The following is a 72,089-nucleotide window of genomic DNA, read 5'->3' on the forward strand; positions in this document are numbered from 1 at the left end:
CGGTTTACAAGCCCGGCGCGTTGCGTTCTACTACGGTCTGAAACGGTGTGCGCAGTCTATGAGAGGGTATAATAGCCTGGACCGGCAGGCCAGCTTCATTCGAGCCTGCTGCGTTTAGTTCGTGTTCGATCACGGTTGATTCACGGCCGCTACGCGTTTTGTTCCGTTTTGTCCAGCTTTGTCACGGTTTTCACGGCAAACTAGGGCGTATGGTAGCCGTTTCGTTGAGCTCAATCACGACGCGTCCCGGCGTGTAACGGTTTACAAGCCCGGCGCGTTGCGTTCTACTACGGTCTGAAACGGTGTGCGCAGTCTATGAGAGGGTATAATAGCCTGGACCGGCAGGCCAGCTTCATTCCAGTCTGAGCTATCGACGAGGAAAGACCAAACTGCGAAGAAAGGGGGACAGTAATTATGCCACCTAGGAAGACTAAACGTAGGAAGACCCCTCGTCCTGCACCACCACCACAACCACCACCACCACCACCACCAATAGAGGAACACGAGCAGGCTGAAAATCCTCCCCGTACAACGCCGAAAGATGAGCGTGACGCTACTACTGACCAGATCCCCGAAATGGAACCTGAGGCTGATGAGGCAGAAGACGTACATGCTAGGAGGAGGACAGCACCCAGGATAGTCACCCCTATCAGAGGATGAAAATGAGCTCATTATCGACTTCCTCCAGCAGAATCCAACGCTGTACTCCAAGAGGCTTGCTGGTTACAAACACGCGGCGGCGAAAGACAAACTGTGGACTGAGCAGGCCAGGCAGATGAATTGCACGCCCAACGAACTGAAAACGTAGTATGAGAGCATGCGCACCAAGCTAGGCAAACTAAAGACAGCTGTCACCAAGTCTGGGCAAGCTGCAGACCGCTTCACCGCAACCGAACGGTATGTCTTACTTTACTACTGCACCAGAACTTTTTCTAAATACTATTACATGTAACAATAATTGCCGTGACGGATTTCGTTCTAGAGTTCTAGAAATTATTTAATAGTTTAATGATGGTTTTATACATATAGGATAGGCTAGGTATATCCCCTTAAAAGTAAAATAAAATGTAAAATAACGTTACGTTAAGGGATATACTTAGCCTATCTGATTTTATTGCTCTTTGCTACAAAATTTCAGTTCTATGTTTGCTGTGTATTCTGTTTGTGCATGCACTGTTTGCATTTGCCTGGCCTGTTAGTCTGTCGCCTCTTTCCTGTCTTTGTGTACTTTCTGAAGAAGGCGAAAAGCCGATAACCGGTTTACAATGTTATTGTTTTAGCACTGTTTTGTTGATATTTTTGTATGTATTTCACCATCCACTCACACAAACATATATATTTATATTTCTGTGTGTGTGAGTAAGCGTGTGTGATAAGCTGATAACAGATATTTGCATGTATGCTTAAAATGCCAATTTCTATTACATCAGGTGGATTTGGCAGCACTTCCAGTTTCTGTCGGAGCACATCACTCAGATGCCCAGAAGAACTGAAGCAAGCTTCACTGCCCGACTCCAGCCTGCTGCTGCTTGTGGTGCTCCCCCTCCTTCACCCGCTCCCGAGGCTAAAGAAGACACTCCGACTGCTCCTTGGGCTCCAACATGCATTACACCTGCTGCACCTGACTGCGGTCCAGCTTCTACACAAACTTCGTCTACAGCCGGCGCCAACTCAGATGTCCTGATGGGCCTCTTGGAGACCTTTCTGACCGAACAACAGTCAGGTGCATCCAGCCACCGCCTTCTGTTCCTTCGTCGACGGTAGTCTGCGAAATCTCCCACCAGCCATCCGACATACAGCAGAAGCCAGAATAATGGAGGTGTTGCATGAGTGTCAGAACGAAGCGGACCGACAGCATTCCCGGTCGGTAGAATCACAGCACCTTGCTCCAACTGATCGACAGCGACCCCGTGCATGGTTCGGAGAGCCTCCAGGCCAGCCTCCAGCCCGTCATCAAAGAGAGCCTCCGGTCCGTCAGTGGCAGCCACCCCCCTCCCAGTGGCCTTCTCAAGTGACCAACCCACCCGATGTCTGGCACTCAATGGATCGACCATGGGTGCAGGAACAGTTTCCTGAGATGAACATCATCTGTCCACCGGCCATCACTGGAAACCAGACACGGCCATAGCCATCGTCCTCAACGCAGTCGCCTTCGACATCAACTGCGGAAGTGCAAGACATTTCATACCTCCAGATGCTCGCATCTGACTCCTGCTAGTGAGAGTTATTATACTTCATGAGTAAAACAGGCTTAACATAAGCAAATAAGCACTGATTTATGATAAATGACATCATTTATGCTATTTTATTAAAGAATGTTCAGGAAGACAAAGAATTATTTCGATCAAGAAATCAAAGGTTCATTTGGTATGGTTTGGTCTATTTTGTTTAACGACCTATTAACATCTAAGGTCATTTAAGGACGGCCTCCCGTGCGTGCGACATGTATGAGTGTGGTGAGTAGGTATGTGTGTTTTGGGAGGCTGCGGTATGTTCGTGTTAAGACTCCTTGTGATAGGCCGGATCTTTTGCCGATTTAAAGTGCTATCTCACTGAAGCATACTGCCGAAGACACCCAGCAGCACACCCCACCCGGTCGCATTATACTGACAACGGGCCAACCAGTCGTCCCACTCCAAATATGCTGAGCGCTAAGCAGGAGCAGCAACTACCATTTTTAAAGACTCTGGTATGTCTCGGCTAGGGGACAGAACCCAAAACCTTCCTCACAGCGGCGAACGCTCATCTAAAAATCGCCTCCCCTGCCTCATGGTGTTGTTTCTTCATCGGGCAGTACTAGGCTCATAGCGTACAATTAAGCATTGAACTGTTTTTGTATGGTATTTATGATCTATTTGAACGTTCAAATAGATCATAAATACCATACAAAAACAGTTCAACGCTTATATTTACATTTTCCAACGATTTGATTTTTTTTCCTTTGACAGATCATATTTAAAAAATTCATAATTCCCGCGTTACCGACAGGCAACACAAATTTTAGTCGTTAACTGGAACAGCCTGCATGTCGTGCAGATTGACAAACAAAATCGGCAACAAAATAGTGCTTGGAAAAAAAACCCAACAATTTATTATATTCTAAATTTATTACAAACAAAGTATATGGCATGTTTTCTCATAATAAATTATTTGACAAAAATATGTATTTTTGCTCAAATTTATCTATAACAATGCTTTCAGTATATTGGCCCCGGAACAAAATATTACGCATTGATAAATACACCCGACACCGTAATTCGACCTTGATAGTCACGCGCCACGAGGAAGTTAATTTTTGATGTTGAATGAGCAGTGAGAAAAGTTGGAATTAGCAAAGAATCCAGGCGTGAATTTAGTGGTAGATTGCAACGAAACCTGACTATAGTTGGTCGATGCTACAGCATCCTCGTTAATGGATGTATTTTGAGAAATTGAGGAAACTGTGGATGAAGGAGTGTTTGACCTAGTTACAGAGCATGGGACGATCGCCGTTTGTAATTCTGGATGAGTGATACAAGAGAGCGCGCCACTTAGTGCCTTTTTCTGTGATGTCGACACGTTCCTGTTGTAGGATCTGAGAGAGGATTCGTTTTTGTGATTAGACATGAACATAATATGTCTTGTTTCAAAGTTTTGGTCATTTAAATGTTGAATTGCTGTGGCCCTCAAACAGTGCGGTGTGTAGTGTGTTTCGACGCCGGCAGCTTTACAGATGTCTGGAAGGAATCGTGCAAACGTGCGTTTCGACAGAGCTTTAGATGTGAACCAAGTATTTGAAAGGAATGGAGTGCCGAGTGCATCTCTGTTGTATTGGTTAAACAGACTACTTGCTGTTTTGTCAGTTTTATCTATTAATAGTTTTAACATGGCAAGTGGACAGTCGGCTGTACCTGTCGCATACATTCTCTTACCGGAGCTGCATTCTGCGGATGATAATCCACCCTGGAAGTTTTTTTGTTTTGTTTCATGTTTTAACGTGATATATTCCCCTGATTCATCGGAATTAAAATCAAAGGAATTGACCTTGAGTCGGTGGTGGAACCCCAATTTTACGTGAAATGAAGTTTATTGACAGGTGGTACCAGACACACTCCCGTAGGATTATTGGGGATGCGGACGCACTTTTAAGGTAAGTCGAAATCTTCTCTAAATCGCTTTGTTCAATTATTTTTTTGTGATTGACTGGTTTTGATTGTCCGAGTCTCATGCGCTCTTTGAGCAAACCATCTAAAACCCCATTAGCAACTTTAAATTCCTTGTCTCTGACAATGTCCACATTTCTTCTCAAGTTCGCCAGATGACGGTTAATTGCGGCTCTAACGTTAATTAACGTTGTTCTGTGGTACACGGCTTCTTGGTCGCCCTTGGCTGGTTTTGCCTCGCAGTAAAAGCTTCCTTATTTGTCTGCCAACTCTTCAATGGGCACATTTTTCAGGTCAGTTTCGTCTCCGGTTTTCTCTTTACTCCAGTCTAAAAAAAAGAAACGTGAACTTGATCTAGACTAAAGAAGAATATAATGAGAGAAGACAAAAGTTGTCTGTTGTGTAACGATTAAAACAGTTTTTGCTTGCTTTTATATTATGCGACAATAACTCGTTTTATCGCTTTCTGTAGATATTCTGCATAATTATTTACATGACATGACGTAATCTCCAAGAAACAAAGTTTGTCTGGAAAGGCCAAGGCCACAGGGGCTGGAGAAACCTACCTTGAAATAGTTTGATTCCCCATTGTGTGTTTTTTTTTTTGGTCGCAGGGGCCTCTCTGGCATCGAACAGTTGTTCAATATTCTCTTTGGACATCGTTTTAAACCTTTTAGGGGGTGCCGGTGTTTCGGGGGATGGTAGTAGTGGGTCCTCGGGTCCAGCAGTCAGAAGTTCATGAAGGTGCTCATCATCAATTTTATAGGAAGTTACGGAACTTGCAACAATATCATTAGGTTCAAAACCCAAATCTGATAAGTTGATTGTTGGTAATGTTGATAGGCATTCGTCCCCACTTGACGAAAATTCGGTGTCAAGAAAATCCGGTAAATCCAAAGAAAAGTTTGGAAGTTGGTTTGGCTCGAGCTCCATGATGGTTTTCTAGGCCGTAGCAGACGATATTTTTACAAATTGTACGAGTGTTACAACATTCTCATTGGTTATTTCAATCTATACCTATGCCTTTTATTTCTTAGTGAAGATACGTGTACTTTTATTTGCATTTTATTATATTTATTACCTTTTTTTTTTTTAAATAATATGTATTTTTTCAAACATTTGTGTAAGGCATCATTGTATCTTGTCAAGTCTCGGCCCTATGACAGTTCAGTCAGCGCCATGTTTGTTTGTTTACATTGGATATTGTAGTTCCGGTCTGTGTTGTATTACTACGCTGATACTGTCGCGTGATGCATGGCACTTAAACAAACATCAACGACACAACTCTCAAAAAGGCTTTATAGTGACAATGCCATACAAATGTAAATATGTGGTCGTAATGAGTTTTCACTCTGGGCTGGTTGTCGCCTGCTGCTCGATAAAAATGTGATATGGTTTGGTTTTGTTTATTTTGTTTAACGTCCTATTAACAGCATGTTATATGACGCCTTTGCTAAGGTTTCGAAGTCTTTTAAGCTGTTTCTGACTTTTGAACCCACCATTCTTGTTTAACCCATGGTATTTCACATTTGCAGTGACAATATCATACATGAGCCGGTGCTTACAGAACACAACCGATCTGTATTTACAATAGTTGACAACCGCGCCGATTTGCGGCATGTCGTAAAAATACCACAAGGATTATTAAACAACAAATAAACATTTTTCATTAATTTTCTGATCTGATATAAAAGTATTGCTGACAATTACGACTTCATGTTTTAAGGAAAAGTTATCTTCCGTGCCGGTATGGAAAGATTTACATGAAATATTGACTTTCATACATACTCACGGAGAGTACTACCCGTGGTAAGTTTTATTTAATGTCTTATGGTCAAAAGGTCCTAGCACGTCCTCTCCTGCTAACAATATTCGCCATTGCTTTCAAGCATACTGAATGCTAATATAGTATAAGATCTTAAATGATGAATGGTTCATTACAATAGACACACGGAGGCTGGTACTCGCGCTTTAATACATTGAGGTTGGTCCGCTCGCCTGAATAGGTAAGAATGAGTTATGTATGAACCATCCTAACAAAGGACAATAAAAGCTTAACATGGTTCCGAAATGAAGCATGCTTAGTCGCCTTTGACCTTTTCAAAATACAAATTATTGACTTATTTAGAGCATTTCTCTATTGGAATCTCAGTTATTCATATTGTGAAAATGTGAAGGGAGGAACCAGTCCGTGGCGCGGAGCGTAACTGTGGTTATTGCTTTTTATATACATTTATTATTAAACTAACTGAACTGTTAAAACCATTGATAATATGAAGAGTCTCAACCGTGTATACTTCATCTGTTAATAAGAACCAAATAACAAAAAATATATATATATATAGCTGAATGTTATCCGTTATCGTCCTTTATGCATATATTCGAATTGACTGCACACCAGGGGCTGAAGAGTTGGACCAGATGGCTGAAATATAGCAGTTCATGTGTGACCGTTAGGCCCATAGATGTCTTGTTAAAGATTTCAATGCGCTATTATAATCGTATGAAGATCTACGTCGATGTATTCTTTGTATACATGGACCTATGAATAAACTTTATGTAAATTGGCTGCCATACACTCCCAGCTGAAGCAGAGCGAAACCGGACTATACCCGACGAGAACGTGCTGGTAAAACTTCCGGACTGATTAGGACTAACGTGAGTATTGCTTCTGATTTACACCAGACATTTAGTATGTAATCGCCATAAGCTAACAATTGATTTACTGATGAGGATGTGTTAGGACGGCTGTTAATATCGAAAATGAAGTTGAATTTTTGTAGTTAAGTACGATCTAATTAGATAAATCAGATAGCACATGCCTGCTGAATCGAGTCCAACATATCGTGTTAACATAGGTTGTCAGTTTACAGTCGATGAAAAACGTGTGCAGTCAAGCGACTCTATCAGTCTCTATGCAGATTGTCGATGGACTTGAAAACAAAATAAAACTATATATCATACTTTCTCGCAGTGATTCCGTCCAGTATTTTATGATTAACCGAAATTAATAAATTGCAATATTTTGAAACCGCAAAAATCACCAAAAATAAGCTTTTCGCCTGGAATAGGATTGAACTAGACATAATAGTCAATATCACCTGCGCCCCAGGAAAAGCGTAAAATGCCAAGGCCACTGGGACCAGAGATTAAAGGTCAAGATCATTTTTCTACTAATAAACATCATTAGATTATGAAGATGTCAAATGACTCGAGGTCGAGAAAAAGTTATCAAAAGTGCATTGCACCGAGAGCCAGATACAAAATGGTAAAAGTATTTGTAAAATAACTGCTTTTCCATTATTAGTTTAATATCAAGTGAGCGATGCTTGCCCCATATGCCTCTAACTAAATACTATTGCATGTCTCGGCTCAGGAATAAAACCCAACGCCTTCCCTACAGACGTGAATACAGTACGAGGAGGGTGATTTGGTACTCAAACGCTCACAGAGCGTTGATCCGCGCAGCACTCCGCTCAGAATTTGCGCGGGTTTGCAGCGTGCTTTGAGCGGGCTTCGAGCGGATTGGCATCAGGTTCGGGCGCGGGCTTAAGCGGGTTCGCAGCGGGCTTGAGCGGTTTTGTAGCGGGCTTGAGCGGACTTGTAGCGGGCCCGAGCGGACTTGTAGCGGGCCCGCTCGCCGGGCGGGCTTGTAGCGGGACCACTCGAGCGGACTTGTAGCGGACCCGCTCGAGCGGAATTGAATAGGACCCGCTCAATCAGTAATGGTTTGGTTTGGTTTGGTTTATTTTGTTTAACGTCCTATTAACAGCTAAGGTCATTTAAGGACGGCCTCCCGTGCGTGCGACATGCATGCGTGTGGCGAGTGCGTATGTGTGTTTTGGGAGGCTGTGGTATGTTCGTGTTAAGTCTCCTTGTGATAGGCCGGAACTTTTGCCGATTTATAGTGCTACCTCACTGAAGCATACTGCCGAAGACACCCAGCAGCACACCTCACCCGGTCACATTATACTGACAACGGGCTAACCAGTCGTCCCACTCCAAGTATACTGAGCGCTAAGCAAGAGTAGCAACTACCATTTTTAAAGACTCTGGTATGTCTCGGCAAGGGGACAGAACCCAAAGCCTTCCTCACAGGGGCGAACGCTCAACTAAAGGCCAAAAGTGAGGCATTGTCAAGGGAGACATTAGGAAGAAGAAAGTTGTTAAGAAAGAAGAGAAAAGATAAGATCCCAAATTTAGTCGCCTCTTACGATCATGCAATGGGGGCAGCAGGTACAATTCTTACGCCCTACCTGCAGGGCAGCAATCAGTAATGACTGTAGACTTTCAACAGCCTGGTGTCGATTAATTATACTTTAATTACCATGTATGTGTTTTCAGTTGTATCGTCCATCCCATTGAATAAGTATTTATTGGATGATGTACCTCAACTATGAGATACAAATTCATTTGTGTAATGTATTGCTCATGAACTCTTTGTTATAAGTTTGATAATATCTGCAATGATGTACAATATGACAATGTACTTGATGTCAGCCCATTTTTGATAAAAACTATTTATAGGGAAATATTGTAGTTATTAAAGTTTAAATAGACTATTTACATGCATGTGCAAGAACACTCACGAGTCATAAATCCAGTAATATTGGATATAGTCGTCATTTAGTGGTAGGTCCTGAGTAATTACATTGTAAATGTATCCTGTGACTGCTAACTGTTGACCGCCTTCTTTGGGAAAACGAAAATGTAATCATTCTGGTTAATGGTGGACAATGAACTAAGTGTCCGCAGTAGCTTTATTTCATTCTTACGGAATGGGGATGGGTCAAAATGCGGTTTTGTCATCATTTCTAGGGTACTAAGGACGGTCGGATCTTGGTCAGAATTTTTGTGCACCTCGAGTGGGATATGGGGAACACGGAAATGTGCTCAATATCCGGTAACCATTTTAATAGTGGACAATGAGCCACGTGTCCACGGTAGCATTATTACAATTCTGATTTAGCTGACCTTTGTAGGCCACATAAGGGGCTCGTTATTTTGATCTCGACTTATTTTTACGTAGACATTTGAAGTATTTAGCTAGCAACATGTCCGTTTGAAAAAATTATCTTTGAATTTCTGTAGTAAGTTTCATAAACTTTACAATTATTTGAACATTTCGTAGTTTAAAATCCACGGCCTAAAGATATTGTGTTTTTATTACTATCATTATGTATGTGTCCATCGGGGACATCTCTTGCATGGCTAATATCACGGACATACACTTACATGTATATTACCGGTAGATATCGAAATCAGTGCTAATAGTTTCCCAACTATAGGAGCTAATCATTTAATTACTTTATTACCAGAAAAAAATCGTCACAAGTGCATTGCTCTACTCGAGCTGACTTGGATTATATTTTTTGTAATCGTATGATGTTGATGAGATGTATACTCGTAAGACTAATAAAGATTTGAAAGAATTGTTACCATTTTAGCAGCCTGGTACAAAATTATTATGTGAGATATCGAACATTTTTGTAAAGGATAATCGATTGCCTTCCCGATCTCTTTTTGACAGCAAAGAAATACATGTAGTACGGTCTTTGATTGCAGGACAGAGCATTATAGTATATACATGTACGTATGTATGTATATCTTATGTTGTATATATACTATTAAATGGAAATTGTCAAATAAAATACAGTTTAAACTATATATAGACCACATAATGACTGTGTGTGTAGTCAAATATTCTTTCTTTATTGTGAGAAAAACAATACATTGGTGTCATCTGTCATGTGTATGTGATAAAAACGTCAACAAAAACACGTTTTAAACATATTTTAATCAATTATAACGACAACATGGGAATATTTCCTGTCCTTTTTATTTCGGAAGTAAAAAATAAATAAATACGTACTGACTATACGAAAGTCACCATTATTATCAAGACCTAACACCCAAACAATGTGAAGTATTTCGTCCTTCACCGAGCTATTGACCAGTCCATTTTATGTCCGATGAAGCCTGAGATTAGATTAACTGTAATTGTATTAGATACACAGTGTACGTACATGTAATTGAAATTTTCCATTGAAACTGGGAAGGTAACAAAGAGTTTCAGAAGATATGAACCTTGTCTTCAGAGAATGTAGGAGATGAGTATCATTATCTGTTTTCCTGTAAAAGCGCAATCATTGAATTTGCAAAGAAATTACATTCTAAATTATTACCGCTCAAATCCAAATAAACTAAACTAAAACGTCTGTTAAAAGGTCCTAATTATAAACGAAGTTCTAACTGGTTTGTCGTTTCTTCTTCTAAATCTCTTCTTTGATTACGTGTATGTAATATAATCCTATGAATATTATGTTTTTGTACCTGGATTGTTTATTCATATATATGTACGTTTGATACAATGTTAATGTTCCTCATGTAACACATTTCCATGTGTTATAGTATCCAAATAAAACTGTGTGTATGGAGACCACTTGGTTAAGGTTAAAATCGCGTCATTTACAAATCATGATTGGAGTTAATCAATGTGATATAGATAAATCCTCTATACACAGGACAAATACCGGTCGTGTACAGTGTAGTTACCGTTATAGAAATGTTGTCACCTGCTGTTAACATCTGCCAATCACAGATTTTGATTACAATAGCGAGTATACCTGTATCGCAGTGACCCCATCGGACCCATACGGCTTTTTTTTTTTTACCTGCGGGCGGAATGTTGTTACATAAGGATTTAGCCTATGCTCCATGTTTACAAGTCTACCTGTATCTCACCTCTTACATTTAGGTCTTTTAGAATAAGGCACCTGCCGTTTTCCTTTTGAGGCCGTAATAGTGGAAGTAAAACCCGTTAAATCCGTATCCGATGATAGTTGTATTAATCATTCTTAAATCATATATATATTTCAGATTTAAATTAGGTACGTAATTTGTATTGTTGAAAGTTATACATTGATAATATGTACGTATTGGTTTAATGGTTACAACATATCAAGATATACACATGCATTGAAATAAGAGCAATTACTTTCACTATATCTTTATATATACCTCCCTCCTCTCCCTCTCTCCCGCTCAAACCAATTTGTAAACATGTTAAAAATAATATTATATTAAAATATTATATTATGCCATCTTTCGGTATTTTTTTAATGTATACTTGTGTCGGGAAAGGTGGTTTTTGCCCAATCTCTTATATACATATAAGTTACAATAAAAATATGTTTAAATAAGATATCAGGGTAACTATTTATGTGAGGTTTCGTAAGAAAATAGAACACTCAATATCCATATTTTTAATTTCAACACATCTTATTGACGAGATGTTAAGTCAAAAGGATTGGACATCAGGCATAGCCTATATAGATCAATATCGTGATACACTTATTTATTGATCTTCATATTACTTTAATAAGGACGAATTTGGATATTTTACCCAAACGTGCATATACAATTTACATATACATGTATATACACACAATATTAATCATAATAACAACATTATCCGTAAGAAATCATGTTCATGTATTTGTTTCAACAAGCACATACAAATGTACATGTATAATGTATATATGAGACGTTATGGGTCCGGTTGTTCAAAACGAATGTGTTTTCATTTTATGAAAAATGTCAAGACTGGTTACCTATCAAACGGGTGATATACAGATTAATAAGTTTATAATACTGTACATTTTACCGTCTCCGCTTACATAAATGATATGGATGACCACAGTTCATTTCAAATATTTCATTCAGAGAATTTCATAAATATTATATATATATATAAGCCTACATGTATCAGTGTATACTGCCCATCGCCAGCCGTCAAAAAACTGTCTCGGTACCCTGTACATTGCGCGTGCATTGTGCATACTACGACGTTTACCAAGCATTGAATACATTTGTAGGTAACTCAGACAGGCATGGCTACATAAGGCTGGCGATCGTACAATTCGACCACATTTCAAATCCTGCCTATATCAAAGAAAATGTTTCACTGACAGAACCAATTGCCTTCTTTATTTTAATATATCATACATAACTACGATACTTTAAGTGGTATACCACTCACAAATGTTTATATAAGATAAATTATTGTTCGCGCACAGCGCTAGCGAGAGCTTAACTAGAGTACATGTACATGTGAAATATCACGTGACTTATTGCGAATCTACATCACCTTATACCAAAATAGATATAAACATATATATTGCACTCATATTTTGCTCAGTTGTCATCGTTGTAAGCTTCGCAACTTGTAGGTATGTACATACATGTATGTATGCAAAATAGATAAATGTTGGTGGTTTGATCCGTTAATCTTCCGTATGCTGCATAAACTGATGGTTTCATTTTCTATTATTCATGTAGTTAGTCTAATTGACATCCAAACTTAAATATTTCATCAACTACGTTTTCCCCCATGTTATTGATACCAGCGAATATCAGATCTGAGAACTACTTTTTATTTGAAAATGGTCACCTTTAGGTCGAAACAGGCCAAATTGCGTCATGTTCCTCTTTCATACGATCCAGCTAACATGTACATGTACTGTATGTATACCAAAAAGACAAAACAACTTAGAAATATATCAGAATACTCAATCTAATTAAAATCAGATGTACATTTGCATTTTGCACTACACTACTCCCCGTATGAACATTTTTAGATACAAGATGTTGTTTAAAAAATAACCTTGTGTTTAACCTTTTTCTATGATTATACTTTAAGATCCATAAAATGTATTTTTGTTAAACTAAACTTCATTACTCACGCTTCCAAATTACTCTTGATTTGATACTTACACAAGCAGAAAACAACTCAAGCAAGTGAATACGAAACACATTTTGTAAACGTTACATTACATTCTACGAACGTTTCTGATGAAATAAATATGAATTCCTTCTTATTCATCGTTATATTTAAAAAATAGATTGCAGGATTTCTTGTGTCCATGTTACGGGAGCGGGATGGCTGACTGAGCGGGTTTGCTGGCCCGCCGGAGCGGGATCGCTGGCTGAGCGGGTTTGCTGGCGCGCCGGAGCGGGATTGCTGGCTGAGCGGGCTTCCGGAGCTGAATCGCTGGCTGAGCGGCTTGCTGCCTTGTCAGAGCGGAATCGCTGCGTGAGCGGGATCGCGGCGACATCGCTTGCGCGGGATTACGGCGGAATTGCAGCGGGGTTTTAATCCCTGTGAGCGTTTGAGTACCAAATCACCCTCCTCGTACTGTATATGTTGTCTCATCTGATTGTTAAATATTTTGCCGATTATGACATACAATAGGCTGGTTATCTTTAAGGGAAATTAATTTGAACTTTACAGATAGTTGTTTAGTTCACCTGGCTTAGTGTGCCTTACGGAGACATCCGTTTTCAATTCAACTTCTCATTATCCAGGAGGCTCAGGTTCATAATTTTTGGCAAATAGGTTTTTGCGTTAGAGCCACATTAAGTTTGCAAATTAAATTATCTTGACTTGTATTCAGGGTAAAGTGTTTTTATTTGGTTAAAAATGTTTAACCGGCTTTTTCTGGTTACCTAAGAGGCCCAGACTCGATATTAGGTTGTAGCAAGCATGGATGACGAACTACAAGGTTTGTTCAAATGGATCACCTTCACTTTCCCTCGAGTTCTACAGGGCAGGGCGCAAGAATTGTACCTGCTGCCCCATTGCATGATTGTAGAAGGCGACTAAATTTGGGATCTCTTTTCTCTGAACAACTCTCTTCTTCCTATTATCTCCATTGACAATGCCTCACTTTTGGCCTTTAGTTGAGCGTTTGCCGTTGTGAGGAAGGCTTTTGATTCTGTCCCCTAACCGAGACATACTAGAGTCTCTTAAAGGTGTAGTTTGGTACAGTCACAATATCAGATCAAGATATCATTGATCAAATCCAGTTAATAAATGAGAGTAAACCTCCGTGACCTGATAATGTTTCTCCTAAAATAATAAAAAATCTTCTACCGTCAATAATTTTACCTCTCAAAATTCTATTTAACAAAACTGTTACTTCTGGTACAATTCCAACAGCCTGGAAGTCTGCTTATGTTAAAGCTCTATATAAAGGTAAAGGTGCCATTGATGATCCAAATAATTATAGACCAATTGCAATTACATCTATTTTAAGTAAAATATTAGAAAAAATAATCTTTAAATATGTCTTTAATTATGTAACTAAACATCATATTATCAGTGAGCACCAATCTGGATTTCAACCTAGAGACTCTACTGTCAATCAATTAATATCAATATATAATGTAATTATGGATAATATAGATAACGGTAAGGATATAAGATTAGTATTTTGTGATATCAGTAAAGCCTTTGACAGAGTCTGGCATCGGGGTCTTTTATATAAGTTAAAAAAAATATGGCATATCTGGGAATTTGTACAAATGGTTTGAAAGTTATCTTACGGATAGAAAACAAAGAGTTATCTTTGAAGGATCAAGAACAATTATCTATGACAGGAGTTTCTTTTCAAGCACTATGCAGGCATGGAATAATCTTGATCCTTCACTAACCAAGGCTGTAAGTCTAAGTTCCTTCAAAAACAATCTTAATCGAACTTCAGCAAATCCTAATAATGATACTATATCTACTAAATTTAAAAACTGTATACCTCGTAAATTAAATATTATCTTGTGTCAATTAAGAAATAATGCAAATGACTTGAACCATCATAAATTTATAGATCATCTTATCCCTGATTCAGGTTGTACCTGTGGCTCACCTAGTGAAAATAATGATCATTTCTTTTTCACTTGTCCTAATTTCTCTAATTCTAGGTATTTAATTAATGAAATTAATGACCGTATTGGTTATTCTAATTCAATCGTATTAACTTCAGGTGACAATACACTATCGGATGATATCAATGAATTTATCTTAACTACTGTACAACATTATATAAATAGTACAAAAATATTTTAGTAATTATGTTGAATAATTAAAAATGTATTAGTACAGTCTGATAGTATAAATAAGATTACAAGTTATACAAGTAGTATTCACTGAGGCTGAGTACACGAGTACACATCTTTAGATGTGTTGTGTGTGTGTGTGTGTGTGTGTGTGTGTGTGTGTGTGTGTTTGTAAATCCTGCCAACTGAATGCACACACACGCTTACGCACCAACAACTGAATGCACTTGAGCAAGTGAATGCCGATTTTCCGGCATTCACTTGACATTCTTTTTTTTCCGGTCTAAAATGATGTTTTTTATCATATATGTGAAAATTGTGACATGTTTCAGTTGGCAGGATTTTCGTGTAATGTGTGTTGCAGTTGTGTGAAAATTTTTGCATCGCGCGGTTTTTCAACACACACACGTCAACCAATGCGCATGCTCGTTTTCAACCGGAAGCACATACGGGAGGAAGGTGACTTTTCAGGCACAGAGTAAGTAACGATTTTATAAACACCAGTCGTTGTATATTGTATAAAATATTTGAGCTATGTTATCAAGTGAATATTCAGGATTACCCAGTTTGATTTTTATCGCATACATCATTAGAATCTCATAATATTATCTATTAAATTAGGTAAATCTAGATCCGCCATCTTTGTCTCGATCTCCTCTTGGCTATAGGCTACAGCCTACAGTACTAAGTGTAGCTGTACTCGGGGCCTACTTTTATATTTATACAAAGTATTTTTATGTGGGTCCTGTTGCCTAAATTAATTGACCTATCATATTGAAGATTGTGTCAGTATAATGAAATGTTGTGCGAGACAGGAATAGAAATTATTGAAAGATCGCAGGACTTGACCTGTTGACGGGAATAGATTCGGCGGATAGGCCTACCCGACTTTAAGAATATAATCTTATGACATTAATGATTACCATGTCATGTTAAAGGTGCGAGTCAAACACAGAACAAGCAAATGAAGAATGTAGATGCTTGCTCTCGCTAATAAGCGTTTCCAAATAATTATACGATATTGTTGAAAATGTTTGCCTTGCTATCCCTAATGTTCTTTTGTACTTGCGCGCTGAGCCAACTCACAACCAGTATAACCTAATGGCAAATAAAGCGAATAGTGTAGTTTGACTCATCATGAAGATCATCTGTTTTTTTAGACGAGTCAATGTTCAAAGTGTTGTTTAAATTGTTAGTTCAACCACAGGGGGCGGGCATGTCTAGTCTTATAATAGAAAATAGCCAGCAATATCTATATATCAAGACTTGATATATAAGTATTTCTGGCTATTTTTAATGTAAGACTAGACATGCTCCTTTGTCCAACCTTAAGATGACAGAACAAAATTTTGTACTGTTGACCCGCCATTTTGTAAGCAACGGTACGACGAACCACCCGAATCGAAACGCAATGGACCGAAAAGACCACATATGATGGTGTTTTTCTTTTGCATAGTTTAAATTAAGAAAACTAAGGTTATTATTTCCAAAAACTTGTTATATTTATTAAAAAAAATCATTATTTATAAATTATAAGGGGTAAAATATATAAAAATAAATGTTGTATATTTTCCTTTTTGCTCCATCGCGCAGTGATTAGGGTAATTACTAAATTAGGACGCCTGCGACCTACATAGTTAGCAATATGGCGTCGAGTCTAGTATGAAATTTTGACTAGCGTAAAGCGAGGGTTTATACGGACGGAATAAAACACCTAGATTGGACTAAATGGGTGTTCTGGGGTAAATAAATATCTCATGATCATTTATCCATATATGTAAGGTAGGTGTTATGTCAAACCCGATTTTATTGTATTTGCATCAAATATTTAGCGACACCAAACGGTGACAGATAATTCCACGTTTTCATGATATAGTAGTGCGTTCTGGCCCTACACCAGACATGGTGACAGGGCCAGAGAAAACTCGGGCTATATATATATATGTCTCGTCGGACAGCGCGACCGACAGCATGACTGCAGGTTTCTATCGGCGGTAAAATATTAGCATTTTCAATGTTACTAAGGGTAAAAAAATACATATTTGCTAGGCCTAATTAACATTTTATAGTATAGATAAAAAAAAACCACTTAGGCTGTGTACATCTTGGATTTTATCTCTGGTTGTACATGTTACTGTAAGTAGACCGATTTGTCCTTCAGTTGTTTTATTCAAAGTTTACAAGCAGCTTTTCTGATTACAAAGTATATCAATAATCTTCCACAAACATTAAAGAAATAAGGAAAGAACTATACTCAGCTATTGGAAAGTTGACAGCAGATAAATACATGTTTTCTTGAATATATATATAGAATAGGAATAACCAGATTAAGACATTTCATCTACAAATGTAGCTGTCTGACTGTAAAGTCCAATACCCGGTATTAAATTTCTTGTTATATGACCTCAGACCTTGACATTTCTCAGGGCCTTTGACCCTTTGATTTATTTTGAGGTATTAAAAGTTTATGTCCACAAACTTAGCAAAAAGTCTTGAGAGATTATGTAATAATTAATCTTTTTAAAATTGTAGCATGAAGAGATTGCGGACGCGTTGCCAGAGAATGGCTTCAAAGAAAAATGGATACTCCATGATTTCAGAAAGAAATTTATGCAGACAAAGGTAAAATAATTAGTTCTAATTAAAGGCACCTTTTATTAATTTATATACATTCAGTATGTACAAATACAATATCACCTGGTCTGGTCAGAAGGAACTAATTAAAAAGCAATAGATATCACTCATATTTGACTAGCATTCCTAGGTCATGGAGATTCAAAACGCTACAAATGTTTGGGTCGGGGCAAAAAGTGAGCAATTTTGTTTTATTGCTAAACAACTAATTCTCCGGAAATAAGCCCTTTATCATGCCTTAGATGCCTGTCTCCTCTTACATTTTTCAATTTACTTCTTTGAAAGTTGGTAGGCTTATAACCAGGATATGAAGTTGTGTGTCTAAAAAGAATTTTGATTTAACTTTTTTTTTTTGCAGAAGTTATTCTTTTTTATTTATTTTGAGTGTTCAAATCTTGTCACAGTCTTAAGATCTCCTACACATTGACTTTGTAGTTAAAGTGAGATTTATAGTATGCCAGCTAGCTATATAAAAGTCACTTTTTCTATATTAATTCAATAGAACACTATATGGCATTTTATAGGTATATATTGTTCCGTCCTATGGTACTCTTGTATCTTACTTGGATTGAATACTGAAATCTGAAAATAGTTTCTTACTTATAGGACCTTCTGTGTTCGATTGACAAGGGCATATTGGTTGTAGTGTAATTATAGCTCTATATTTTGTGTTCTGTCTGTGTGATGTGTTGTGATCATTCGTATGTATTAGAATCACTTCATTGATCATTTATTTCTTTAGCAATACATGTATATATATAACCAACTCAAATGGATATGTTTATTCAAATCAAGTATCTTTTTATTGAGCAATACTGTCGCTTTTACCTAACAATATGTACAAAACCATATATATATACAAAGTAAGAAAATTTATTATTCTTTATAGGGCGAGGTGTAAAAACAATCAATTAAAGGCGGCATGGCGACCTCCTTCTCCCTTACCATGAATCTATGATTTCAAAAGAAAAATGGGACAGAAGGGAATAGCAAAGAAGCTCTGGATTTAGTCGGGGTTTTTTTTGACTGAAGGAAACAGTTCTGGTGAGTATTTCATCACAACGTATCCAATAGCTTGTTAAATGCCCATCTGTTAAATGCATATCCCTGTAATTTGAAAAATGTTTCAAAAAGCAAAATATTTCCTTTGTAATTAATCCCTGTTATTAACATAATTTGGTGTATCTCAAGGGAAATCCCTGTTAAAATTAAATCCACCTTTTTTGTTTTCTTTAAATGGCATTGTAACTTGAATGTTTATGCAGAAATGAAAAGGACCTGACTTACAGTCTTAGAGTAATTACAGATTTGTATTTCAATTTTCATTGACCAAGCACATATACATCTCTGATTGTATATGCACATTTGTATTTATTTTACTTTTTTCTGAAGTGTGGATGCAACCGAAGAAAATGAATAATTGGGAGACTGGTAAACCTGGTGATGTATGGCAAACATTCCAAGCAAAACATGAAATGTGTTGATGGCCACCTATGTCACTTTACAACAAGGTGAGTGTAAATTATCGTAATATATGATATCAGTATTATTACAGTAAAATCTTGTTGTCTCAAATTCTGATAACTCGAAGACTTACACAAGTAATTTCAATTCTGACTGTAAACTGATACAAAATATACACGGTAACAGGACTGTAAACTAATATAAAATATACTTGGTATCCTTGAATGCTCTGGTTATATCTCAAATTTAAGTTTTTCATAACTTCGAGAAAAAGAGGTTCAGCTGAACTAAGAATCTGAATATTGTGCCATCACTGAAAGTTAATGTCTGCAGAACATGTTAGATATATATGCAGAGTTGATCGTAATTTTACAAGAAGTCAACTGATTCTTGGTGAAGGTTACTGGGTTAAAGGTCAAGGTCACTAGATTGTCACAAGACATGCCCTTGCTAGCTTGTCAGTGTTCTAGTTTGATTTGTCCAGTTGACTTCTTCAAAATTAGTGTAAGTAATTTAGACAAGTTTACTTACATAAAGTGAACCTATATTCATATAGGGAAAAGACATTGTTGAGTAAATATCTAATTACATAAAATCTGTATCTGAAAGCCAGTATGGTTTACTTAGAAGCCATCATGGATGTTTCAATCCGTCTATTACTGACCAATAAAGTAGCCTTTTGTCTGTCATCATGCGTCATCCCTTTGTATGTAGCCTAATATCAATCAGGTCTCGGAGGAGTTCAAAAATGGGAATTATTATACAGAACTCGTAGTTAATTCCCTTTGTAATTATATTATTATTAGACTTTAATTGTGAACATAATAACTTATAAAAATCAACCAAGTTTGATGAAACTTTGTATGAGGCTTTATATCATGGTTCATGTACAGACCATAAAAATTGCTTAAATTTCAAATCAGTGCTTGAAAAGTCCAGGTATTTTCATTAACTCTCAAAAGTCCTTGAAATGTTCTTGGATTTTCATATTTTGTCTTAGAGTTTACTAAGAGTGCTTAATTTTTCTGTGTGGTTACAGAATTAAGAAAAACCAAGGAAACATTTTCATATTGATTTCTAAATGTAGTTCAAAGATTTTATAGTAGCCAGACATCCAATACAAGCAAAGTCTTTTGAGTGCTTTACAGAATAAGAATGGTTAAGTTCTTCTTATTTTAAGTAACAAGACGTTAAAAAATACTGGATGACACTCCTAATTTGGGTGTCAGGTGACTGATATCTGTAATTCTTTGTTTTGATATTGATGTTCATCTTCTGAAAGGTGACGAGTTTTCGCATAAATGTTTTAAGAAGAATAGTCATATAATGAGTGTGCTGGATTGAAATTAGATCAGTGAGACCTATATGTACTTTGACACTGATATGAAATAATGATTTAGCAGGTTACCATCGCTTTGAGATTAATGATAATTCTAATCTCTCTCACAGGCTAAATATGGAGGGCAAGGCTACAGCGCAAGTCCTTTGTCAGAAGGTCATGGACAATTCAGGAAAAGGCTGTAGTACAACAGCAACTATAGGGAAAATCTTTTGCTGAAAATGTTACGAGGGAAGGCTAATTGTTAAGAGGTCCTCCGAAAAGAACCAGTGTTGCATGGCAGAACCTGGAAACAAACTAAGGACCTCATCTGGAACTGTAATATAAGAAGACAGCCAAGAAGAATTTGCTTGTATCAGATCAGGCTGTTAGTGAGACTATATGATATTGCTGCCTATTGATTGTGTGTATCCAATATGGTTGTCGGTTGACAGTATATCAGATGTGACTATCAGTTGACTGTGTGTATCAGATATGGTTGTCAGTTGACAATGTGTATCAGATATGGCTGTCAGTTGATAGTGTGTATCGGATATGGCTGTCAGTTTACAGTGTATATAAGATGTGGGTGTCAGTACAGTGTGTATCAGATATGGCTGTCAGCTGGCTATCAGATGTGGCTGTCAGTTGACAATGTGTATCAGATATGGCTGTCGGTTGATAGTGTGTATCGGATTTGGCTGTCAGTTGACAATGCGTATCAGATATGGCTGTCAGTTGACTGTGTGTATCGATTATGGCTGTCAGTTGACATTGTGTATCATATATGGCTGTCGGTTGATAGTGTGTATCGGATATGGCTGTAAGTTGACAATGCGTATCGGATATGGCTGTCAGTTGACAGTGTGTGTCAGATATAGCTGTCAGTAAGGTGTGTATAAGATATGGCTGTCATGATCAGTTGACAATGTGTATCAGATATGGCTTTCAGTAAAGTGTATATCAAGTATGGCTGTCAATAAAGTGTGTATAAGGTATGGCTGTCAGTTGACAATGTGTATTGCATATGGCTGTCAGTTTACAATGTGTAACAGATACTGTGTTAGTATAAGATGTAGGTGTCAGTTGACAGTGTGTATTAGATATGGCTGTCAGTTGATAGTGTGTATCAGATATGGCTGTCAGTAGTGTGTATACGATATGACTGTCAGTTGCATTGTGTATCCGATGTGACAGTGACAGTGTGTATCAGATACTGAATCAGTAAAGTGTCTATCAGATATTGCTGTCAGTTGGAAGTGTGTATAAATATGGCTGTCAGTAAAGTGTGTATCAGATATGGCTGTCAGTTGACTATATCACATGTGCCTGTCAGTTGACAGCGGTATCAGATACTGTGTCAATAAAGTGTGTATCAGATATGACTGTCAGTTGCCTATATCAGATATGGCTGTCAGTTGACAGTGTGTATCAGATACTATGTCAGTAAAGAGTGTATAAGATATGGCTCTCAGTACAGTGTGTATAAGGTATGGCTGTCAGTTGACTATATCACAAGTGGCTGTCAGTTAACAGTGTGTATAAGATATATATATATATATATATGGATGTCAGTTGACTATCAGATGTGGCTGTCAGTTGACAGTGTATCAGATGTGGCTGTCAGTTGACAATGTCTATCGGATATAGCTGTCATTTTACAATGTGAATCAGATATTGTGTAAGTAAAGTGTGTATAAGATATGAGTGTCAGTTGACAGTATAAGATATGAGTGTCAGTTGACTATATCACATGTGCCTGTCAGTTGACAGTGTATCAGATATTGCTGTCAGTTGAAAGTGTGTATTAAATATGGCTGTCAGTTGACTATATAATGTATCAATGTCAGTTGACTATTTCTGATATGGCTGTAAGTTGACAGTGTGTATGAGATGTGGCTGTCAGTTGATAGTGTGTAGCAGATATGGCCGTCAGTTGACAGTGTGTATCGGATATGGCTGTCAGTTGACAGTGTGTATCGGATGTGGCTGTCAGTTGACAGTGTGTATCGGATATGGCTGTCAGTTGACAGTGTTTATCAGATACTGTGTCAGTAAAGTGTGTAAAAGATGTGGGTGTCAGTTGACAGTGTGTATAAGGTATGGCTGTCAGTTGACTATATCAGATGTGGCTTTCAGTTGACAGTGTATCAGATATAGCTGCCAGTTGAAAGGTTGTATTAGATATGGCTGTCAACTAATGTATTGTTGTCAGTTGACTATTTCAGATATGGCTGTCAGTTGACAGTGTGTAGCAGATATGGCTGTCAGTTGATAGTGTGTAGTAGATATGGCTGTCAGTTGATAGTGTGTAGTAGATATGGCTGTCAGTTGATAGTGTGTAGTAGATATGGCTGTCAGTTGATAATGTGTAGTAGATATGGCTGTCAGTTGATAGTGTGTAGTAGATATGGCTGTCAGTTGATAGTGTGTAGTAGATATGGCTGTCAGTTGACAATGTTTATCAGATACTGTGTCAGTAAAGTGTGTATCAGATGTGGGTGTCAGTTGAGAATGTGTATCAGATATGGCTGTCAGTTGACTATATCAGATGTGGCTGTCAGTTGACAGTGTATCAGATATTGCTGTTAGGTGACAGTGTGTATCAGATATGGCTATCAGTAAAGTGTATATCAGGTATGGCTGTCAATAAAGTGTGTATAAGATATGGCGGTCAGTTGACAATGTGTATCGGATACTGTGTCAGTAAAGTGTAAAAGATGTAGGTGTCAGCTGACAATGTGAATCAGATATGGCTGTCAGTTGATAGTGTTTATCAGATATGGTTGTCAGTACAGTGTGTATAAGATATGGATGTCAGTTGCCTATATCAGTTGTGGCTGTCAGTTGACAGTATAAGATATGGCTGTCAGTTGACTATATCACATGTGGCTATCAGCTGACAGTATAAGATATAGATGTCAGTTGACTATATCAGATATGGCTGTCAGTTGACAGTGTATCAGATATGGCTGTCGGTTGACTGTGTATAAGCTGTGGGCCTCAGTTTACAGTGTGTATTAGATATGGTTGTCAGTACAGTGTGAATAAGATATGGCTGTCGGTTGACAGTGTGTATATGATTAAGATATGGCTGAAAGTTGACAGTTTGTATCAGATATGGCTGTCAGTAAGCTGTGTATCAGATATGGCTGTCAGTTGACGGTTTGTATAAGTTATGGCCGTCAGTAAAGAGTGTATTAGATATTGCTGTCAGTTGAAAGTGTCTATTAGATATGGCTGTCAGTTGACTATATAATATATCAATGTCAGTTGAATATTTCAGATATGGCTGTCGGTTGACAATGTTTATCAGATACGACTGTCAGTTGAAAGTGTATATGAGATATGGCTGTCAGTAAAGTGTGTATCAGATATGGCTGTTAATTGACAATGTGTATAATATATGGCTGTCAGTTGACATACTGATACTGTGTCAGTAAATTGTTCATAAGATGTGGGTGTCAGTTGACAGTGTGTATTAGATATGGCTGTCAGTTGACTTTACCACATGTGGCTCTCAGTTGACAGTGCATCAGATATGGATTTCAGTTGACATTGTGTATTAGATATGGCTGTGACAATGTGTATAAGAAGTGGGTATCAGTTGACAGTGCGTATCAGATATAGCTGAAAGTTGAAAATGTGCATAAATTATGTCTGTCAGTACAGTGTGTATGAGATATGGCTGTCAGTTGACAGTGTGAATAAAATATGGCCGTTAGTTGACAGTGTGTATAAGATATAGCCGTCAGTAAAGAGTGTATTAGATATTGCTGTCAGTCGACAATGTGTATAAGATATGGCTGTCAGTACAGTGTGTATCAGATAAGGCTGTCAGTTGTTTATATCAGATATGGCTGTCATTTGTCTATATCTGACATTGCTGTTAGTGGCACTATCAAATATGACTATGAATGACGTATATATTAGAACTCTGTATTTTTCGTATCAATCAGTGTTAACAAAAATGAAAAATAAATATGTTGAGTATATTTTTTGTTGTTTTATTTCTTTATGAACTTTTTTTTTTTTTGGCGGGGGGGGGGGGGATGGGGTTATAACAATGTTGTCAACATCAATAAATGCAATAAGTTCCCGCTTTTGGCAGCACTCGGGTGACTTTCTTTACTATTCCCCTACTGTTAAAGTCAAAGGGGAATATACTGTTTCCTAGTGACACTACTAGGAATAGCTGTCAACCCCATATGGCATTTATAGGTCCTAAATTACTCATAATTCCATCCCCTACATGACGTAAAATCCTATATGCATCCCCTACATGACGTACGGGTTTCGGCATTCACTTGCCCGTGTGTATGTGTTTCGGCATTCACTTGACCGTGTGTATGGGTTTCGGCATTCACTTGCCCGTGTGTATGGGTTTCGGCATTCACTTGCCCGTGTGTATTTGTTTCGGCATTCACTTGCCCGTGTGTATGGGTTTCGGCATTCACTTGACCGTGTGTATGGGTTTCGGCATTCACTTGACCGTGTGTTTGAGTTTCGCCATTCACTTGACTGTGTGTATTGGTTTCGGCATTCACTTGACCGTGTGTATGGGTTTCTGCATTCACTTACCCGTGTGAATGGGTTTCGGCATTCACTTGCCCGTGTGTATGGGTTTTGGTATTCACTTGACCGTGTGTGTGGGTTTCGGCATTCACTTGACTTGCCCGTGTGTATGGGTTTCGGCATTCACTTGACCGTGTGTATGGGTTTCTGAATTCACTTGCCCGTGTGTATGGGTTTCGGCATTCACTTGACCGTGTGTATGGGATTCGGCATTCACTTGACCGTGTGTATGGGTTTCGGCATTCACTTGACCGTGTGTATGGGTTTCTGCATTCACTTGACCGTGTGTATGGGTTTCGGCATTCACTTGCCCGTGTGTATGGGTTTCGGCATTCACTTGCACGTGTGTGTGGGTTTCGGCATTCACTTGCCCGTGTGTATGGGTTTCGGCATTCACTTGACCGTGTGTATGGGTTTCTGAATTCACTTGCCCGTGTGTATGGGTTCGGCATTCACTTGACCGTGTGTATGGATTCGGCATTCACTTGACCGTGTGTATGGGTTTCGGCATTCACTTGCCCGTGTGTATGGGTTTCGGCATTCACTTGACCGTGTGTATGGGTTTCGGCATTCACTTGACCGTGTGTTTGAGTTTCGACATTCACTTGACTGTGTGTATTGGTTTCGGCATTCACTTGACCGTGTGTATGGGTTTCTGCATTCACTTGCCCGTGTGTATGTGTTTCGGCATTCACTTGACCGTGTGTATGGGTTTCGGCATTCACTTGACCGTGTGTATGTGTTTCGGCATTCACTTGGCCGTGTATATGTGTTTCGGCATTCACTTGCCCGTGTGTATAGGTTTCGGCATTCACTTGACCGTGTGTATGGGTTTCTGCATTCACTTGACAGTGTGTATGGGATTCGGCATTCACTTGACCGTGTGTATGGGTTTCGGCATTCACTAAACTGTGTGTACATTGTATGTGTTTCGGCATTCACTTGACCGTGTGTATGGGTTTCGGCATTCACTTGACAGTGTGTATGGGATTCGGCATTCACTTCCCCGTGCGTATGTGTTTCGGCATTCACTTGCCCGTGTGTATGAGTTTCGGCATTCACTTGACCGCGTGTATGTGTTTCGGCATTCACTTGCCCGTGTGTATGTGTTTCGGCATTCACTTGCCCGTGTGTATGGGTTTCGGCATTCACTTGCCCGTGTGTATGGGTTTCGGCATTCACTTGCCCGTGTGTGTGAGGTTCGGCATTCACTAAACCGTGTGTATGGGATTCGGCATTCACTTGACAGTGTGTATGGGATTCGGCATTCACTTGCCCGTGTGTATGGGTTTCGGCATTCACTTGACCGTGTGTATGGGTTTCGGCATTCACTTGACCGTGTGTATGGGTTTCGGCATTCACTTGCCGTGTGTGTGGGTTTCGGCATTCACTTGCCCGTGTGTATGGGTTTCGGCATTCACTTGACCGTGTGTATGGTTTCGGCATTCACTTGCCCGTGTGTATGGGTTTCTGCATTCACTTGACCCGTGTGTATGGGTTTCGGCATTCACTTGACCGTGTGTATGGGATTCGGCATTCACTTGACCGTGTGTATGGGTTTCGGCATTCACTTGCCCGTGTGTATGGGTTTCGGCATTCACTTGACCGTGTGTATGGGGTTTCGGCATTCACTTGACCGTGTGTATGTGTTTCGGCATTCACTTGCCCGTGTGTATGGGTTTCGGCATTCACTTGCCCGTGTGTATGTGTTCGGCATTCACTTGCCCGTGTGTATGGGTTTCGGCATTCACTTGCCCGTGTGTATGGGTTTCGGCATTCACTTGCCCGTGTGTATGGGTTTCGGCATTCACTTGCACGTGTGTGTGGGTTTCGGCCATCACTTGCCCGTGTGTATGGGTTTCGGCATTCACTTGGCCGTGTATATGTGTTTCGGCATTCACTTGACCGTGTGTATGGGTTTCGGCATTCACTTGACCGTGTGTATGGGTTTCGGCATTCACTTGCCCGTGTGTATGTGTTTCGGCATTCACCTGCCCGTGTGTATGGGTTTCTGCATTCACTTGACAGTGTGTATGGGATTCGGCATTCACTTGACCGTGTGTATGGGTTTCGGCATTCACTAAACCGTGTGTACATTGTATGTGTTTCGGCATTCACTTGCCCGTGTGTATGGGTTTCGGCATTCACTTGACCGTGTGTATATGTTTCGGCATTCACTTGCCCGTGTGTATGTGTTTCGGCATTCACTTGCCCGTGTGTATGGGTTTCGGCATTCACTTGACCGTGTGTATGGGTTAAGGTATAAAGCCACCACGGGACATATACATCTGATATAAAGCTACGACGGTACGTTCACATCTTGTATCAAGACACCACGCGACATATATACCTTGTACATGTATCAAACAACCGCGTGACATATGCATCTTGTATAAAGCCACCACGGGATATATAAATCTTGTATTTAGCCACCAAGGGACGCATACATCTTTTATGAAGCCACCACGTGACGTAAACATCTTGTATAAAGCCATCACGGGACATATGCATCTGATATGAAGCTACGACGGTACGTTCACATCTTGTATCAAGACACCACGCGACATAATAATATATCTTGCACATGTATCAAACAACCGCGGGACAGATCCATCTTGTATTTAGCCACCAAGGGACGTATACATCTTTTCTAAAGCCACCACATGACATATACATCTTGTATAAAGCCACCACGGGCTATATACATCTTATATAAAGCCATCACGGGACGTATACATCTTTTCTTAAGCCACCACGTGACATATACATCTCATATTAAGCATTCACGGGCCATATACATCTTGTATAAAGCCACCACGGGACATATACATCTTCTATAAAGCCACCACGGGCCATATACATCTTATATAAAGCCACCACGTGACATATACATCTTCTATAAAGCCACCACGGGCTATATACATCTTGTATAAAGCCACCACGGGACGTATACATCTTTTATAAAGCCACCACGTGATTTAATATCTTGAATAAAGCCACCAAGGGCCACATACATCTTGTATAAGGCCACCACGGGACATATACCTCCGGTATAAAGCCACCACGGGACATATACCTCCTGTATAAAGCCACCATGGGACATATACCTCTTGTATAAAACCACCACGGGCGACATACATCTTGTATAAGGTCACCACGGGACATTTACATCTTATATAAAGCCAAAACAGGACATATACATCTTGTATAAAGCCACCACGGGACATATCAATCTCATATTAAGCCACTACGGGACATTTATATCTTGGAACAAGCCACCACGGGACATATACATCTTGTACATGTATCAAACAACCGCGGGACATATGCATCTTGTATGAAGCCACCACGGGACGTATACATCTTTTATAAAGCCACCACGTGACGTAAATATCTTGTATAAGGCCACCACGGGACATATAGATCGTGTTCAAAGCAACGACGGGACGTATACATCTCGTATTAAGCATTCACGGGCGATATACATCAGGTATAAAGCCACCATGGGACATATACCTCTTGTCTTTAGCCACCACGGGCCACATACATCTTATATAGAGCAACCAAGGGCCAAATACATCTTTTATAAGGCCATCACGGGATATAATATACCTCTTGTATAAAGCAACCACGGGACGTATACATCTCATATTAGGCATCCGCAGGCCATATACATGTACATCTTGTATAAAGCCACCACGGGCCACATACATCTTGTATAATGCCACCACGGGATATATACATTTTGCATCAAGCCACCACGAGACATATGCGTCTGATCTGAAGCCACCAAGTGACATATGCATCTTTTATAAAGCCAACACGAGACATATACCTCTTGTATAACGCCACCATGGGCCACATACATCTTGTATAAGGCCACCACGGGACATTAACATCTTGTATAAAGCCAACACGAGATATATACCTCGTGTTTAAAGCAACGACCGAACGTATACATCTCATATTAAGCATTCACGGGCCATATACATCTTGTATTAAGCCACCATGAGACATATACCTTTTCTATTAAGCCACCACGGGCCACATACATCTTATATAAAGCCACCAAGGGCCATATTCATCTAGTATAAAGCCACCATGGGACATATACCTCTTGTATAATGCCACCACGGGCCACACCCATCTTGTATTAGGCCACCACGGGACATATGCGTCTGATAAAAAGCCACCACGTGACATATACATGTTTTATAAAGCCACCACGAGACGTATACATCTTGTATAAAGCCACCACGGGACGTACATATCTTATATAAAGTCACCACGTGACGTAAATACGTTGTATAAAGCCACAGGGGACATATACCTCTTGTATAATTCCACCACGGGCCACAACCATCTTGTATTAGGCCACCACCGGGACATATCCGTCTGATAAAAAGCCACCACGTGACATATACATGTTTTATAAAGCCACCACGAGACATATACATCTTGTATAAAGCCACCACGGGACGTACATATCTTATATAAAGTCACCACGTGACGTAAATACGTTGTATAAAGCCACCACGGGAAATATCTCTTGTATAAACCCAATACGGAATATATACATTTTGTATAAAGCCACCACGTGAAATATACATCTTATATAAAGCCACTTCGGGATAAATACATCTTGTATAAAGCCACCACGGGCTATATACATCTTGTATAAAGCCACCACGGGACGTATACATCTTTTATAAAGCCACCACTGGACATTTACATCCTGTATATAGCCACCATGGAAGATATACCTGTTGTATTAAGCCACCAAGGGCCACATCTATCTTACATAAAGCCACCAAGGGCCACATACATCTTGTGTAAGGCCACCACGGGACATATACATCGTGTTTAAAGCAACGACGGGACGTATTCATATCATATTAAGCACTCACAGGCCATATACATCTTGTATAAAGCCACCATGGAACATATACATCTTATATTAAGACACCAAGGGCCAAATACATCTTATATAAAGCCAACAAGGGCCACATACATCTTGTATAATGCCACCACGGGACATATACCTTTTGTATAAAGCCACCTCGGGACGTATACACGTCATATTAAGCATTCACGGGCCATATACATTTTGTATAAAGCCACCATGGAACATATACCTGTTGTATTAAGCCACCAAGGGCCACATAAATGTTGTATCGGGCCACAACGGGATATATACCTCTTGTATAAAGCCACCACGGAACGTATACATCTCATATTAGGCATCCGCGGGCCATATACATCTTGTATAAAGCCATCATGGGAAATATACCTCTTGTAAAAAGCCACCACGGGCCTCATACATCTTGTATAAGGCCACCACGGGACATATACATCTTGTATAATGCCACCACGGGATATTTACATCTTATATAAAGCTAACACAGAACATATACATCTTGTATAAAGCCACCACGGGACATATCAATCTCATATTAAGCCACTACGGGACATTCATATCTTGGAACAAGCCACCACGGGACATATACATCTGATATAAAGCTACGACGGTACGTTCACATCTCGTATGAAGCCACCACGCGACATATATATCTTGTACATGTATCAAACAACCGCGGGACATATACATCTTGTATAAAGCCACCACAGGTTGTATACATCTTGTATTTAGCCACCAAGGGACGTATACATCTTTTATAACGCCATCGCTTGACATATACATCTTATATGAAGCTATCACGAGACATATACCTCTTGTATAACGCCACCACGGGCTATATACATCTTGTATAAAGCCACCACGGGACGTTTACATCTTTTATAAAGCCACCACGTGACGTAAATATCTTGCATAAAGCCACCACGGGACATATACATCGTGTTTAAAACAACGACGGGACGTATACATCTCATATAAAGCACTCACGGGCCGTATACATTTTGTATAAAGTCACTATGGGACATATACATCTTTTATTAAGTCACCACGGACCTCATACATGTTATATAAAGCAACCAAAGGCCACATACATCTTTTATAAGGCCACCACGGGACATATGCGTCTGATATAAAGCCACCACGTGACATATGCATCTTATATAAAGCAACCAGGGGATAAATTATATACATCTTGTATAAAGCAACCACGGGACGTATACATCTCATATTAAGCAACCACGGGCCATATACATCTAGTATAAAGCGACCACGGGCCATATACCTCTTGTATAAAGCCACCACGGGATATATACATATAGCATAAAGCCACCACGGGACATATGCGTCTGAGATAAAGCCACCACGTGACATATACATCTTGTATAAAGCCACCACGGGACATATACATCTTGTATAAAGCCAACACAGGACATATACATCTTGTATAAAGCCAACACAGGACATATACATCTTGTATAAAGCCAACACAGGACATATACATCTTGTATAAAGCACCCACGGGACATATACCTCTTGTATAAAGCCATCACGGGCCACATACATCTTGTATAAAGCCACCACGGGACATATACATCTTGTATAAAGCCAACACAGGACATATACATCTTGTATAAAGCCACCATGGGACATATACGTCTGATATAAAGCCACAACGGGACATATAAATTACATATTAAGCCACTACGGAACATTTATATCTTGGAACAAGCCACCAAGGGACATCTACATCTTGTATAAAGCCACCACGGGACATATACGTCTGATATAAAGCCACAACGGGACATATACATATTGTATAAAGCCACAACGGGCCATATACATCTTGTATAAAGCAACCAAAAGACATAAACATCTTGTATAAAGCCACCACGGGCCATATACATCTTATATAAAGCCACCACAAGACATATACATCTTGTATAAAACAACCACGGGACATATAAATCTGATATAAAGTCACAAGGGGACATATACGTCTTGTTCAAAACCACCGCATGACGTATACATCTTGTATAAAGCCACCACAGGACATATGCATCTGATAAAAAGCCAACACGTGATATATACATCTTGTATAAAGCCACCACGGGCCATATACATCTTTATAAGGCCACCACAGGACATATAGAAATCATATTAAGCAACCGCGGGCCATATACATTTTGTATAAAGCGCGCACGGGACAAATGCATCTTATATAAAGCGACCACGTGACGTAAATGTCTTTTGTAAAGCCACAACTGGACATCTACATCTTCTACAAATCCACCACGGGACATAAACATCTTGTACAGTATAAAGCAACAACGGGACATATGCATCTTATATTAAGCCACCATGGGACATATAGATGTTTTATAAAGCCACCACAGGACATATACATCTTGTATAAAGCCACTACCGGAAATTAACATCCTGTAAAATGCCACCATGGGACATAAACACCTCGTATAAGGGCACCTCGGACAAAAACATCTTATATAAAAAAAAAAAAAAAAAAAAACACTGGACATATGCATTTCTTCTGTATTAAGCCAGACTGGGACATATTCATTTTGTATAAAGCCACCAAGGGACATATAAATCTTAAATTAAGTCACCGTGGGACATATGCATCTTGTATAAAGCCACCACGGGACATATTCATCTTATATTAAGTCACCATGGGACATAAACATCTTATATTAAGCCACCATGGCACATATTCATCTTGTATAAAGCCACCACGGGACATATCAATCTCATATTAAGCCACTACAGGGCATTTATATCTTGGAGCAAGCCATCCCGGGACATCTATATCTTGTATAAAGCAATCACGGGACATATACATCTCATATTAAGCAATCGCGAGCCAGATACACCATGTATAAAGCCACCACGGGATATATACATCTTGTATAAAGCAACGACGGGACATATGCATCTTATATTAAGCCACTCTGGGATATATACATCTTGTATAAAGCAACGACGGGATATATACATCTTATATTAGGCCACCTGGGACATATACATCTGGTATAAAGCCACCACGGGACATATACATCTTGTATAAAGCTACCATGGGACATATTCATCTTGTATAAAGCCACCACGGGACATATACATCTGGTATAAAGCCACCACGGGACATATACATCTTGTATAAAGCTACAACGGGATGTACAAATCTCATATTAAGCAACCGAGGGACATATGCATCTTGTATAAAGCCACCACGGGACATTTACATCTTGTATACAAGTGGTCGCTAGATGTGATACGGCCATGAGTTTGGGTTTCGGCCATCAGTCGTCCGTGTGTATGGGTTTCGGCATTCATTTGACCGTGTGTATGGGTTCCGGCATTCATTTGACCGTGAGTATGGGTTTCGGCATTCACTTGCCCGTGTGTATGAGTTTCGGCATTCACTTGACCGTGTGTGTGGGTTTCGGCATTCACTTGACCGTGTGTATGGGTTTCGGCATTCACTTGACAGTGTGTATGGGATTCGGCATTCACTTGCCCGTGTGTATGGGTTTCGACATTCACTTGACCGTGTGTATTGGTTTCGGCATTCACTTGACCGTGTGTATGTGTTTCGGCATTCACTTGCCCGTGTGTATGTGTTTCGGCATTCACTTGACCGTGTGTATGGATTTCGGCATTCACTTGCCCGTGTGTATGTGTTTCGGCATTCACTTGACCGTGTGTATGGGATTCGGCATTCACTTGACAGTGTGTATGGGATTCGGCATTCACTTGCCCGTGTGTGTGGGTTTCGGCATTCACTTGCCCGTGTGTATGGGATTCGGCATTCACTTGCCGGTGTGTGGGTTTCGACATTCACTTGACCGTGTGTATTGGTTTCGGCATTCACTTGACCGTGTGTATGTGTTTCGGCATTCACGTGCCTGTGTGTATGGGTTTCGGCATTCACTTGACCGTGTGTATGGGTTTCGGCATTCACTTGACAGTGTGTATGTGATTCGGCATTCACTTGCCGGTGTGTGGGTTTCGGCATTCACTTGACAGTGTGTATGGGATTCGGCATTCACTTGACAGTGTGTATGGGTTTCGGCCATCACTTGCCCGTGTGTGTGAGGTTTCGGCATTCACTTGACCGTGTGTTTTGGTTTCGGCATTCACTTGACCGTGTGTATGGGTTTCTGCATTCACTTGCCCGTGTGTATGGGTTTCGGCATTCACTTGCCCGTGTGTATGGGTTTCTGCATTCACTTGACCGTGTGTATGGGTTTCGGCATTCACTTGACCGTGTGTATGGGTTTCGGCATTCACTTGACCGTGTGTGTGAGGTTTCGGCATTCACTTGACCGTGTGTTTTGGTTTCGGCATTCACTTGACCGTGTGTATGGGTTTCGGCATTCACTTGCCCGTGTGTATGGGTTTCGGCATTCACTTGCCCGTGTGTATGGGTTTCGTTTCTGCATTCACTTGACCGTGTGTATGGGTTTCGGCATTCACTTGACCGTGTGTATGGGTTTCGGCATTCACTTGACCGTTTGTATGGGTTTCGGCATTCACTTGACAGTGTGTATGTGTTTCGGCATTCACTTGCCCGTGTGTATGGGTTTCGGCATTCACTTGCCCGTGTGTATGGGTTTCGGCATTCACTTGACAGTGTGTATGTGTTTCGGCATTCACTTGACAGTGTGTATAAGGTTTTTATACCGGAAGTCATCAGTTGGCAGTGTCCAGTCGTGTTTTCAAATATTTGTATAATCAAAAAACGAAGTAGCTAGCAGCATTCGCGATGTCAATTTGGGTATGTTTGTAAAATTTTATCTCTCTAGGCTATCTGGAAATAGGGGCACCCAGTTGACGGTATCCAGTCACGTGCATTCACTTGGCAGTGTATACATGTATGTGTGTGTGTGTGTGTGTGTGTGTGCAAGGATGTATGTGTGTGTCATGTAGGGTGTAGGTATGCAAGTCTGTATCATAAAGAGTACATGTTTATAGAATCGATTATAAATTATCATTCTACTTTGAATATCTTTGTAATATAACCACTGACGCTTACATTATTTCAACTATTTCTTTATACATGTATTTATATATATATATACTTCACTGTCTATATATACTTATTCACTTTACTCTGTATATATGTGGTACCTTTGGAGAGGACTTATATAGGCTTGCCTGTTGTCCAATCCATTTGTTTTATTGCAATTAAATTTGTTGAAATGAAAAGGTGTAGTTTTTACTGCTTAGCGCTCAGTATATTAGGAGTGGTCGTCCAACTCCCTATATACTTATGCTTAGCAGGAGAAGCAACTACCATTTTAAGACTGGCATGTCTCGGCCGTTCTCAGAGGAGCGAACGCTGAACTGAAAGGTTAAAAGTAAGGCATTGTCAAGGAGGACAATAGGAAGAAGACGTCAGGAATAAAAAGAAAAGATAATATCCCAAATGAAGTCGCCTCATACGATCATTAAATGGTTGCAGCAGGACCGATTCCAATCGATCAAGGAAATAGGCAATTCTTATATAACGCCTACCTGTTGATCAAAGTGTGAGGACCAGTCTCATTTACCGTTGAACAAATTTCATTTGGCTGTGTTAATCTTCAGGGAACAAGAGATTGTTTTTATAAAATCATTCTTAAAGCTCTGTTCGGGCTTTAAGTTAGCGAAAAATCTTGATATATCATCTGTATCACAAAGTCTGAATAGCCAATGCCACTTTTTGATTTTATAGTAATTGTTAGGGTGCCACTATATATTTACATGTTTATTTATGTTTCATTTTACATAAAAAAATTTTGTCCATGTTATTCATAATTCATTTTGTACAAGTCGAGCTTCTTGGATTTTTGGTCGAGGTGAAGATGACATATATTACTTTGGCTAAATTAAGTAGTTTGGGATTTTTTGTCGGGACTTGTTTTATTTATTAATTTATTTATATTATGATTACTATATTTTTTTAACATATTGAACAATATAATAGACATGTATGACAAAGACAAAATAAAGCCCATCCATACATGCTGGGTTATCATCAACATCGTCGTCATTATGCATCATGAATCATAACCATCATCACGGCCATAACCATCGTCAACATGCATCATCATAATCAACATGCATCGTCATACATTGAATAGTTTACCAAAGCAACATAGATCTTTTTTGTGGAGTAATCTGTAATCCTGCTTGAGTTGTACTTTTATCCTTTATATATAATATTGTGTTTTATATCATATATGCCTTGTTTAATGTTATAGTATTATTCTTTTATACCGGGGTATGTTGTAAATACTGTATATTATATTGTCTTGACAATGCGTAAGACGAGTTTTTTAGTTCAACATATCACGTATAAATAAGACCATAATAATTATTGTTATCACTATCATCATCATCATACATCACCATCATCACTATCATCATCATACATCACCATCATCATCATCATACATCACTATCATCACGTATCATTATCAGTATTATCAAAATAATCATCCTTATCGGGGTCAGCATTCATCATCATACTCATCATCATGCATCGTAATCATTATAACCATGCATTGTCATCAACATCATAATCACCATCTCCATACATCGCCATCATTACATATCATCAGCATCTTAGTTATTTGATCAAATATTTTACATATCGCAGCACTATACTACTACTGAATATGAATACTACAATATAGACTACCATCCGTTGATGGCAGATGACCGTCAAGGCCTCTGCTCCTCTTGTTATCTGCCCTGCAGGTAGGGCGTAAGAATTGTACCTGCTGCCCCCATTGCATGATCGTAAGAGGCGACTGAACTTGGGATCTTATCTTTTCTCTTCTTTCTTAACAACTTTCTTCTTCCTAATGTCTCCCTTGACAATGCCTCACTTTTGGCCTTTAGTTGAGCGTTCGCCGCTGTGAGGAAGGTTTTGGGTTCTGTCCCCTAGCCGAGACATACCAGAGTTTTTAAAAATGGTAGTTGCTACTCCTGCTTAGCGCTCAGCATATTTGGAGTGGGACGACTGGTTGGCCCGTTGTCAGTATAATGTGACCGGGTGGGGTGTGCTGCTGGGTGTCTTCGGCAGTATGCTTCAGTGATATAGCACTTTAAATCGGCAAAAGTTCCGGCCTATCACAAGGAGACTTAACACGAACATACTGCAGCTTCCCAAAACACACATACGCACTCACCACACGCATACATGTCGCACGCACGGGAGGCCGTCCTTAAATGACCTTAGATGTTAATAGGACGTTAAACAAAATAAACCAAACCAAACCAAACCTCTTGTTATCCCCGAGTTTAATTGAGAGGGGTGTGTGCCAACGGTCGATATCGGAAAATAATACGGTTGGGTATGTTGTCCATTTTAGTTAAAAATTAATAAAACATTTATTTGATTATTGCCCTATGAGGACAGTTTAATACTTTGAAATTGTTGTTTTGGGTGTTTTTTATTGGCATTACCAGTAGTATATTATAACGATTTCCCTTGTTTATTTGTCAAAATACTTGTATAACGATTTTTGGTTCACGATTTCAGATATACAAAATGTAACCGTGAATGAGTAACATGATTACAACGCTTATTTCATATCTATGGTAAAGTCGTGTTTGTGAAAATTTCACAACCCGCAATTCAATTTTAAAGGGCTGACCTTGAAACGTGCTGTGACGATTTGTAAAACTCTTAACCATTTTTTGTGCTTTATGCATAGTTCAATCACCAGTTCATAGAGAGCATATGAAAATGTTGCTATCACCTGCTGACATGACATAATTGTTTCTCATAATTTAACTGATATGATTTTACACTGCGAATATATTTCAATATATATTAAACGTTTGTAAGTCATAGAGCAACACATAGAGAATCGCATAATTTGATATAAATACATATAGAACAGCATGAATCAATATATCCGGATCCATGTCACAAAATATATGCTACGTTTCTGGAAAAAAAACAACACCGAAATTAATATTCAATTGTGAGATCAGGCTTGTTTTAATTTATTGCTGTCTAACGTCCTGTAAAAAGCTAAGGTATTTGAAGGGCGGTCTCACCTGTGTGCGACATCTGTTTGCTTTCGAAGGCTGATAGAAAATTTCTCTGTGGCGTTTTGGGGCCATTCATTGCTTCCGTTCCCTATTAAAATTATTTATATTTAAGTCAAAATTTGCAGTTTACTTCTTACGGAATCATTTTCAATTCACTAATTTTCTTCCCAAAATGAGACTTTAACATCCCATTCATTGATAATTTGAAGTAGGGTAGGTTGATTAAGTTTGTTCATCTTATCGAAAAAAACCTATAGGTACTGTGCTTCGTCCGTCGTTGTCCGACGTGCGTGGACGTTTTCAGCAGACTACTAAGCTATCATTTACCTGAAATCATCATAAGATAGTCCTGACCAAGTTTTGTTCTTTTTTAATTGGTTCGAAATCCAAGATGACCGTCATGACGGTGTCATTTAGCTGAATATTGATAGAGTTATTAAGGAATGGGAGCTTACAGAATATGTTAATTCAATGTTCGGCTTCTTAAGATTTTTTGACATGACAGTCAGGCGGCCACTTTGTAAAATGATTACGCAATCATAGTTTTCTGAACACAATTGCACCTGAAACTTAGCTACGATGAACTTGAGACTGCCCTGACCTAGTGTTGTTATACTTGCTACCGAGTTGAGCTTGTTTTTAAACTATAGTACAATGAAGTTCAGAGTCAGACGACTGTAAAGGCTCAAGCGCCTCTTGTTTTATATAAGGGAGGCCTCCCTTGGGCAAGATGCTTGCTTATGTCTTCGGAGGCTGCGTTGTGTCCGTGTCAGCCATACAAATTTGTGAACGTTCTACTAACGAAAACATTGGGAAGCATTGATCGTCCCTTATCATGACCGTCAACTGCAGTTGAAATTGCAGTACCAGGCATGTTTTCGGTACTGTATTTGTTGGGAAACTGATCACTTCAATATATGCAGTTTTTTAAAGAGACTGGTGTGTTCGGTTGGCTCTTGTGAATGGGTTCTGTCTCCTAACCGAGAAATACACGAATCTTTAAAATTGTAGTTGCTACTCCCTTTTAGCTCTCAGCATTTTGGGAGTGTGGCGACTGTATTTCCGTTGGTAGTATGTGACCGAACGGGGTATCCTCCTGTGTGTCTCCGGTATTATGATTCATTGAGGTAGCACTTAAAATCGTCAAAAATTCCGGATTATCAAAAGGAGACTTAGCACGAACTTACCGCAGCTTCTCCTGCCCTGAAGGTAGGGCGTAAGAATTGCTGCCCTATTTGCATGATCTTAGGAGGCGACTAAATTTGGTTTCTTATCTTTTCTCTTTCTGAACAACTTTCGTCTGCCTCACGTTTGTTTCTTCAGTTGAGCCTTCGCCCCTGTGATGAAGGCTCTCGGTTCTGTCTCCTGGCCGAGACATACCAGAGTCATTAAAAGTGGTAGTTGCTACTCCTGCTTAGCGCTTAGCATATTAGGAGTGGGACGACTGGTTCGCCCGTTGTCAGTATAATGTGACCAGGTGGGGTGTGCAGCAGGGTATCTTCGGTAGTAAGTTTCAGTGAGGTAGCATTATAAATCGGCATAAGTTCCGGCCTGTCACAAGGAGACTTAACAAGAACATACCACAGCCTCCAACAACACGCATATGCACTCGTCACACGCATGCATGTCGCACACACGGGAGACCGCCCTGAAATGACATTAGCTCTTGATGTCAGCTGTTTTTAGGACGTTAAAGAATACCATACCGAATCAAGCCACATCTAGTACTAATATGTGATGTTCAGTAATACATAGTAAGGTTTCCATGACCAGTAATGTTTAAATCTTTCTCGTTTGTAGTAACTTCAAAACTTCCTGTTACCAGCAACAATAATGAAGGAAAGAGAGACATGGAAAAATGGACTAGAGTTTTTGTTTTCCTGTATTGGCGTCAGTGTTGGACTTGGAAATATCTGGAGATTTCCTTATATATGCTACAGAAACGGTGGAGGTATATTAAACTTTTCTTTTTTTTTCTAAAAATAGTTCCAATGCAGGTTTCGGGCTGTTTTCTTTAATTACCGTTCAGCGGAGACTGGCTTATACGAAGCAAATAAGGCCCGCTGTATCCATCTGCATGATGATCGTTGTAGGTGCCTTATTCTCTGAATAGGGATTAGCTTTCTCTTTAAAGGGGATATCGAGAAAAATGTTGTTATTTCGGTCACTTTTTTCATTCAAAACTCTTTTACAATGCGCACAACTGTAGAACATGTCAAATGAAAGGGCTTTAAATACTTTTTTAACATTGCGATATCGTCTGCGGTGTCATATGTAATCATAAATTCATATACATATGTTATTGGTACTTCATACAATTTCTTAATAGTGTTTTGACAATATAATTTTAACTTTGTGATGATCAAAGTCTGCTCACTCAGCGTGCGGTCGTCTTGCTCACTCAGCGTGCGGTCGTCTGCTTGTTGTGTAATGTAGCGAAAGAAATTGTAATTATAATCATTGATATACGATAGTATGTATGATATTACATGTTATCATTCTGTTCAAAGTCTTGTAACGATTTTCCATGTATATCTATAGCTTCTGTAGTTTGTTTCCTTTTTAAATATTATTTCGAATGTGTGTTTTTCAAGTTATTAAGGACGGATGTCTGGGAGGGTGAAAACACACTAAATTTAAACCATATACCTAGGACTCTGCCTGGTTAATGGTAATGTATATATGCAAACATATAATGTAGACTGTAGATCATAATTTAATATTTTATCCCCTGAATATTGATTGACAACAACAACATTGTTCTTGTCAACATCAACGATTGCATTAACTTTACCATCAACATAATTTTAGAACTATTTTTTTTTTTTTTTTTGACAGAACAACCTTGAATTACCTTGGCCTTAATTCCATTGTACATATCAATTATGACTTTAAAACATTTCCCACCTATACTACTTGTAATTTTTTTTTTTTTTTTTCAAAATCAATTTTATTCAACAAGCATGTATGTATATATATATAAACAAATGTCCTCACGCAGGAGGGCTTTCACTCATCAGACATCCTATCTCTCACTCATCAGAGATCCTATCCCCACACACTCTTTTCATATTTTACATACATGTACTGTACACTGATACATTTTCGTTCAATCTAAATTATATACACACAATATCACTTAAAATCTATACTAACACACATTTTTTCTTCTACTACTTTGGTCTACTATGTCTGGGAGGGTGAAAACACAATAAATTAAAACCATATACCTAGGACACTACCTGGTTAATGGTAATGTATATATACAAACACATAATGTAGACTGTAGATCATAATTTAATATTTTATCCCCTGAATATTGATTGACAACAACAACATTGTTCTTGTCAACATCAACGATTGCATTAACTTTATCATCAACATAATTTTAAAACTATTTTAATTTTGGTTTTGGCAACACAGCTGAAAAAGACTCAATACATTAAAGTTGATCTCAACTTGGTCATAAATCTTGCAGATTCCTTGTAAGGGAAATAGGTTAGGGTAAGGGCCATAAAGTTTGAAAAGTACACATTTCTCTCTTTAATAATGAAATAGTTTAGAGTAATATTCTGATTGGGTATCAAATCCTATCATATTTCTCACTTTAGAGGGCAGCTATTTTCTAAAAAAAAAACAAACTTATATTCAAAAAAAATTACTGCATGTTTCATGACAAACACCGACATCTTTTACAGAAATAAACCTAAGTACGAGAGTGGAGACTCTTTCGAACACCTGATGGAACATATGCCATATGCAACCAGGCATCACATGACCTTTTGTCACATTGCACCTATTCTACTACAGGCGCTTGCATAGAAAATGTGTTTTTCCTTCTTTTTTTTATGACTGTGGTATGTGTACTCTGTTAAGCACAAGGTTAGCAACTCCGTAACGAGCGAAACGGCACCTTATCTCACTTCAATTGACTTAAAAAACACATTTATTCGAAGTGACACAGCGCATACTACAACTATCGACATTCATCTTTAACCTACCGTGTCACTGAATACGAATTGTTACATCCAAAACACAATAATCTGTGAAAACATCGCCGAATTCCTCGCTCAGAACGCCATTTATCAAACTGCTCCTTCAGCCTGTCCCGATTCTTCATTTACAAACGGGGTTGAAAGGTCATGCGATTATATAATCGACTGTCACCAGGTGCCTTTTGGGGGGTCATCTCGGCATATTTTATTTTACAGGTACATGTACAGGACGTCGTTTACGACATTACGGACTAATTAGATAGCATGTGTTAATGCCAGTGATGAGATCGTCCTTTCCTTTTCTTCAACTGCATCATTTCGGTAGTTGTTGAACTTCGTTTGGAAATCGAAAGATTGCATGTAAGTGTGATCAATAACTTGTTCAAGACATGGCCGGGGCATTATATGTATACCATGAACTAGCAGTATCAGTTGAATTTGTTCGAAGTTGTTAAAATTTGAATGGGGTAATAGCTGATAGTTGTTTGATATTTTGTTTTCAAATTTAACTTGACATCTATTAAGGGTTATGCATATCATCAATTTAAAAAAAATGACCACAACATGACTAGTTAAAATATATAGACCCAACACAATACCGGTAAGCATAAGAGGTTGTTCTGGATGTTCTGGCGTTAGCCCTAGATACTATAAAATTCTGGCGTTTACACAAAATAACTGCTACTACCCTTGATTATTCTCTTTTCTTTCTCATTTCAATCCAGTTTCTTTATTCTGTTAGCCCTTCAGCCAGCTTAATTATTATTAGAGAAGCGTGGATGCTTACACACTCAATTAATGAGGTAATTCGTTAATAACTTGAATATTATATGTGCGATGTAAAGTGGTATTACATATAAAATGCAAGATTTTGCATGTACCTGCTAAAAGTTTTCCAGGGGGAGTACCCACGGACCCCACCTCCCCCTTTAATTTCGCACGCCCCTAAATTGAAAATCCTGTGATCGCCCCTAATTGTTAAAACAAGCGGCAAAATGAAATCAAATTTATTAAAATCGAAATCAAGTATGCAAATAATACTGTTTCGAAATTTGAACAAAAATAGGTTTACAATAAAATTAAACTCATCCTCAATATTTCGATAATGGCACAGTGATAAATCTATAGGCAAGTCCCGAGTACTCATAAACTTTTGATTGAACTCGGAAGAATTTCTGGGAAACATTAAATCTAACATCGTGGGAAATGAAAAAAAAATAATGAATGGGCATCGATCACAACGTACAAAATCGTTTGGCAGGTCTGAATTATGATCTTCGTATTTGACGACGACATGAATTTGTAAAATTTGTGGAAATAAATGAACAGGTCTGAAGTAAGCAATGTTGAATGTGATTGCAGAATAGGCATTCTTGACCTCGTTTGTTTTTCCTGTGCACTGTCATATACAGTGCATGGTACTCTCACGTTCAAAATAATAAATAAGTTATGATTATCATCAAATAATCGTAAATAATACGAAACTCGCGTTTTCCGGGCAAAATGCATGCGGAGATGACCCCAAAAGATGCACCTGCCGACACAAAAACGCAAGCAAAGGAAAAAATATGTGTGTTTTATATTAATGGCCGAAATTGTAACACTTGCCCCTTGCCCCCCCAGCGATATTTTATTCCCTATTGATAGAGATATTTTACTTTCCTATTGTTATCGATATCTTACTTTCCTATTGATAACGATATCCTACTTTCCTATTGATAGCAATATTAAAGTTTGATGTCGATAAAAATGTTTTACTTATGTAATTAAAGATGTGTTGCGTTGATGTTGATGACGGTATTTTACTTTGAATTTAATAACATTTTCTTCTACGATATTTTTCTTCCGTTTTCAAAAGTAAGTTTTGTCTTCCCTATTAAAAACGATATTTTTCGTTTCTATTAGGTGCTTTTCTGGTACCGTACTTCCTCTTCCTAGCTATGATCGGTATTCCGCAGCTCCTGCTACAGTTCTCATATCCCCAGTACTCTAGTAGCGGACCAGCTAAGGCATGGGTGTGCTGTCCGCTTTTCAAAGGTAACGTGATACATGATTATGCTATACTTTTTAGTTATTCAAATAAAAGGTAGCTTTCCGAAACATGAATGGAAAGTTTCATCAAGGTCGTTTGTACCTTGCTCATAGGCGGCAGAACACCAAAATGTTCGTCTAGCCAATTCGCACTTTTCAGTCTATTCAACTAGACTGATTAATATAAGTTGGTGTAATTCGTTTTGCCACTCCATGGCTAAAACTAAATACCACTAAACCGAATGCGAATATAAAGATTTTGATATGAACCGGTTAAAAAAGTGTTACCTAAAATCTGGCAACTGATGGTCTTTTAAAATCGCCCTGCGTCCGTGGTTCGTCCGTCCCTCCGTAAACAATTCGTATTATCGCTTATTCTTTAAGTTGTTAAGTTCATTTGGTCCCTAGTTCTACATATTGCATTTTGGACACTAATCGAAAAACAATATGGCCGATAGGCCGCCATCTTGGATTTTAACAATTGCAGGTTGCTCCTGCTATATCGTGTTATATTAAATTACTAAATGTTTCGAAGTAACATTGAAAGAAGATAAAAGATCAATCTTCCATTTGACCGATATGGAACATTCAATGGTGTGCGCAAGATCCCTCTTGGATCTCCTGTTTACGTATTAAGAAGACTTATTTAAGGAAGTATTTGTCAATCGTTTTTATCTAGGGATGTTTCTGTATGAAATTAATACTTAAAGTAGACTGCGAATTTGATATTTAACTTTGAAATTTTGCTCAATCACACTTTGAAATACTCTCTGCCGCAGTAGCAACTATTATTAATAAAAACTCATGTATATCGGCTTTGGAACAGAACCCAAAACCTTCCTCACAAGGGCGAACACTCGTTAAAGGAAATTTTATTGGAGACATTTGGAATATCAAAATTGCTGAAAAAAAAGATAAAAGATGGGATCAAAAATGTCGTGACATCTTACGATCATGCAATGGGAACCGCAGGTTCATGACTTCTATCCTACTCTGCGGGGCAGTACCTGCAAAAAATTAAGTTGTGTTACATATTTTCAGTACAGTTTTTATAATATATGCCAGGAGCATACCGGGGAGAATAGCTATATGTATACTATTTATAAATGAAGTCTAGAATAAATAAATAATACAAAAAGCCTTCTCTCATATTGAAATGAAGAATTTTTAGCTTTGCACCCCCATAAATGACAAAAGTGAACTTTGCACAGTTTCATTGGTATAATGTTAGCGTTAAAGGGTCATTGCGTATCTTGTAAAAAGTATTTCATTGGAATGTTAAGAAATTGATACTTCTTTGCATGTTTTCGTTAATACGTAAAAAGACACCTGTATTTTTCTTCTCGTTTACAGTCAACACGGAAAACTTTAACATTATGATAAATGTATATTCACTGATGCGTAATTTTATTTAACAAACACTCATTCAACAATCGGTTCTTGGCTAGGCCGTCACGAGATAAACACGTTAGTTTCTCTAATTTCATCTACATGTGATCAAATGTAAAAAGCTGCGGAATTAAGTCACGATAACCTTTCAATTTTAGTGCGAACGTACTTTCGAATTAATTTCCTAACCGAGTTTTACTTTAACATTCACAAATTGTTCAAGCATGAGAAAATCTTATTAAAATCTAGATATATTTTAATTAGATTGAGCACGAGAATACCTCGAACGACATTCAGAGAGCTGTATTCAAGGGCACATTTAATATTTAAAGAATTTTTTAGCTCAGCTGGTCCGAAGGACAAAGGCGAGCTTATGCCATACCGTGGTGTCCGTCCGTCAACAATCAACTTATTTGGCTTATTCTTCATAACCGCTGATCGGAATTTTACCAAATTTGGTCAGAAACATCCCTATGGGTTGGGGACTCTAAATTGTACGAATCATGGGGCTGACCCCCTGGGGGCTTCTGGGGCGGGGTCAATTTAGCTATATTGATATAAACAACTTCTTCTCTGAAACCGAGCAATGGATATCGCTCATATTTGCTTGGTAACATCACTATGGGTTTGGGATTTAAAATTGTACAAATGGTGGGGCTGATCCCCTGGGGGACTGAGGGGCAGGGCCAAACGGTCAATTTGGCTAGATTGATAAAAACGACCTCTCCTCTGAAACCAAGCAATGGATATTGATCATATTTGCCTGGTAGCACCCCCTTTGGGTCAGGATTCAAAATTGTACAAATGGTGGGGCTGCCCCCCCCCCCCCCCCCCCCCCCCCCCCCCCCCAAAAGGGGGCCAAAAGGGATCAATTTGGCTAAATTAACATTTTTAGAATTACAATAAAACCAATGTTCATGTACCTATATAAAATGCTTGATATATTGACATAGCAATACCAGTGACAAATATACTTCAGCATAGTTCTTGTTTCATATCTCATGAAACCAGTTGAGCGATACAGGCCCTTTGGGCCTCTTGTTTAATTCTAGCAATTATCTGTATAATAATAAATATTGATGATTATTGGAAGTTCTACTATACAGCCTAATCAAAACAATAAAGCAGTCTGTAAACTGTTCACAAATTATTTTCTTTGTTAACACAAGAAAATTGGAGCAAAAGAGAGTGAAGCATTTTGTTCAAGGGAACAACACAGCGCCTATGTAAAGACTCGTTCTTGCGATTCTTTAGTCACGTAGACCTGCGTCCTAGCACTACTTAAATGAAAAAGGAACATGTAAAAACATTATATGTTGTCATAAAGTTCCATTTGTTCTGATAAAAGTATTTGTTTGACAACTCAAACATTGCTGTTTTGACAAATATTGTCAATTATTGACTTGGTATTGGTTTTTTTTTGTTTTTTTTTTTATTGAGTAGGAATTGGTTACGCGATGATTCTGACCAACTCAAATCCGAATTTTGGGTTATGCGACACCACTGCTCAAATTGGCTGAAATTTCAATAATTTTCTTCCAAAACCAGAACCATTATGTCAATCTTCCAAAATCTTGTGTTGTAGTTTTTCAAAGGCCAGATATAAAAAAAAAAAAAAAAAATCTACAAATACTATCAATCATGTGTTACCAGTAACTGTTCATTACATGTATGATATTTGAAGCAAAACTGCCAAACTAAATGAACATTATATGACCGTTAATGCTATTTTGCCGTCTACTAATTATTCTATTTAGGCATCATTGTAACCGAGTCTAAAATCGATATGCCACTCTTTATCTTTACATTTACTTTAATTTCGATTTTCTGTGACAGCCGTCCTAAAACGTCTCGGACATTTGTCAGAACAGTAAACTGCTTGTACCAAACAAAAACATTTTTTGTCGATTATTGATTTGTTATTGTTTATTTTTCATCGAGTAGGAATTGGTTATGCGATGATTCTGACCAACTCGGTTATTTCGCTTTACTATAACGTTATCATCGCCTGGACACTGTACTACCTTGTCAATTGTTTCACCCTAAACCTTCCATGGAGCAGTTGCGATAATATATGGAACACTGACAATTGCTATTTTCGAACCTCTGAATGGTCATCAATGACAGGAAACGCAAGTAGTTATGATACATCAGTTTCTGAGGAAAAAATTCTAAAGACGAATGAAACAGTGTCTGCAACAGACGGAAAAACTGCCACAGAGGAATTTTGGACGTAAGTGTTCATCACATGACATTGTTAATTAGCTTACCTGGATCGAAGGTTTGGTGAGCTTAAGCCATGGAGCGGCCACCGTCGGTCCGTCAACATTTGCTTTAAATCGTTACTAGTCATAAAATACTTGGATTTCAACCAAATTTGGTCGAAAAATAATTGGGGAAAGGGAATAATTTTTGCATAAACGGTGACTGACCACACAGGGGCCAGGTCCAATAGGGGAAATAGAGGTAATTCCTTTAAATGGTTACAAGTCATAAAGTTATTGATTGATTTGAACCTAATTTGGTCAGATAAGTGCTTGGGGGAAGCGGAACAGATTTTGCATAAATGGTGGTTTTGACCAAACATCTTTGGAAAAAACTGGAGCAGAGTTTGGTAATTCTGACCCAATTGGCACTAGGGGATTGGACCTTATAGGGAAAGTAGCGGTAAGTCATTTAAATAACTACTTAGTAATAAAGTACTGAATAGAACTAACCAAATTTGGTCAGAGACATCCTCAGTGGGAAATATGCCCTGGGGTATTCCCCACATCTACGTACTTAGTTTCTATAATCCTAATGTAAAAATAGGCCCTGGGGTCTTTCATCACCCTTAATGATCTACCAGTAATGTCTTGGTTATATTTTTGAAACTGTTACCATGTATAACATAGCTTGACGTTAAGGGATTAACACAATCCCGATGTAAAAGTTTGCCCAGGGGTCTATCCCCATCCTTAGGGACTTGTTTTTCTTTAAATACAATCATTGTGTAAAAAAGCAATCCTTTTGGTCTTTCACACCATAAGAGAGTCTAGACTTAATTTCTTGGTTATTTCTTTAAAGTAGTTAAGATATGTACACTATAACCAGAGATATCATTGTTCGAGATGGACAAATAAAGCTATTATAAAAATAAACATTATTTTGATGTTTGGTCAAATCCAACCAGATGAACAATACAGGCCCCATGGGCCTCTTGCTAGTTTTCGCGGAGGACATGGACGTGTATAATATCCTTACAATGTACACATACAACCACAACATTTCTTGTTTATGTTTTCACTGATTCGACTGATTCAGCCATGTCAACCTTTGGGCATGTGTAGTGGCCCTAGTTCCGTTGCCACCTGTTCGTCGACTTGTTCTCGGCTAAAACTTGCACTGTGGAAATTAACAAAGTGATTATATTCCTTCTTATGTAAGAATTACATGATTTAACAGAAGTCCTAAATCATTCTTTGAGAGATAATTTGGTTTAACAATTTGCCCTATCCCCTATATAATTGATATGTTTACTCTATATATTGTTTTTCATATGTAGGTACAATGTTCTCCAGTTAACTGATGGTATCGAGACAATGGGAACACTGCGCTGGCAGTTACTTCTGTGCAACTTTTCTGTGTGCGTGATTGTCTTCCTTTGTGTCTTTAAAGGAATCAAATTATCAGGAAAAGTAAGTAGGATCATTGTTTATAACACAGGAACCAAGGAACCAAATGATTTCCCATAGACGATAATGTTAACGTTTTCCACTTTTCTGCTTAAAAACTGGTCAACTAGCCGTAATTTTGAAGAATGTACTCTCGGGAACCTTAATTGACACCCTCTGACAAAATAAATTCGATATACTTTAAATGTATTGCCCATTCCACACATAAAACTTTGGGAACTTCCTCAAGTAAATAGCCAATCAGGAGGCCCCGATGTATTCACATTCCTATTAAATCTTCTGTCCAAACGTGAAAAACCTACTATCTATTTTTTATTTTGTTCTTTTGTCCCTATAATAAGCAAAGATATTCTTCGCAACCAAAGTATACTTAATTGCAGTAGCAAACTGTCGATCACTCATGTGGCAAGATATATCAGTATCTTTAACTCGCGAGTTTTGAATTTTAAAGTTAAGAACTTTTTTTACAATTATTGTAGGAGGTGTATTCATGTGTGAGATTTGTATTCACGGTAAAATATTAAAAGTTGTGTATATGAGAGCTTCCAGAAATGCGGGGACATTTAGCTGCAATCCCAATAGTATCTTCTTGTTTTTCTCTTACTTTTTGTGTCGCCTGAAAAGGTGACATATAGTTATCAATATATCGGCGGTGTCGTCCGCACAATGATTTCCGTGCGATTACTTGAGTTCCCTTGGGTCTATCAAAATATATCATCATACAGTGCGTTCTCAATCAAAGTGCGTTCTTGGGATTGTTTTTCATGTTCAAAGGTCAAGGTCACTGTTACCGTTAATAGAAAATTGGTTTCAATGCAATAACTGAAGCCCGCAGGGCCATTAAAACTCAAACTTTGCATCGTGCTTCCTTATCAAAACTTGCTCTGGATGGCTTTGCTGGTTTGAAGGTCAAAGGTCAACACTGTTGCTATTAATAAAAAAAATTGTTTTCATCTGATTAATTCGTTTTTTCCATAGCCAATTAGGCTCAACCCAATTGAATGCTTCAAAGGTCATTGTAACTATAAACAGAAAATAGGTTTGCTTGCGATAACTTGAAATCCCTCGGGCTATTCAAACTCAAATTTGATGAATTACTTTCTTTCAAGAAATGCTTCCTTGGAATTGCTTTCAGGTTAAATGTTAAAATGTCAATGTCAAGATCAATTACTATCGAATAGCTGACTAAGTTATGGAGATTTTAATGTACTATATTAAGTGGGAAAAAACGCGTTTCTGTTAATGTCACATGCATGTTGATTTCATATTTCTGTCTGACAAATGAAATGACATTAAGAGGAATGCACTATATCATTGTGAGTTCGTTCATTGCATAGGAATCCATCTGGCATATCATATCCCTTCCAATACATACATTTGCTATCCAAGCTGGGTTTTTTCAACATCTCTCAGGCGACACTTCCACTTCCGTGAAATTTTTGTTTGCACTTCACTGTTTATGTACACACATTTCTATCTTCCCTCTCTGCTTTCATTCTTAGTGTGTGTGGTTTTTTTCAGATCATGTACGTGGCCGCTACTGTACCATATCTATTTTTGACGATCCTATTGGTGCGCGGTCTTGCGCTAGATGGAGCATTGATGGGGCTGAAGTACTATTTCATTCCAAGATGGGGCGAGTTACTCCGTTCTGCGGTAATTGTAATTTGTTTTAGTTCAATGTATTTTACTTTTAATATTTTTGATGTAAATAATATTGCGTTTTTTTTTGTTTTTTTTTTTTTGTGACCTTGATTCGGTCAGGCATTAAATTTGCTGTAAGAACTGGTTCGCCGTTGGCCCGGTGTCAGTATAATGTGACCTGTTGGGGTGCCCTGTTGGATGTCTTCGGCAGTACCTTTCAGTGAGGTAGCACTATAAATCGGCAAAAGTTCCGGCCTATCACAAGGAGACTTAACACGAGCATACGCACGCACTACACGTATGCATGTCGCACGCACGGGAGGCCGTCCTTAAATGACCCTAGCTGTTAACAGGACGTTAAACAAAATAAACCAAACCAAATATAAAACATGCAAATATCTTACTTACAACATGTACATAGAAATTTATATCTGATTTATAATATATTTCATCTTTATTTTAATAACAATGATATAATGAGGTGACGCTGCAGTCGTAAAGGTGGCGGCAATGCAACGCTTCTGTATAATGCCAACATAATGTAAGTTATTTGTAGTCGGATCAAAGTGACAATGATGTCTTAAGTTAATATATATATCATGTGTAATTTATTCTCAGTCCTTTTTAATGCTAATCATTTTGTTTTGAAGTTGACCAGCTACTATTTATCTTGGTATCATGTTTGCCCTTTATTGGCAGGTTTGGTTCGATGCTGCTAGTCAAGTCATTTTTTCTTTGGGATTTGGCACTGCTGACCATATAATACTGGCTAGTCACAACAAATTTCACCATAATATATACAGGTATGGATGTAATTAACCCATTGCACTTACATTTCTGCGATGTGTCTGCATATACCTTATCGTTTTTCTCTAAATAAGTTACGATGTCGCCTGTGAGGAAGGCTTTGGCTTCTGTCCCCTGGCCGAGACATACCAGAGTCTTTAAAATGGTAGTTGCTGCTCCTACTTAGCGCTCAGCAAATTAGGAGTGGGACGACTGGTTCGCCCGTTGTCAGTTTAATGTGACCGAGTGGGGTGTGCTGCTGGGTGTCTTCGTCAGTATGCTTCAGTGACGTAGCACTCTAAATCGGCAAAAGATCCTGCCTATCACAAGGAGACTTAACACAAACATACCACAGCCTCCCAAAACACACATACGCACTCATCACACGCATACATTTCGCACGCACGGGAGGCCGTCCTTAAATGACCTTAGCTGTTAATAGGACGTTAAACAAAATAAACCAAACCAAACCAAAGTTACCAAATACCTAAGAAAATCATGCTGCAGCCTCTCTCTCAAAAAAAAAACCCATACTGCTCGCACACAGAAGTTGTAGACATACACAAATTGACAAGGCAAACGAATTGTTACCTTTCTTTGAAAATTTTCGAAAGTGTTCATCCTGAATTTATGCCGAATTTCTACCATGTTTATCCAAGAAAACCGGCAGCAAGCGTATACATACATGGTCAAACTTTACGGAAACTAATAGCTGTATTTGGTTTTTCAGAGACGCCATGATAGTTCCTGTTGTCGATGCATTCACGAGCCTCTTCTCTGGTTGTGTTATTTTCGTTACCCTTGGTTACATGGCGACTACGTTTCAATTAGACATAGATAAAGTGGTAACTGATGGTATGTACCTATGTCTGAATTATAAATTACTTTTTGGTTGAACAGCACCATAGCACCGAGCAAAACATCATACTTCTCTGATGTACGAATAATTTATATTTGATTAGACATTGCAAACATTTTAGTTAAGAATTCCTCACTTACCTTTTCTGTGTACCTCACACCTCTTTACTTAGTGACGAAATAGCATACATGTATAAATTTTAAAGTTCTATCTCGCGGACGATTCATAGAAGAATTTTTTTTTTTTTTATGAATTCTTATTCATTTGGCAAACCTAATGTTGAATGTAAAGAAGAGTATATTGTTATTTACTTCTATTTTGAGGTCCTGGTATTGCATTCATGGTTTTCCCAGAAGCTCTTTCTACACTCCCTTTTCCTCAAATATGGTCGACCCTCTTCTTCCTCACTCTTCTTGTGGTCGGTTTGGATAGTAGGGTAAGTTTTTAATGTTGGTGCTACTCCAAGAATTCGGTAAATGATCGTTTTGAGATACGCATTTTAAACAAATCCATGACTGATTAAATGCCGTTCCACCACTGAAAACGGTAGGATATAGTTCTTACACTTCATTAAAATACTGTGATACAAATATTTTCTGTTGTTAGATAGTCATGATACAGGTATTGACAGGGTCTCTTAGTGACCTTTACCCGGGCCTGTTTCGCTCCAGAGTCTCATGGACGTCTGCTGTCGTGTGTCTTGTGACATTTTTGCTTGGAGTACCATTTGTATATCAGGTAGGATTCTAAATACTGTATTTTCTGGAAAGAATAGTTATTCGTTTGTTGACATAATTTCCTCAAGATCAGATACCCGTGCAGGATGGGGACCCGGAAACGTAATCAAAAGAGACTATTGATTTGGAAATCCTCTGAGGAATGTGAAAAAGTCTACATCATGAACGATAGTTAAAACAGTAGCCATACCCATTCGGTATTCATGAAATATATGGTGGTGAATTACGATATGTCTCTTTAGATTACCTCTGGTTTCAAAGCCCCAATTACATTTTACGAGCTGAATCGTCGATACATTTTGGTATTAAAACTATGTAATACGAGTATAACATTTTGGTTTAATTTTTAAGGAGTGGTTTAAACAGTATTTTATTACCAAAATATTTACAACACATGGGTCCATATATACAACAAGTTCGGGGATCTGGCAACAGGAATACACTCTTATCTGAAGCCATCTCCCTACATATGTAATTTACAAATGTGCTATACCAATTAGTTTACCGATTTATTAGCAATTACAATATATGGAACAAATAACAAGACCGACTATGATCATAAAGGATTTTTAAGGATTGTTATGTATACTGACAATAATCGTTGAGAATAGTTATTATATTTACTTTACCTTTGGTTGGTGTTTCCAGGGAGGGATGTACGTGCTACAGTTAGTAGACTGGTACATAGCTAGTGTGGCTTTACTGTTGATCGTCTTCCTCGAATCATCTGTCCTGTCATGGCTTTACGGTAAGAAAAACTCGCGCAAAGATCGGTTTATCACCAACTTGTGTTCTCTTATAACTTCTGCAGATTGATTTATTCGTACATTTTAGCCTTCTATCATCAGATGGGCTATTCAAATCACCCCGAGTCCGTGGTCTGCCATGATAGTATATTTTTTGGCCCTAAATGACCCTAGTTGTCGATTGGCCGTAAAACAAACAAACAAACCGTGGTCTTCCGTCCGTTTTCCGAAAACAATTCTTGTTATTTGTACTAAGGGGTTCTTTCTAAAAATGCATATGTAAGTTCCCCGTGGTCCCTGGTTGTGGATATTGCACTTTGGGACCAATCAGGGATGGGTTTTGATTTTGACTATTGAAGTTTGTTATCGCTATTTCTCAGAAAGTGTAGCGGGGATTTTTCTTAAATCTCGTATGTAAGTTTCCCTTGGACTTGTTATTATGGGACCAAATGAAAAAGAACATGGCCGACAGTCAGGGTCACGTACATGGGGATGTTACTGAAATTCAAATATTATCATTTTGAAATGATAAAGGGACACAATCGTTAGCCACAAAACATTTATATAAGCAAAAAACATTGATATAATGTTATTTTGTTTCGTGAATGTCGGTCTCGATACAATCTCGGCATCGCTTATATTTCATTATTTTCGTGAACTACTGTCATAACGTACGGTGTGCTTTTGCAACCAGTTTGTTTTATATCGGTGATTTTTAATTGTTTACTGTTTAACTTTTTAGTTATTACACTAATTATTCTTGTGTTTCCGGCCATTAATGGCACAAATTATTGATGGACCGTAAACAATACAATACGGTACACTTAAGACGTGGATATGACATACACTTATCTAGATATACGGAGTTTGTTACACATATATCAACACCAAATGGCCAAATGATAGCCTATTGTTTTCAGTTAACATTTTCTTATTGTTTTATTTCAATCTGATTAAAATCTAGATGGCCATTCTCACTACGTTAAATGAACATCTAACAACATCCCATAACAGGTCACGTTCTGATGACCTCTGAGATGCGTGTATTTCACTTTCAGGGCGAATTGTCAATTTGTCGATGTCATCGAAGCAAAACATTTCATCACAGCATGCATCTAAAGCAAACCATTTCGGTATAGACTTGAAACACATTGATAGATTATGCAAGCTATGCACACTAGTCATGCCAATTCGGGCATATAAAATTCACTTCCAAGATTCTGGAAGTAGTCATTTGATTGGCTAATCCAAAAGATCACCCCGACGTGACCCCGTATGGGATGTTGTTAGATGTTCATGTAACGTAGTGAAAATGACCATCTAGATTTTAATTAGATTGGTTTTATTTATCATTTACAACTAGGATCCCAAAGACTAAGCGAGGATATAGCCGTGATGATTGGGTATCCTATACCGAAGTTCTGGCAGGTGTTCTGGAGATTTATAACACCGTGCTGTATACTGGTATGTATGATAATTATGTCACACAGATGTTTGCTATATCAGTTCAGTATACTACCACAACGTACAAGACATTAATGACATTTTCAAATTATTTCAAGGTAAGTATTTAACGTGATATGCACTTAAATATGTGTAATACCGACGATTTGTGAATGTCATGATGTTGTGAACATTCAGAATTATTATTCACGATTGGGATATATAAATTCGTTGTGTTAGAGACAACATGTTATATATATCCATCAGAAATGTTTCATATTTATAGTTAACAATTTTAAAATATTCAAAAATAACAATATATTGCTCGGAAACACGAATAATAATAATACTTCATTTATATTTGAATGATAATTATGAGCAAGAAGAACGCACATGGCTGTTGTTTGGAACTATACAATTTTGTATTGGTTGTCGACCACAAACGAATATTTAAGTATCCTTATATGTATGCGATCGGTCTGGCAATAATTTATGGCAATCCATATCAATTCTAACTCTATCTTCATGTATCTACATATGTTTACATATATTAAGTTTGTTTGATGTTGTTTCGTTTAATATTCTTGTATATGTTGTCAGTATAATGTGACCGGGTGGGTTGTGCTGCTGGGTCTCTTCGGCAGTATGTTCCAGTGAGATAGCACTTTAAATCGGCAAAAGTTCCGGCCTATCACAAGGAGACTTAACACGAACATACCACAGCCTCCCATAACACACATACGCACTCACCACACGCATACATACCGCACGCATGGGAGGCCGTCCTTAAATGACCTTAGATGTTAATAGGACGTTAAATAAAATAAACCAAACCAAACCAAATATATGTGGTGATAATAATTGCAATCTCCTTCAGTACAGTACTCAGATGATCATATTTATATATTAAGGTTGTCTGGGTAATGAGTCTAGTAAAGCACAAGCCTGTAACGTTTGGTGGCGAGGCATATCCAGTTTGGTCTGTTGGTGTCGGATGGATTATCTCCCTTTTGCCGTTAATGCCTTTGGTTGGAAATATCATTCTGACTCTTCTTAAACAAGAAGGAAACGTAACACAGGTAATCAAATTATGTGTGAAAAGAGAACGTGGTAGAGGTTTTGAATCCGAATAAACCTTTGTCTGTCCTACGAGAAGAGGATTAAATCCAAATGGAGACCATCCTTAAATAGCTTAAACCGTTGATAAGAGTTTAAGCAATACAAAACAAAGTTCGTGTTTAAGGCCTTATAAATAACATTTAACATTTTATATTTTGACATAGGTAGTGGAACATCTCCAACATTTGTCAGTGCCATTAACAATTTGCCTTTAAATAACCCTTATTGATTTTTGATCTGCAGCCTACAAGATAACGTTTTTACAACAGCATAGCAAGTCTAAAAATTATTTTCAGAACTGTTAGTATGCGGAATTTCGAACTACTGAATTATACGATTTGAGTAATCATAGACACTTTTTTTTATCTTAAACAATACCAATATAAATTAACATTCATTACATGTTTCGTTTTTTTTTCATTACATGTTTCGTTTTTTTCTAATTTTGTCCATTTTACACATTATTTTTGTCTTTTTTCATTGATAGTGATGATGGGCTCTATTGCATGTGTGATCATATAATAACATTTTTTACACATGTCTAATGAATCAAATACTGACTGGTACAACTCGTTAATGCTTGTATTTGAAAAAAAAACTAACGAATATTATCTCTTGTTTCAGAGATTGCAGCAATCCATCAAGCCCTTACCTGAATGGACAAGAAATCTTCAATCAGATCAAAATTCGGGACCAAATGGCGACATTTTATTATCAAGCTAAAATATACGAACAAGGCATACATTTAATGCATACTATCAATTGTCTACATGTTTTCCTATTCAATTATTCAATTGGTGTTTGTGCACCATGTTCAATATGCTCAGGATTTAATTTAGGTAAAGTTGCGTTCAAAGCTTGCTTGACCTCAATAGAAATTATTACGTTAACATAACTTCGATGGAGATTAATTCAAAAGTGAGTATTCGATTATGACGCACAGAAATCAATAGAACTATTGTGTTCAAGTAAAATATTAGACGCTATGTCGTTACAATTTTCGGTCTCTATCACTATTACTCAGTAAGCCTCGGTTCTGACCCCAAAATCTACACTCTCGGGCATAATTTCCCTAAAGAAAATTCATTAATGAAAATAGTGACGAATTTGAGGATTTCGACATTAACGATAATGAAAATATTTCCGAGGACAAAGTAGGATTTAACGATGATAATTGAGTTGAAGGCAGCAAGGAACTGTCGAATGTCACTTTTACCGGTAATGCATGCAGCTATGAACACGGAAATTCTGCCAGTACCTGAATCTTTGGACTACTTTGAGCGTAATTTAAAAAACGATACACTTGAAAAGATCGTAGATGAAATATATTAATATGCTGCCACGTATATGCAAACACACAAAGAGCATTCAACCCACTCTCGGTACCGTAAATGGACACAACACTCGGACAAAATGAAAGCTTTCATGAGAATGACGATTGAATTCGGCCTAGTTCAACAGCTCATGTGGGTTAATGTTGCATTAATAATGGAACAAAATAAAAGCATGATGCTTTTAAATAAATACGTTACTTAATAGCTTCCTTTTCAGTTGTTTATTTCACAACCAGATACCACTATTTGGTGTCCTACGCACTTATCTGGATATTTGCTTCGGTTATCGTGTTTTCGTGTGGTCACGTGACGGGCACGAAAGACTATATTAACACTATGTCGGTAATTATAGCCGGAGCACCCGATTTTTTTTTCGTACAAATAAACGTGATATATATACCTGTTCATCGTACAGTACATTCTTCTCTTTATTTACGAAGAGAAACTGGCATTGATTGACGAAGTGCCAATACTTTGACCTCATTTTTTCAATAACGTTGACGATTTTTGTAACTTTAGTAAGAATGAACAGCACCCTTTATTTGTTAACGTAAAAATACCTTGACGCTCTTTTCTGTTTCATAAGTACTGAGTTTTGGTAACTGGGTGCTCTACGACGATTTTTAAAGCAATGTTAACGCTTCAGTTTTGAAACTCCTCGGTGTTTAAAGTATCAAATAGCCTCTTTTTATCAAACTGATAAAACTTATATTTTCACTGTAGCGATGAGCAGTGAAAATACAAGATCTTGCAGTGAAAATGTACTCTTTCCGTTTTTGACCAATAATAGCGAACCTTTGCTTTCACCTCATTGAAACTGGCCGATTTTTCAATCGAAGCGGAGATACATCAATTAATTATTTTGCTGTATTTCTGGAAATTTCATACTGGTTTTTGACAAAATACTCGCTAGACGTCAGCTATTCAGGCAGATTCTCCGATAACAGCAGAAAACGCGTTGATCAGTCCTTTCAAAATGGCGCCATCAAGTTGTTGTGGAGTAACGTCACAAAGAGATGACGTCATTACTGATTGCCGCACTTTTTGACACTACAACTTTTCCTGTTTTTGATTTTGTTAAATATTTTTTTTTAATGTAATAAAAAGGAAAATAGAATGGTATCCCGTTAACTATAACATATTTCGCTCGTATGACAGAATATTTTGATATATTACGCTCCTGGTTCGCACTCGCGAAAATATCGATATTCTGTCATACACGTGAAATATTTGTTATATTAAACGAGAAACCATTCCATATCCTCTATATATTTACCTTTCCACTTCCAACATTTGTTCTAAAAAACTATATCCTTATCTTTTCAAATTCCATTCATGTTGCTGTACAACATGTTGCTTTGAAACTTTTAGTTTCATGCAGTGTAAATGTCTGAATTAATTCTTCCAAGATGACTATTGTTACACTAACTATATATTGTTACATGGCAATTAGTTCAAGTATATAATACCTATTTAGGTGTCATGGTATATCCGGGCAACTGCTCTGCAGGATGGGCGTAAGAATTGTACCTGCTGTCCCCATTGCATGATCGTAAGAAGCGACTAAACTTGGTATCGTATCTTTTCTCTTCTTTCTGAACAACTTTCTTTTTCCTAATGTCTCCCTTGGTAATGCCTCACTTTTGGCCTTTAGTTGAGCGTTCGCCCCTGTAAGGAAGGCTTTGGGCTCTGTCCCCCTGGCCGTGACATACCAGAGTCTTTAAAAATGGTAGCTGCTGCTCCTGCTTAGCGCTCAGCAAATAAGGAGTGGGACGACTGGTTCGTCCGTTGTCAGTATAATGTGACCGGGTGGGGTTTGCTGCTAGGTGTCTTCAGCAGTATGCTTCAGTGTGGTAGCACTCTAAATCGGCAAAAGATCCGGCCTATCACAAAAAGCCTAAACACGAACATACCGCAGCCTCCCAAAACACATACACACTCGCCCCACGCATACATGTCGCACGCACGGGAGGCCGTCCTTAAATGACCATAGCTGTTAATAGGACGTTAAACAAAATAAACCAAACCAAAGCAAATATCCGGGCAAAATAGACAAGGGAGGAATTGAAACTAGGAAACCTGACTGCATACAACGTTATAACACAAGTTTATGAGTGATGTTGATCAACGCGACCAGATTGTAACATATGGAAGTTTTGAACGACGCACTTTGCAGTGGTGAGAAAAGGTGTCCTTTTATGTGATTGGTTTGGTTTGGTTTATTTTGTTTAACGTCCTATTAACGGCTAAGGTCATTTAAGGACGGCCTCCCGTGTGTGCGACATGCATGTGTGTGGTGAGTGCGTATGTGTGTTTTGGGAGGCTGCGGTATGTTCGTGTTAAGTCTCCTTGTGATAGGCCGGAACTTTTGCCGATTTATAGTGCTACCTCACTGAAGCATACTGCCGAAGACACCCAGCAGCACACCCCACCCGGTCACATTATACTGACAACGGGCCAACCAGTCGTCCCACTCCCAATAGGCTGAGCGCTAAGCAGGAGTAGCAACTACCATTTTTAAAGACTCTGGTATGTCTCGGCAAGGGGACAGAACCCAAAGCCTTCCTCACAGGGGCGAACGCTCAACTAAAGGCCAAAAGTGAGGCATTGTCAAGGGAGACATTAGGAAGAAGAAAGTTGTTCAGAAAGAATAGAAAAGATAAGATCCCAAATTTAGTCGCCTCTTACCATCATGCAATTGGGGCAGCAGGTACAATTCTTACGCCCTACCTGTATGTGATTGGCTTTTCTTTACTGAATTCATATCTCATTTACAAAACAAGATGTCAGCAACCTGCCCTGCAGAGAGTGTTTTGCAGAGAGTTTGAGAATCAGAAATGCGTCAGAAATGTCTGGTGCTTCACCTAGGGTTAGGAAGAGAACATCCGCAGACCACAGAGTTTCCGCTTTGAAACATCATCGGTATACAGTACAGAAAAGTACAATCAGTATAGTCCTTATGTCCTTCTGAAGGTAATTCTTTGTAGGCACATTTAAGTTTGTCAATGCCATTACACATTTTGAGTATGCTCCTCTTTTCTTATCTAGCGATTAAATTTCTGAATGATCGTCAAGCATCACTTTTTTCTCCAACATTACTGTCGCTTGGGGAGGTTCTGAGTTTTTCTTCTCTGATAAAACATCCTTTTATTGAAGTAAGAAAGCAAAGGTTCCCTTCTCTGATCTTGAAAGTTTTATTTTTTTTCTCCTTCATTTAGACTTCCTTTAGGGACATGGCTTCATATTCTTTATATCATTTCCATTATTTTGCAGCATGGGCAAGTTTACTTTCATGTCTTTTCCTTTTGTTTGAAAAGATTGATTTTTTTCGTAAATTTAGCGCGTTTGTTTTTCATTTAGTAAGTTCTTTCATTACCTTCGCTGTGACACAGTTAATTTTTGTGTTTTTAATTTTTTTATGTTCATTGCCAAACTTTTTCATTAAAGGGTGGGATGTCCTGCCTGGTATCTTCGGCAGTATGCATCAGTGAAGTAGTACTATAAATCGGGAAAAGTTCCAGCCTATTACAAGGAGCCGTAACACTAACATACTGCAGCCTCCCAAAACAAGCATACACATTCATCACACGCATGCATATCGCACGCATGGGAGACCGTCCTTAAATGGCATTAGCTGTTGGTAGGACGTTAAACAAGTAAAAACAAAACCAACCAAAATTTGTCCGGACGGTTTTCGAAACCGACTAAATCTTGGACTTGGAACTATATTTTTGATAAAGAGTTCCAGTTGTCCACAATTCTTTGAGGAAACGAGTATTTCCTCATGTCAGGTCTACTTTTTGATTTTTAAAGGCTGAGTGAAAGACTCCGGGTCCTTCTTTCTTTCTTTATTGACAAAAAAGACCACGTGATGTTGTTGACACATATCCTCCCTTAAATATTTTGAAAACTTTAATGTCGCCCCTATTACAACGATAGAGTAACGATGGGAGTTCAAGGCGACACAATCATTCTTTATACGAAATATCTTTCACTCCTGATAGTTATTTCGTAGCTCACCATTGAACGTTTTCAAGCATCAATATACTGTTATTTGTATGGTTTTGATATGCCAGCTCCATTTTCCAAATCGGGTCTAACTAAAGCCTGATAAAGTAAGCAGAACGATTTTTTATCCATGTATGTGTATGATCTTCTGATGGCTTCAAGTATTCGGTTCGGTTTGTTTACAACTGCTTTTGGATTTGTAAAGTTTAATATATTATCGACAAGTTGTTTTTCCTTCCGTTTCCCCTGAGAAAATAACTGTTGTTCTCCGACCATCAACATTCTGATATAGATGTAAATTGTTTGAATCTATTCTTCTTTCCTAAATTCATTGTTTTTTATTTGTCCGGAATTTTAACAGCAAGGTATTCGACCATTCTTGTAAGTTTTCTGTTCCACTGAAGATCTCCATTTACTCTATGATCTTTATACAATTTCGTATCGTTGGCAAACAGGGCCGTTGGCATCGACGAAATATGACAGGTCATTGATGTATAGAACTAGCAACAAAGGCCCTAGAACAATGCCTTGTGGTATGCTTCTTGTGACTTTTTGGGAAAAAATCTTCTGTCTATCGTATTAAATCATCTGAATAACCTGTGTGGCATGAGCCCCATTCGATTTGCACTCTTCTCAGAAAAGAAGCCTCCTCTAAGAAGATCGTATTCCATTGTGTGTAAATCGAGTAACCGGAAGAACATAACCAAAAACCAACATGGCGGATATAGCTGCTGTTCTCGGGGTGACAGGGACTGTAATTACAGAAATAGGCGAAACAACAGATGTCGAAGAACAGAGCAACCTTGATAATGACTATGCCAATTTGCAGCATGCATGGCGGTGCAGGTTATTGTTACATTGTGCCAGCCATTTTTAAGGTGTCTGTTTAGTTGCCATCCCAAGCAATAACAAAAAACAAAACAAAAACATACGATTCCATTGAAATACAATTAATTGATGATTTACTCGTACATCACAAGCACTTGTTTCATTTAATAGTCCTTCCTCGGTTGTCGAAGGCGAACTAGGTGTCTATAACGTTAACGTAACATTTGGATGAAAAACACCATCAATCTTGTTTCTGTGATACTCCAACAATGATAGTGGTTTTACACGGCGAGATATTTTTGACAGGCTCGTGTCGCAGTCGGCAAAATCATACAGTATACGACAGCAAATAAATGAAATATTTTGTTGTGAAACAAATAGTGCTGTGCAGCAACTACAAGCACTACAATTGTATATATATCATATTTTAAATGTGTTTTTCTCTATATATCATGCCAATGTGAAAAGAGAATAAAATGAATTGGAATTTAAGCTTTAACACCTACATGTACATACAAGCATCAGTCCAGAAACCCACACTGATCGTTATCATATAAAATACCCTACTACAAAACCCTTGTATATTTACTTATTTTGTAGTTAATAACGATTGCAAAATTACCAAGGACGTTCAATTTTGCGGTCCAAACGTTTAGACTACTTGGACCGATGTTATTCGTTTATGAAATAAAGACGGATCGACCTGGTGATTTTATACTGTTTTCAGACGAGCCTAAGACGTACTTCCAAGGCCTGTATTAACATTTGCAGGTCCGTCAAGATATTTTTTTGAAATATTACATTTTAAAATTGGCCCCTACTCTAAATATGACATTATTCTTATTGTGACATCACAATTGGCATGCTTGTGATCATGGAAGACAGCTGTTGAAAAGGCAGATCAGCCTTTGATGATAGCCATTTGTTTATTCATTATAGAAGTAAACATTCTTTGATGATTTGTTTTTTTAAATTGTTATCAAATGTAAATATATTGGCACAAAACTGTTTTTGTTTGACAGTAATGGCCCAATGAATGCCAACTGGACAAAGGCTAATTTAAAATGAAGTATGCTAAATTTGCCGTGTCAACTTGGTGTTCATCAGCCCATAATTGCCAACTGAAAGCAGTTCAATGCTTGAGCGAGAGTGCGAGTTGCACATGCACGGTACATGCATTAACCGGTTCACCTGTCCATTCCTTTCACTCTGCACCTGACCCGAACCCAGCACACTCCTGCATTGTTTCCTGGTAAGTGTTCATCAACCAGTTTGTTTCCATATATATTTATCGTAATATCAGGTAATTTCATCCCATAATTGTCTATCATCTATATATGAATACGAGATATTGATCAACAAGTAAAATGTAGCAAGTTTCTATGTAATAAATTTTGTCATTGTTCGCCTGTTTGTATATCAAGGACGTAAAGTTATCTTAGTATGAATTTATTATTATAAAGTCATCTCTATGTACATGCAAATTGAAGTGGTACTAAAATTTACAGCTTTATTTACACTGGGAAAACTATATAAAAGTAAGGAACTTTGTCACTGCTATTTCTCATAAAGTACTGAAAGGATCTTTCTCAAATTCCATATATGCAGACTTACCTTGATCCTTTTTTCGTTTTCAGCCATCGTGAAGAGAGGATAAAAATCCCAAACTATGTCCCAAACATCGTTCACAATTATCTACCAGATGACTTTAAGAGACTTTTCAGGCTATCCCGAGGAACCTTTGCGACTCTTCTCAGTAATCTGGCAGATATACCAGAACTTGCAAGGCGGAGGACAACAGCTGGAAGACCTGAGGTTTCCCTTGAAAAAAATCTTTTAATGGGTCACAGGAAACTGTCAAATCGATAAGCGATCGGTTCAATATCCAAGTATCTACTTTTATTGCCCACAATAGGAGAATTTTAGATGTTTGTTGCAACCATCTTTGCAAAAAAAATTATCAGATGGCCCAATGATTTTGAAAAGGTACAGGTGAGGGAAGCGTTTGAAAGTGTTAAGGGATTTCCTGGCACAATTGGTGCAATAGATGGCACCGATATTCAGATGACTCCACCAGCTGAGAATGAGGCAGATTATGCAAACCGTAAGAATATCCACTCTATCATATTACAAGCGGTGTGTAATCATGATCGTGCTTTCACAGATATTTACTGTGGGTGGCCAGGAAGAGTCAATGATGCTCGCGTTTTTCGCAATTCTCCTTTGTGTGAAAACCTGCATGTCATGGTTGGACAAAACCATATTATAGGTGATTGTGCTTATCCACTTATCACGTTTCTTGATGAAACCATACAGAGACAACGGTCATCTTTCGAATGCTGAAAAGCTCTTCAACAAATCTCTATGTAGTTCCAGAACAGTTATAGAACATGCATTTGGAATGATGAAAGGACGATTCCGTAGAGCTGCCAGAAAAGTAGTCAGTGCCACACACTAATGTATAATAAATGAATTACTACCTTTCTGATTCATAGGAAGATGTAAAGGTTATTAATCCCTCAGGCTCCTGGGGAGGGGGTCATCCCAATCATTTGTATACATTCTATTCCCAGTCACTTAGGGATGCTACGACTGAAACATATATGTCATACCTTGCTTAAATCCAGAGAAGTTTATCAACACATTTGGGTGATCTTTTTCTGAAAAAACAATTCCACTATAAATATACAACAATTACAGTATATCCATATAACAATGACAGTATATTCATATAACAATTACAATTCGACCATATAATAATATTTTTGACAGTATATTCATATAACAATTACAATTCGACCATATAATAATAACAATGTATAAAAAAAAAAATAATAATAATAACAATTTCATAATAACGTTATGAAAATAACTAACAATAACGATATAACAAGAAGCCTATGGGCCTTAGTGGTTACCTGAGTTTTCAAATATTAGTTACTCTTTTTGAGATTTCCCTATATAAACTATGGAAAACATGAGACACCAGGGTCGTAAAACTCGCAATTTTTTAGTAAAGCACCTCAAGACCTTTATATGTGTGAAGAGTATTTGGTTCTACCATATCTGGGAGTTCAGATGGAAGATTTTGAAATTCTAGTCAATTTGACCCTCTTGCCAAATTTCTTTGAATATGGTTAAGCGGTTTTAGAAGAGAGGGCGAAAATTTAAATTGTTAACGGACGACGACGGATAAAAGGCCATTAGAATAGGTCACTTGAGACTTTGTCTCAGGTGACCTAAAAGCAAGGGATCTCAGAGGGATCTTGATGCCCACCATTGAATGAACTTTATTGGGTTCTTTGTCGGACTGATCTTTTCTCTACTTTATTTTCCTCCTCTTATACTTATAATCTGATTACTGTATATGAATAAGTGGAATCTACACGAGATGTTTGACAAATATCCTTCCAGTACTTTTTCAAGAAAAAGTGATCACAAATATCATTTCTCAAACTCCCAAGATGGCCGTCTGGTGGTCATTTTGTTTTTCTGATCAAAACTCTACATTCAAATGGCACAACTATAGACCAAGGGGAGCCGACACATGCAGTTTGAAGAATATCCTTCCTGTAGCGATAACAAGGATTGTTTACTGACGGATGAACAAGATGGACAACAGACCACGGATGCTGGGCGATTTGAATAGCTTACCATCTGATAATGGTGGACTAATATAATAACATCCACAACATTGGATTATCTTTTCCTATAAAATAATCATGTCCTTTAGTAAAAAGATCCCCTCAATACATTATTTCTTTTGCGCGGCTGCAATATTGTTTAATATAGATGACAGGCCTTGTAGAATGTTCATCTGCTCTTTGTGTCTTTCATCGGCATGTTTTTTTCATACTGCTTTTTGCTGTATCTGTTTAGATTCGGACTGTTGTATGAGTGGACGCATGGCAGGACACAAAACAAAGAGTTTGAATAAGTTTGTAATGATTTCTTATATTATTTGTTTCAAATAGTTTCAAATCACAATATTAACCGTTTCACAAATTATAACAGGATAATTAAGTCCACATGTATTGGTATTCCAATAGATACAATGTATATAGCTGGCGATCCAACTTTGTAAATTAAGCAAGTCCAATATAAGTTCTGATCACACTTGGTAATCCGTAGTGTACGTGTTGTCCATTTGCTGGGGGGAATCCAACTGCCGCCCGGGTCTCCGGTGTAACCATATAAAATAGAATTGACCATTGTCTAAATTGACACGTATACGAGTATATAATTAAGATGACTGACACGAAGAGGCGTTATCACAGGTAAATAAAACTGGACATGCAAGTGAACTTTTACTGAGATAACAATAGATGGTGTAATCGCCTCGGGAAGGTATTTAGATAACATTGATCAGTGGAGAATTCGAGTGTCATTCCTAATTGTTGGTCATCACAAAGAATTAAACATAAGCTTGGGGACAAGATTAATTATGTTCCATACAATGCATTGAAACAGATATAGGTACAGGTAAACACAGATTGAATAGAATAAAGGAACAAAGACAAAATATCGGAAAATTCTCTATGATATTTTCTTGCCTCTTCTGCTCTTTTGGCATTTTCAGCATCCCTCTTTTTTCCATCCTGGAAGAAAAGGAGGAGAGAAAATTCAGCATTTGAGATGCTCCAGATGTTTTCCTTTTTTTCCTACCTCCTTTTTCCGATGTTTCCCTTGCGTTTTTTTGCAGGAACTTGTAGGATTTACGTTTAAATTATCATCATTATCATCATCACAACAAAATACAATGGATTGACATCATTTTATCATGCCCAAGACTCGAAAATGTATACATTTAATAGCAAAGTAATCGATGCAGCCTAATAAATTACAAATAGATTTAATAAAAATATAATACTTCGGTGAGGTACACAGCTTAAGGAATTGACAATATTAGTACTATCTTTGTTATTATTATTGGTAGTTGAAACAATTAAAGCGACTATTCAGGGAAACAAACTTAGTCTAGATGCATTATCTGGTCTTCCAAAAGTTCTATCACAGCAATGCGATGGTCAAGTTCTGCTTGCATTGTCCAGTTTTGACCACTTAAATTCGGGAAAAGCCCTGTCCTAATATAACACATATCTATTTTTATAAGTCACGTGGTATTTCGAAAACGAGGCAGTGAGAAAACGTCAACAGAAACACGTGAATTTTTAGAGATGTCCGATTCATCAAGCAGTCAAAGCAGTAACACGGTACGTAAACACTTAATTAACATGTCATATATGATGCATGTGTGGGACTTATGCCTAAAGATTGTTTCCATATGACTTAATACATGCAATAATAACAATAAAAACTGAAATCGGTGTGAATCGGCATCCGATGCAGAGATGGGGCCCAATGTGGGGTAATCTAATGTATGTCATCGTCACCGGTAATATCGTGATCAATTCATTTACACTAAATCAATAGTTGTGTAGGCATATATATATTAGAAAACAATCAAGACATAGTGTTATTGATTTAACAGGATATGAGTAGATGAGGTGAATGCTTACAGTAATTTAAACAATCAAATATCATGCATGTAGACCTACGTGTATTTCTCGACAGAAGTGAAGCTTCGGAAAACGTTTCAATTACCAATATGTTATACATGTATACATGCACATGCACATAACGGCTATTGACAAAGCCTCTTAGCTCCAAGATTCTTACTTCCATGACGATATGTGTTTTGTTTTCTCATCAGTTTGAAGAACTTCATGTAATGAATTGCCAATTCAACCTCGAGCTCCCTGTTTAGGACGGAGTTTCCAATTTTGGACAGCTCAATTTACTATTATCAATTAGTAAAGCTAAACTATTTGTATATTTAAAGATCTATTGATTCTTTATAAAAGAAATACTCAAAATATGCCATTTTATATTGTTATTTTATTAGTCTCTATATGTTGAATAAATTTCAATTATGTTTAATTTTGAATAATGAGTTCCCCCATGGAAAGTTGTAATAGTTTGCATAGTACTGCTGTATGTATAACATTATTTAAATTTTGCACTTGAAGAATTCTTTTGATACCAAAGTCTTACCCCCATCATTACCATTTAAAGGAATGCTGCTGTCATTGATCACCAAACATAATCAATATACCAAATAGAGCATACGTATATAGCTATAGACTAATCATATTTTCATACCAGGCTTATGTGATCTTGTTAACTGAAGTGTATTAGAATACCTACTTTTGGTTGCTGAACATGCACATTTCTTTAGTTTTCTATTGTTACACATATATAAATGAATTAGTATGTACATGTATACAAATATACATGTATATACAAATGTATTTATATTTTGTCTTCGATATGCATAGCAATATAAAATTCATCAGTAAACTTTTCTGTTGCATTGCATTGTAAACTTTTTCCTTCAGTTTTGCTCTTACAATAATTTCTTGCTTTCTCATCAGATAGATTATGAATATGCACAAGTCCATACATCCCCAAGGAGGGTGAGGGGATTAAGGAGGAGGGGAGGAACCTGTGGACGGCTAAGGGGTCGAGGAAGGGGTCTCTGGGCAGACAGCAGTCCAATGATGGAGAGAGGGCGAGGTAGAGGAAGGGGGCCAAGGGGTGCACGTGGTACAGTTGCTGTGCTGCAGCAGGAGGATCGGGCCAGGGTACTGACATTGCAACAGCAAAGGAGAAGGGATCTACATGAACCTTGCACTCCTATCATACAAAGCTAATAATCATATTTTTGTAATATTAGTAGTGTGACTTTCTGTATGCTACTGTTTTATGAATGTTATCCACAATTTACTTCATCATTCAAATTATTTTGACTAGTTGATAATCAATTACAAAGTACTGTATTATTTCTTTTCATATCTTTTTTATTTTGATATTTCTTTGGCATGTACACAGACAAAAAGAACAGTAGACATTTTACCAAAGCATTCAGGAGACAATTTATACTATTACTCACTGAAAGTGTTAAATTTTACCAAAAATGCACAGACCCTCTCACACATCAAACATACTTCCCATATGTGTATGAACACCTAATTTTTAACCAACCAAGTGAATGGTATGGTTATAAGACCTGTTTCTCTAGGTAGGTATTTACATTACACATGGGGGTATTTCATTTTAGTTCACAGAATATTGAAAAAATATGCAACTAGACACTTGATTAACACATTTATCAGAATGAACCATCTATGAACACAATGTTATTATAAGTTAATAATAACTACACACAATGTTAGTACACACGTGCACCTCAAACACATTCTCACAAGTGAGCACTTCGTATAAACACTGATAATTGAACACTTCCTACAAACTGATAGTGAACACTTCCTACACACACTGATAATTGAACACTTCCTACAAACTGATAGTGAACACTTCCTACACATACTGATAATTGAACACTTCCTACAAACTGATAGTGAATAATTCCTACACACACTGATAATTGAACACTTCCTACACACACTGATAAGTGAACACTTCCTACACACACTGATAGTGAACACTTCCTACACAAACTGATAAGTGAACACTTCCTGCAAACTGATAATTGAACACTTCCTACACACAATGTTGAAAGAACACCTGCATTTACTGTCAAGTGAACACTCTCAAACACACACTAGTACTGAAATGTAAACACCTGCAATACACCATTAAGTGAACACCTACCTCCTACATGTTCTGAAATTGAACACCACATTTACACCATACTTACTTCCACAAACTATCAAAAAACGCATACATACCTTAAATAAAACCTTAGTAGAAAAATTTGGGATGAAATTTGAGGGAAAATAGATAAGTTAATAAGTGCATTAAAATTTATCAACTCAAAAACCAAAAATAAGGAAAAACAGTTATTTTTATACATTAGAATGCTACAGTACTCCCACCCACATGGGTTTTTCTATAATAATTGTTTTATGTATTAGGATATAATCAGAAGGATGGACCCAAAGCCACTGATAAATTTAGTTCTTCAGCTAGTGTATCGTCAGCCAGGATAATGTTTTTGACCTTTGCGAAAATGTAGGTGAACCAGAGGATCCAGGACTAGAACCAAATGCTGCTCCTCCAATTCATTTAAACTGTACTGCACATCCAACATATCTCCATTGGAGAATGATATTTGCACCACATGCTTTTCTTTGACAAGTTGTGGGTATTCGAACTGTAGTGAGTTACAACAGAGCACTTTGGAAGCATATGGATTTCCTTTCTTCAACACTATCATTTTGAGTGACTGTTTCCACAATGTCTCCTTCATCCTCTGCAAGCTCATCATCAACATCAACCTCTTCAATTTCTATGGGATCTTCAGCCATTGGCAAGTGTTCAGGTTGATGTGTCTGAGGTATACTGGATAGTAAAAGATAATGTACAATGTAATTCATTTAAACAAGAGGCCCAATGAACCTGTATCGCTCACTTGGCTATACAGCAACTTTGAAGTTATCTCAGTTATTTCTGAAGATACTATGAAGATTACCGCTTTATCAAAATCACAGTAGGCTAGGTTTATCAATAACAATTAACTTCCAGCATACAATTAGGTTTCAGAGCCTCTGCTAGTGAGAAACCATTTTGTTTTAAGATTAAGCCTATATTTAACCCAAATTACATAGAATGAATGCCATTCATTTTGAACAAACTTGGTAGCCTTTTACACCAGCATGCTACAGGCCTAATATCAAGTCCCTGTGCCTCTTGGTTATTGAGAAAAAGTTGTTTAAAGTAAAACGTGGACAGCGGATGGCCAGACAGAAAGACAGCGGGACAGACGTCGGATGCCGCCCCAGTACTCCTCCACAGCAGCATATTACAGTTATAATTATATGTTTCTTGGTTATTGACAAAAATGTCCTTTTAGTTTACTATTGAGGATGTTAAACCTGTGTGACCTTGAATGACATTGACAGCAAGGTCATCCATTTACAGACTGTGTGCAGGATGACAGGTGACAGAACATAATGTCCTGCGGGGAAATTGGGCGTACCAATACCTCTTTACTATATATACAAGTAAATGTATTATTATAGCAATAAGAACACACCATCAAAAATAACACAACATACTTACTCAATAAATGAGGTGTCATCCTCTTTAGCCTTCTGTTGGTAATGGGAAAGCAAGCTGGCATTAATGTTACTCTAGGAGTCTGATTGTAATGCTTCCACACAAGATAAATCAGACGAGTGTGATGACTGAGCTCTGAAATATTAAAATTATGAAAAATTACACAATTCTTTTAAAAACAAATATATATGCCCGAAATGGTGTATTATCTATTCATGACATGCAGTAGCAGAGCATGTTTATAATTACAGAATATAAATTTAGTATGTTTGACTGCTCACCCTACCATACAATATGGTGCTGGGTCTAACAGTTAAAATATGTTGTAAAAAACAAAATAGTAAAAACATTTATGGAATTACAATGTCATATATGTGTGACCTGCTACAGTTTACTTCAACACGGAATGA

General features: G+C 37.9%; 1 protein-coding gene and 1 long non-coding RNA gene across 6 annotated transcripts in view; one reads left to right on the forward strand and one right to left on the reverse strand.

The window, feature by feature from the left end:
• The first annotated feature begins 3,294 nt into the window (after nt 1-3,294).
• On the forward strand, nt 3,295-57,966 carry LOC117314853 (sodium- and chloride-dependent GABA transporter 1-like). 5 transcript variants are annotated; one of them, XM_033868974.1, is made up of 15 exons: nt 3,296-4,129; nt 6,728-6,800; nt 39,806-39,956; nt 43,906-44,037; nt 47,365-47,653; nt 48,965-49,097; nt 50,616-50,750; nt 51,438-51,541; nt 52,255-52,379; nt 52,707-52,819; nt 52,990-53,121; nt 53,769-53,868; nt 55,230-55,330; nt 56,221-56,388; nt 57,053-57,966. In XM_033868974.1, exons 3-15 carry the CDS (start codon nt 39,839-39,841, stop codon nt 57,149-57,151), a joined length of 1,749 nt encoding a protein of 582 aa, XP_033724865.1. In that variant the 5' UTR covers nt 3,296-4,129; nt 6,728-6,800; nt 39,806-39,838; the 3' UTR covers nt 57,152-57,966. The 5 variants fall into 5 exon arrangements, with proteins under 5 accessions (XP_033724866.1, XP_033724865.1, XP_033724863.1 ...); XM_033868972.1 differs by lacking the exon at nt 6,728-6,800; XM_033868976.1 differs by lacking the exons at nt 3,296-4,129; nt 6,728-6,800 and adding an exon at nt 42,217-42,360 and having other exon boundaries at nt 39,848-39,956.
• A 12,094-nt stretch (nt 57,967-70,060) lies between these two features.
• The window catches only part of LOC117314859, a 3,265-nt gene continuing 1,236 nt past the window's right edge, over nt 70,061-72,089 (reverse strand). Inside the window, exons 3-4 of the long non-coding RNA XR_004529618.1 lie at nt 71,683-71,814; nt 70,061-70,962 (exon numbers count right to left, since the gene is read on the reverse strand). This is a non-coding gene — a long non-coding RNA (uncharacterized LOC117314859). The remainder of the gene's footprint in view (nt 70,963-71,682; nt 71,815-72,089) is intronic.

This window comes from Pecten maximus, chromosome 16, assembly GCF_902652985.1.
Source record: "Pecten maximus chromosome 16, xPecMax1.1, whole genome shotgun sequence".
NCBI lineage: Eukaryota > Metazoa > Mollusca > Bivalvia > Pectinida > Pectinidae > Pecten > Pecten maximus.

Coding starts and splice junctions, on each gene's coding strand:
- LOC117314853 (XM_033868974.1), top strand. CDS start 39,839: ATGAAGGAAAGAGAGACATGGAAAAATGGACTAGAGTTTTTGTTTTCC. Junction 53,122..53,768: donor GAGTACCATTTGTATATCAG/GTAGGATTCTAA, acceptor TGGTGTTTCCAG/GGAGGGATGTACGTGCTACA. Junction 55,331..56,220: donor TAACACCGTGCTGTATACTG/GTATGTATGATA, acceptor TTATATATTAAG/GTTGTCTGGGTAATGAGTCT.